The following is a 72,089-nucleotide window of genomic DNA, read 5'->3' as shown; positions in this document are numbered from 1 at the left end:
GAAATTGTTCCATAACGAAATTCTGTGCAATTCATTAATAATTAAGTCATTTAACTACTACTTATACTAATACCCTTTCTACTCACGCAAGAAGGCAGCTTAAGTCCTGTGCAAATGAATTACAGGTCCACCATGTGAAATATTGTAGCCATCACTTGATGCTAGCGTTGCTTTTATAGAGACTATGACATAACCTTCGATGTGGAATTGTAGGATCCATCTATAGCCCGGGGCCTTCATATGAGTTCAATTCGGCGAGAATGAATGCATTGTTTAGGCAATATTAGGACAATATATGACCGTTTCTTAGGTAATGTTCAGGTGAAGTTCAAGCTCTGTTGTGCCGTACCTCCCACTGCTCCATTCATCAAGGCTGGCAAACACAGACCAAGCTCGAGTTGCGGCGCTCAAAACAACGCGGACTGCATGCAGTCGTGCCTGCCACTTAGACTGGCTGATGCTGCTATTATGAACTCGCTTGCTACACCACAGCGGCATGGGGACTTACATTTCAGTCACAGGGTACGTGTTCAGGAATGAGTTAAATGGTCATTAGTTTGGTTTATTTGGCACTGAACGCAAGAAGTTTGATGATGACAAGATTCCGTGTGATATTTGGCTTTCATGGAATCGATATATGCACATAAGCTTCGCTATATTTACAGCATCTATAAACTTTTCAATCATGTTTACATGTTCATTCAATCATGTTCGAATGCCTAGTATAGTGATATATAATAATGATGATGTTATGATAAAAAATATAACTCAGTACTCACTGCAGTGAGTGACAGAGAGTGCATTTTCTCGTCGACGAAAACGTGAAATCACGAACGGACAGACAGACAGACGGACAGACAGACAGACGGACACGGCATGCACAATAATGCATTTTTTCCATAAATGAGAAAATGCACTAAAAACTAACCCTATCTACCCGCTCAATTAATTTATTTTATTTCATCGCATTAATAATATCGCAATAATTCTTCAACAAATGCTAAATTAAGCCGTCGGATAATGAAGCCACCAGCCCCAATATGGTCTGACAATCCCCCCCCTCACTACGTCATATTCAGACACCGCCACAATAGCCTGGAATTTTCGAAACGAGTCGAGAGGAAAGTTCTTCAATGTCAACTGCAGTTGCCATTTATTAGGAGTCAGAAAATTCAGGGCTCCAAAACAACATGAGCCCATCATTTGGTATTCAAAAACTCGTGACAGAGAAAGAAAAAGCTTGGGTCTTTTTCCCGTGCATTGAGATTCTAGCGAGTATGCAAATTCCTAACGAATACAATTTTCGAAAATTCGGGGTCAAAGCTCGAAACTTTTTGGCATGTTGAATGAAAAAGTGCAATTCTGTCATTTTGCAACTGCGAAGATGGAGTGCACCTCCGTAGATTTGAGCCCTGAAAATTTGCTTCCCATGTAAAATTGGTGAAATTTCAGTTTCGATGTAATTTCTTTTAATAATAAATTTTCTCAAAATAAATAAATTATTTATTTTGAACAATAACTGTCATTCACAAGAAGAATCTAGGGGAATGTTGAAAATAACCAAAAATATTCTTATTTGTATGAACAATTAGTGGAGGAAAACAGTGCTTAAATTTTAACGAAGTTGCGAAGCATAATTTTTGAGCTGCCAGATCAAGTTAACGGATCAAGCCACTCAGTGTGCCCAGGGCGCGTTAACTTCATCAAGTCCCTTCTGGTGCCTATGGCACTCACTCCATTAAGCCACTCCATAAACTCCATTTTTTCCGAAAAACTAAATGTTAACCTCCATTTCATCAACTCGTTCCTCTGTTTCCATAGATTACTATTCTCATTCGACGTTTATCGGGCTCTTATATTACATAAATCATGAGTCTCCACACTATTCATCAAACCCTCCGCACTATTCACCAAACCCTCCAAACTATTCATCAAAACCCCCACAGTATTCATCAAACCCATACACACCATTCATTAAACCCCATACACACTATTCGTCAAACCCTCCGTACTATTCATCAAACCCAATACCCTATTCAACAATCCCTCCGCACTATTCATCAAACCCTCTACACCATTCACCAAACCCTCCACATTATTCATCAAACCCTCTACACTATTCATAAACCCTTCACACTATTCATCAAAGCCTTCACACTATTCATGAAACCCTCCACACTATTCATCAACCCTTCACACTATTCTTTAAACCCCCCACACCAATCATCAAACCTTCTATTCAACACTATTCATCAGGACACTCCACAGTATTCATCAAGGCCCTTTACACTTTGCGTCCGGACCCTAAACAGTACACACCAAACCCTCCACACTATTCATCAAACCCATCACACTATTCACCAAACCCTCCACACTATATTCACCAAACCCTCCAACCCTCCACACTATTCATCAAAACCCTCCACACTATTCATCAAGACCCTTCACACTATTCATCAAAACCCTCCACACTATTCATCAAACCCTCCACACTATTCATCAAAACCCTCCACACTATTCATCAAAACCCTCCACACTATTCATCAAGGCCCTTTACACTTTGCGTCCGGACCCTAAACAGTAGACATCAAACCCTCTACACTCTTCATCAAAACTCTTCTTGTTCCATCAAGCCATGCAACGCTCGAACAGACACTACACGTACGTGCGGTTGACACATCATTTCCGTGGCGTCTCTCAGTAAGCGATCGTTTCTTCGCCACCAGCTCTGCTTGACGTTGATTCAAAGCGACCACATGAATGGCAAACAGACGCTAAAATATGAGAAAAAAAGTCATTTACAATATAAAGTTGATTCGATTCCAGGTTTCAATGAGGATTATTGATTAAATATTTCAAAGTTCTCGCAGAACTTCACTGGAAAGTTCACTAGGAAAATTGTCTTATAAATTGATCTGTCCAAATGGTTCGTATTATTATAATTTCAAGTGCTTGAACTTCCTAAATTACATTACAATATTCTTCTCTTCTTCTTTACATTTTTACACACGTTCTTCCAACCCCCCAAGCAATTTCCCAGCAAAGACGCGATGTATGACTGAAAATTATTGGATATCCGCGCCATCACAAGCGCTTGTTGAGGCCACGTGCGAAAAATTTCCTGAATATCCTCGGGGATGTCCAGCTCGCCCATGATGAGGAGGCTTCAGGAAGCGTAAAGTTCAAATGAATTCATTATTACTTGCATTCCTGAGATGAGGATCAAGGCGCGGCAACTAAAGTGTTATGTGAGCTTCATTAAAATTTTGGTAAGCTGAAGTTTTTTTATTTGTACAAAAATAAATTAATCAGGAATTTTTCCGCAGCAGGATCATACGATAATTCTAATTATTTGTTAAGAAATTTTTACAAGCTCTCTTAATAATTATTATGGATATAGCAGAAGCCCTGGAAATAATTTTTTTATTTATAAATTTCAAGTCTGACGTTTAAGGTGTCCTAACTACTGAGAATTTCCATTTTTAATATTCTTTTAAAGAAGTTTTAAATAATTTCATGCCTGCAGCTAGTAGAGCTGGTAAGATGTGTGATGTGACATCACACATCCACGCCCCCTGCAGCTAGTAGAGCTGGTAAGAAGTGTTATGTGACATCACTGGACAAGATTCGTAATAATATTGAAGGCGGTTTTATTCGGGAGTAATTGGGTAATTTTGTTGGACAAGATTCGGAGTAAATGGTTGTGGTGACCTATGATTTAAGCTGTTTATGGAAAGTGTGACGGTAGGCCTATTATGCTATCTACTAACGTATTTTTAACAAAAAAACGCTATTATTCTCAAATTAAAAACATAATATCCAAATTGATTACTTCGTAGGTAGATCCGAAGGTAGTCCGACAATGACATAATCATTGGGACTCTATGTACAGCCGTTTACATTTTTTTCTTCATATGAAATAAAAATTTTTATTATGTACCCACTTTTTTCATGAGTAAACTCTGCTGCGGAGACGCAAAATAGTCATGACTCATGATCAGTTCCCGTTTTTATGGCCATCTTTCTCGATGCTCTCATGATGGCCGAAGAAAGCTCATAGGCGCCCATTGGTAGCCACTTCCAAGCCTTCCATTGGCCAATCAAAAACTTGACCCATTTTCGCGAGTGTTGGACTCTGCCAAGACGAGAGTTGATGGCTTCTAGTGGCCTATTTCGAGGACCTAATGAAAGGGTAAATAGCCGCTCCAGGAGACGCTTCGGCTTGCTTGGATTCTCGCGTGAACTGCAAGCTGATGCTTCATTAAGGACATAATGGCTTCAGCAACAATGCGATGGTCTCCATAAATTTATCGTTGAGCAACCGCTTGTGCTCGAACTAGGCTGTTGCAATCCTCCAATGATCGAATAAAGATGCAGGACGATACGAGTAGCACCGACATGAAGTACGCCAGTTAATGAGAAAAGCTAAATACGGATATATAATCATTTTATTGTATCTACTGATTATGAAATAACCCTTGAATATATAAATTTTACGAAAAAAGCAAGAATTTTTAACATCGAATGACTCTATTTGGGGTTTTTGTTAGTAAGGTAGTGGACAGTTCCATGACAGGACAGTTCATCATTGATAGGTAAACACAGGTATAATTAATTTTATGTACGTACGTAACATTAGCAAATGATTGTCACTGTAAACGGAAAAATTCTAAATTAAGAGAGCGTGGTGAATTTATCGTAGGCGCGCTGTCTGTGGGAACAATAATAAAATTCAGTAATAATTCATTGACTAAAACTAACTTCTCGACCTCCATTCCTGGGACGCAATAATCCTGCGACTGCAACTAGTTCCTCAGCCTCCATTGTTGGGGCGCAATGACCCTGCGACTGCAACCCTCAGTCTCCATTGTTGGAGCGCAATAACTCCGCTACTGCAACTCGTTCCTCGGCCTCCATTTTTGGGGCTCAATATATCCGCGATTGCAACTAGTTAATCAGACAGAATACATTGCTGAGGCGCAATAGTTTCGCAATTACGATTAGTTCCTAAGCCTCCACTGTTGGGGCGTAATAAGTGACTGCAACTATTTTGCTGAGGCGCAATAAATCCGCGACTGCAACTATAGTTCCTCAGCCTCTATTGTTGGGGCTCAACAATTCCGCGACTGCAACTAGTTCCCTAGCCTCATTATTGCTGAGGTGCAATAACTCCGCGACTGCAACTAGTTCCTCTGCCTCGTATGTTATGGCTTAATAATTCTGCAACTGCAACTAGATCTTTAGCCTCCATTGCTGGAGCGTAATAACTCATTGACTGCAACTAGTTCCTCAGTCTCCATTGCTGGGGCTCAATAATTCCGCGATTGCAACTAGTTCCTCAGCCTCAATTGCCGAGGCGCAATAACTCCGCAACTGCAACTAGTTCCTCAGCCTCCATTGTTGGGGCTCAATAATTCCGTGATTGAAACTAGTTCCTCAGCCTCCATTGTTGGAGGGTCTTCTCCGTTCGTGTATGCAAATTAAATCAATCCAAATTCTCAGACGCGAATTGCTTGCGCTGCCAATTCATGCCGGAGCCAAGAATCCTGTCTTATCAATGCTGGTTGCCATTTTATCCCTCTTACTTCTAGAATTATCTAGAATGATAATAAATTTTACATGGCGAAGAGGCGTTAGGGATCAATTTTAATCACTATTTTTTGTTGTAATTAAGACATCTCTTGCTTAAATATTTAAACTGTAATCATACATAACATGAATGGTATCCATCTCGAAGAGAGTAGAGTTATCTGAAGGAAATTGTACCTTTTTCTCTCTACTTTTAATGTTACAAAATAGTAGAGATTTAGATCATTTTTTAACAATATAATTTGTGGAATCAAACTTTGAATCCAACTTTGACTTAAGCCAGAACTAGACTACGTTTCATTCCGAAGTAGAAGGAATGGTTTGAACTGGAATTCGTGAAGGCGAAATTTTTTTAGCCACAAAAGAGCAGTACATCAGTACATTTAGCCACAAAAGAGCAGCCACAAAAGAGCAGTACAAGTCAGCGAGAAACACTATCTGCTTTCTGACTTCGACTGTTTTGCAGAGCAGTGAATAATTTACACACAGAAACAGGTATTTTCCTAACAACGCAGAAAATTTGTTTGTACAAGTAATTTTCTCCTCGAAGTGAAACATTACATTTTATATTCTGAGAAGTTTCTGATCGCATAAAAATCAAGGCACTGTGTGAGCCTGGAAAGAATTTGCCGTGCAGAAGATCGTGAATATTTAAAGAGGAAAATAATAGAACGAATATATCGAAGAAATTATTTGAAACTCGCTGTTGCAGACGTGAATTAACAATTCGAAAGTGTATTTTTCCACCAACTAAACTAATCATCTTAACACATTTTTAGCAGTACACAGTGAAACAATGTACCTTGAATCAATTTTTTGTAACCTTCGAAGTAATATTATGCCGTTAATTATAATTGCATCCCAGAATTTTTTCAATGATCGTATCCCAAACAATCTTCATCGGTTGTATTTCATACAATCATCATTTGTTCGAATACGTATATACCATACAACCATTCAATCATTGTTCAAATTTTCAAATTCCATACATGCATTAACTGCCTTGATGATATTGGAATCATTGATCTTCAACAATAAGTCTTTATTCCGGATCATTGATACTGTATATTGCAGCCTTCTTAGCACTTGGCCCTTCGGCCCCGAACATTCTAAGCCCTCGGCACATCGGTTCTCGCTGAACTCAACTGATATTATATTCAGTCATCATCCCTCTCGATTCTCGGCCTCCTGTGCCTCTCCATTCGTCATTTTCGACCCTCGACTTTTCGGCTCGCGTCATTTGGGACGCTCGGTCCCTCGGCCCTCATTATTCAGGGCCCTCAGCTGCTCGGCCCTCGTCATTCAGGGCTCTCAGCCACTCGGCCCTCATCATTCAGGGCCCTCAGCCGCTCGGCCCTCGTCATTCAGCGCCCTCAGCCACTCGGCCCTCGTCATTCAGGGCCCTCAGCCGCTCGGCCCTCATCGTTCGCGACCTTCGAAGCCTCGGCTCTCCTCGCACTTTGCGCCCCTCGGCAATAACGTAGTGGTGCGCCGGTTGCGCAGCCTCACGTTTTTTGACTGCAGCAGAATTGAGCGGAATATTTCAGCAGCTTTCAACCCTCCTTGCATTTGCAATGCCTTAGCTAAAAGCCATGACGGAGCGCCCACGCGTGTACGAGAGCTCGAGCAAATCAGCTTTCAGGTGCTCTTCAAACTCATCATTAATTAATTATTTTAAGTTCATTTGATGAGGTTCGAAATTAAATTAACATAAATAAATAAGAAGTAATGCATTAAGCAAAAGCACATATAATATGAATGTGCTTATGCATAATGCACGATTCAATACATTTATTGTACTGAATTTCAAAAGTCGTTGGTATGCTTCATTAAAATTGTGAGTGAAAAATGTTCTGTTTACTGTGACAAACAATGTAGGAATATGTGTTTACTCAAAGAATACAAAGTGTTATAGTTAGCAAGCAGTTCTGAGACCAATTTTTTCACTCCAATGAAAACCTTCGGTACACTTTATTTATGAGAAGATTTCCGAAAATTAACGTAACCTCAATTTTTCGTTTCCCCAAATCGCAAGTTTAAAAAGTAATAACAAAACAATCCGCAAAGTCTGGCTGCGACTTACGCGAAAAAATTTTCTCGCACTCTATACTATGATTTCCAGTTAGAAAGTTTAGAAAAAAGCGTGAAACTCTCAAGTTTGTCATTCATTTTCGGACATCCGTGTTATGGTTCAAAGTATCAAAGTATACGGAATCTCAATATGTAAGTTGAGGTATCCTAAGTTATATTTTCCTTACATAATTAATCGTGCTTTCTATTTATATAAACATTGCTGATGCTGAAAGATCGGCCTGAATGTTTTGTTCAGCTATTTTCATTCCACCGAAATTTTTGGCGGTACAAATTTTAATGCTTCTTTAACTTTGTAATATTTTCTATCTCATTTGTGTTTTGAATGAAAACGCAGTTGCTCGGAAGGCAGGAACTCTATTCGTAAATAGCGGTTTGTTGGTATAGCAGGCCTATTTAGCTTATTAAAATTAATGGAAAAAACTCTGATTCGTGCATGCCGTGCCTCCCTAAAAATCACTTCTTTACGAACGGAATGTACTTGCAATAGGCGGCAAAACAATCATTTTTACTAGATAAGCATAAAATTTGATAAAATAATGTTCAATATAATACATAGTTATCAAATTTCGTTGATGATGAAGAACATTTCTTGGACGACCGGAGATGCTGAGTGCCGATGTCATGTCGGTGTTTATCTTTTTCTGTTCAATTTATATTTTTAAATCTAACGTTATGAAGTACGACAGGCTACCATAGTACTCTGAATTAATTGGCTTTTTCGACTGGTCGGGAACAGCGCCTACGTCACTGGCTCGGTCGCTTCACTACGAATTTGTCTAAGGTCGTCTTTTACCATCACGAATTAACCACATTTCTCAGGTGCTGAAGACAGCTCTCACTATAAAAATCTAGATAGGTTGCCGATTTAACGGAGATAATAGAAGATATAACATCGAAATGGATGAGACAGCATCAACATGGAAGGCTGTGCGCGGTCATTGATATATCTAATTTCAATGGTGCGCATAAAACACGTACGCACCATTGTCGTCATTAGGCCTTTTTTATGGGAGCTTCAGCGCACCTTTAATATTCTTTGCCATGTAAATAATATCATGTACATTTAATATTACTTTTTCACAAAAAATGCTGACAAATTGAATATAAAAAGGCTTGAATATAAGTTTGAATAAGTTATCGCTGTCATTATTGACTGACTTGATCATAAATCTTAGGAGGCTTACTAAGCCCCCTTAGCCTAAAAACCCAGCGACGCTCCCGACGCGGACCTACGGTACCCAACTTCCATCTTGGATATGGATTGTGATCAAGCTGGGACATATAGTAAAGTTTTCTTTGGACTTAAGTAAGACTAAGTGAGTCTTTCCTGTCCTCCGAAGACCCGAAATTCCTGAGGTTTGACAGCCGACAAGTCTGTTTTTTATAGACTAGTGATACATACGACGACCTCGGCCGAAATTTGCGGTGCACGAAATGAAATAAGCCAATAACACGAGTTATTTAAAGCAAACAGAATTCGACTAGGAATATTTTAACGAAAGTTTATGAGCATAACACAATTATGCTGAAATTTTATGTACGTTAATTGACTTTGAGAAGCTAACAGTATAAATATCTGCAAGAACGGTCATGGTTCAGAGACAGTAAATTCAATGTCGTAATATACACAAAAATATGACTTGCGAGTAGATGTGAATTAATTTTCACCGAACATTCTCACTTCGTATCTGTAAACAAACAAAATAATTTTGACAACGATATCGGATAACACTGCTCGTCCTCCCCTCAAGCCGAAGTGCAGGAGAGCGCGTTTGATCTAAATGCGTGGGACCTCCTGAGTTGCTTGTGCTATAATCCGGAATGAGGGGAGTTGTTTTACCAAACAAAAGCTCTTGTTTGCCAAGGGTCACTGGTCTGACAAGCAGCGAGTGTCGTAATAATGGCAATACATGAGAGCCCTCCGGAGATCAAGGGACAACCCCCATACAAAATCGAAGGCGAGACCTGGCACAAATATAGTGGCCACGAAGAGTGGAGGGAACAGCTTGAAAACAAAAGGATTTTAGATTGCACTGTGTATGAGGAAAATAGATACATGTTAAAAAAGGAGCACTTGAGGTTTGAAAGAAGAAGTGGATTAAGTGGATGTGAGAATAAAAATCTTAAATTTATGTTAAAACTCAAGAAAGGACGAATATCGATGTTCTTGAAACCAGAAAACGGAGAACCTGAAAAAATGAGATGAGTTCATTACACGAAAACCAAAAAATGTGCGTGAAATTCCAGACATATAAAAAATAACTGAGAAAGAAGGACAGATTCAAAATAAAAGCCACTGGGGTTCATCGCATCACTTTTGAACATGAAAGTGGACAGGACGTCGGCTGTCGAAGCTCTTTGGTGACTTTAGATGGACTTTAAATTGGCCTCAGAATAGACTTAGTGATTCGCTTCGGCAGTCCGCCTGTGTATCTTCTGCGGTAATTTTCTAATTCTCATGAAATCCGATAAAAATGTTTCTTCTATTTCCATATCGATCCAAAATTTTCTAATGCTACATAATTTTACAGACATATTTTTATATCGCGGATACGTCTGAAAGAATTATGAATAAAAGAATTTCTGTATCTAAATTTAATGCATAAAATTGTTAATTTTGATAATTTTTTGTTCAAGTCGTCAAGCTTTTTCTCACATTTTATTTGTTTGTCTTGTTCTCAGGTTTGTTGCTTGAGCGTAATACGTGTTCCTCATTTGTGGTCCCGTGGTGTTTGTAATCATAAACGTAGATTATCTCACATTAATAATGATTGCTGCACTTTTCCTACCTGTCATCGTTAATAAAATTTATTGAGCCTTCATATCGATCATCAATTCAACGTTTGTTATGCCGATACGGTTTTTGCTCCCGAAGTATTAATTGGTTTCGAAATATAGAAATTTTGACAGATTCTTTTTTGGTCACAATTTCGCTGCTTGTATCGAACTTATTTAGATGATAATTTCAAATGATTTTCAATCGGGTTCACTGTGCTCTAAGTTATTCATAGGAAGTAATTCTAGTTAAGATGCCACTACTTAATGCTAACGTGTAGCGATTAATAGCCCAATTTCCTTTAAAATGAACAATTTTTGGCATATTCTTGTGCTTTGGATTAGCGTACAGTGATCTTCGCTCAAAGCTACTGAACAATCATATTGGGTTGAACACATGGATAACTCGTGAATTCAACTGTGATATGTACAAAACTAGCCACTCTGTAAAATAATCTAACTTCCTTTATCGACCCGCTGTATCAAATCCCAGTATGAATTTCATTATTTAGTTCAGTTAGATCACAAAAATAAGGTGAAAATTTATTTAATTTCATTATTTAGTTCAGTTAGATCACAAAAATAAGGTGAGAATTTATAAGCAGATAAATTACATAGAAATTCCCTATATTTTTTGTGGAGAACGCCTAGATGGGTGTGCAGTATACCATCATCAGTTCTAACTTCAAGAATAAACTCATTATTTCTGCAATGGCTAAATTCACACGGGAAAGAGCAAAATAACCTAAAACCCGAAACAATTCAGATCACAGTATCAACTCTAAATTAAACAAAAATAATAACATCACTATAATATTATCAACTGAACCCAATAGTTAGGTTCGAAACAAAATGCTGGAATAGTACCGGCAACTGGCGTAATGCATCCAATCAGCCTTAAACTGACGTGCCCGAAGCAGCGTCATAGATTTGTTCGCTCAATTTAACGCTGAAATGATATGCTTCCCGATCAGAGTCAAGAAATTAAAACTTTTAAATGAAACGGCTCAAGTCAGCTGCATGGTGGCAACGGTCGAGATGTATTCATGGATCTCTGAAACCTTGTATGTTATTTATTTAAGCAGCTCACTGCAAACGAAGGCAACCCGACTTCTGGATGCATTGTGAAAAAAAAAAAAACATCTGACAGGTTTCAACTGCATTGGAGCGCTGGAACCTCGTGACCTTTAATTTATTTTTAAATATCATAAACTCGTGATGAAAAATTGCAGGATGAGTTTTAAAAATATCGCCCATTTCCTGCTAATCAAGTTCATCACTCCCCAACTGCAGCAAATGCAGACGAAGCAATCGTTCAGATTCTAAAAACATGCATATTAAATCATGAAACCGAACACGATACTCTCGTAAAATGATGATTGTAACAAATTATAAGTTTATAATGAAGTCACATGTTTAACACGAAGATATATTCACAGTGCGTTCATGTAGAGAAATTTTCGTGTCCTTCGAGAGATTCCATCTGACCCACCGATTCTTTTGAGCGATCACAGAGAGAAGAGAAGCCTCGAGATTATGGTGGCTGTCGAGCTGGATTAATGATGAAGGTCCTGTGAGGAGGCAAGATGGAGGATGTGAAAGATGCTGGAAGAGAAATACGGACGACCAGTATCAGCTGAGGCACCGAATTGGTCGTTAAAAGCAGCAGATTGAGGGTTCCGTCTGGCTGACTGATCGAAGGACTCATGATCCTGTCTGAGTACATTTTTTATCGATGAAGTGAAGAGCATGCCAATAAATGCAGTAGTGATTTCAGGGACATAAAAATATGGAATAATCTAAACAAAAATTTGTAAAAGTATGTTCTCCTTATCTATGCTGCTATTGAGTTCAGTTTAGTTGTTCAGTTAGGTGAGTTATTCAGAGAACGTGAAATTGTTTATAGAACTTACTCCACTTACTCTGTATTGCAAACTAATGCAAAACAGGACAATAATCTTCAACTTTGCATCTTGCCACAAAGCTGGAAGTTTGGCCGAGTAGCCAGGAAAAAAATAGGATTTAGTGGCGAAACAGAAACAGGACGACATCGTCGAGGGACAAAACAGGACAATATCGCGGGAAGTCAGGACAATGTCGCGGGACACGTATGGAAGTATGTTTTGAGGCGAAAAAAGTAAGATGCGATCGTGAGACAAAAACAGGACGATATCGTAATGAGTCAGAAACAGGATGATATCAAAGAGAATAAAAAAGAACGATATCGTGGCTAAAAAATAACGTAATAAATAACGTACTGAGTCTAAATAACAGGACGATAATTTGGCGAGATAAAACATGACGATATCGTGGCGAGATAAAACAGGACGATATCGCGGCGAGATAAAACATGATGATATCGTGGCGAGATAAAACAGGATGATATCGTGGCGAGATAAAAACAGGACAATATCGCGGCGAGATAAAAGCCGGAGGATATCGCGGCAAGATAAAAACATGACGCTATCGTTGCAAAAGCAGGACAATATCGTGGCGAGATAAAAACATGACGATATCGCTGCAAGATAAAAGCAGGACGATATCGTGGTAAGACAAGACAACTTCACGCGCAGACGGGGTCTCGAGACACTCTACAAAAGAACCAATTAACTTTCTTCGCTCTTCTCTGAACGGCGGCGTTCTCATTTATCTGACGTTTTTCACCATCAAAGAACGCGCCAGGCATCTCAGGTAACAGCCAGAAATAAAATATTTGCTCGAGAAACCAACCATATAATCGAAAACTCCAACTTCAAGGTAAATTTATTATTAGTCAAGAACTGAAAGTCTCTAAGGTCATTGAGTATATAACAGATTTCGCTTATGGAGAAAATTTATTAACAGCAAGCGAAACGTATTAATTAGGAATACGGATGGGCATAGTGACAAAATTGCTTCATTTCAATTAGTTCCGGTGTAGTACCGTAAATCAGGCACATAGACAGACATTTCTGCAAGTGCCGTGTGAGTCTTATGCATGACACAGTTGCAACGAGAAGATCCACACAAGCCTCATGACTCAGGCAATGGATGACTTGCCTGTCTTATGACACAGGCAAGAGATGACTGTCCTGCCTTACGTCACAGGCAAGAGAAGACTTCCCTGCCTAGTGACAGACAAGAGACTTGCCTGTCTTATGACACAGGCAAGAAATGACTAGCCTACCTTATGACACGGGCAAGAGATGACTTGGCTGCCTTACGTCACAGGCAAGAGAAGTCTTCCCGGCCTAGTGACAGACAAGAGACTTGCCTGTCTTATGACATAGGCAAGAAAAGACTAGCCTACCTTATGACACAGGCAAGAGATGACTTCCTTGTCTAGACGGACAAGAGACTTGCCTCTCATATGACACAAGCAAAAGAAGACTGCCTGTCTTATGACACATGCAAGAGAAGACTGCCTGTCTTATACCACTGTAAAGTCGAGATCCCAGCGGTGGTCGGAAAATATCGCAGACTTGATGTCGATTTGCAGAGCGACGAAGGCTCCTCTTGGGAACTTCATTAGCGAATGAGGAAGAAGACCGCTGCTCCAGTTATTATTAATTGCTGAAGCGGAGGGAAGATGTCGCGTACAATAAATTTTAAAGCAGTGCGTGTATTGATTGTCTGTTATCACTTTTAAGTAATTGACGAGCACATGAATTCACATGATCGATTGATGAAAACAATTACTTGCGAGCTGATACATTGTTTGATTATTTGTGGGTGTGCTCTGGCAGTGAGATTTGGTGAGGATAGATTTAATATAATGAGGCTTAACTAATATTAATGCAGTTAAAATTAATGTTTTGTACTGTGGGAATTAATTTTCTGTATTCAACTCTTTTTGTGTTCTTTTTTTGTTTCAACTCTTTAAAGTTGAGCGTATTGCAAGGATTTGACAATTAATCGTATATAATGCAGCATTGGAATTTATAAATATAAAATTCAATAAAGGTATTAATGACCTGATTTAGTTCATTTATGTGGAATTCCCACACATTTTATAGTCATTCGCTGATTTGATAATCCAATATTATAGAAATTAAAGTCAAACGGGCGCTATGGAAATCAAATAAATGCCAGGCAGTAATTTGAGCCGCAGAAGCTGGCATGGCGTGCGTAGTGCAGCAATGGTCGCGTGACTGTTGCTCATCCACGTTACTTCTGCCCATATGAACGCCACGAATTATTTATTGGTTTATGGTACACCTCGGCATAGCCCTCAATTGTCAAGTCACGATCCGCATGATTGCAACAATGAACATTAATAACAGAACATTTATGCTCCATAATGCAAGTGAAATGAAAGGACTAAGAATTTCTGAGATCGAATTGTCATGTGAACAAAAAAATATTGCCAGAGTTCAAGCGTGTCGTAAATGAAGATATTCACAGTTTTACCGGGGGGACTTTTATGAAGCATGAATCTTAGCGTGATGTGATGTGTGGTTTCCTAGCTCCTGCTGAGATGGAATAAATTTACTTCTTCCCTTAGGGTTACTGCGTGATATTCATAATTATGCCTGGGAAATGAAGATACACTGCAGTGAGCAGCAATCTGAAGCTTCACTACGATTTATGGCGGAATTTCAATGAAATTTGTGCTGTTTAAATCAGTACGTTGACCTGAGAAACTTGAAAGTTTCAAGAAATTGGGATGAAATTCCTAACCCGAGTTCAGAATAACTTCATTGGAGTTTGCGAGGTAAACAAATTATCTTTGATATGAATGTGAAGAGCTTCGAGAACATTGAAGAGAGTGGCACCAACGAGTTTTTTTACGTCTTTGATGTCTGCAGCATGAAATTCAGTGGCATCATGATGCTTTAATATATTTAGCTTATGGCTCATTTAGTTCTATAATATAATATAAAAAATGAAGTTCTAACGTCAAAGTTTCTATAATAAAAATGAATGAAGTTCAGGTGGACGACGTACAGATGAGATCTTCGAATATTATCCAAATCCCTTCTACTATTAACGTCTGAACCTTCGACGTTACTTACATGATTCCAATTCTGGAGAAAGCCAGTCTGGACGAGGATTTATTTGACGATTAAATTACTGCGGATTTGGATTGTTTAATCCAATTAGATAAAGTTTTACGATTCTGACGTTATTGCTGCCGAGTCGGAGCTCAATAATTAATGCGATAACGCAAAATAAGGTATCTAGAGCGAAATTTTGAAGTTTTTATCTATTGTGTTTAAATCTAAAATCCTTATTGCATTCATTTTAATACTGAGATTAATATCAAAATATGCGTGTTTTTTTTGTACGTGAAATTGAGCATTGTAAAAATTGTCTATAATTTATATAGAATCATTTGAAAAGTGTACGGAGTCATCATGCAGGATTTTCTCGTTTAGTGTCTATATTAAAATGCATTATCACTTTTTTAGAATTTTTAAATTTCATTGAATAAATTCTATTCAATTTTACATCAACCAACAACATGCATAGTGCGTTCATATGCAGCATCAAACTGATGATGGAGATTATCAACATATTCACCATCACATCATATAATTCTGTCGCACAGCATATAATATTTGTCAACGTCTTACCCAGCAAACCTTTAACAGTAACAGTGAAAATGATGACCCGATGCAAAATTAACCAATTGAACATTCAATAAATTCCAGTTTTGTAATTACGCTGTACATTGAGCAGGATGGAACAGAGTCGAAGTATATCACAAATAAAAAAATCGTGTCAATGCCTTATATTATTTTAATTAAAATGCATATATTTGGTGTTTCAGTGCAACAAAAGCTTAAGATCATTTATATTATGATTTTGATATTATTATCAAAACATAATTTTACTGAAGCAACACAGAAACTCTGAATAATTTGCTGTTTGTAGCTGAGGGTTTACATTTCATGTTGGAAGTAAGGTAACATCGATGCAAAATAAACATCGCATTTCCATTACTCGGTGCAAGAAAAATGTTAAATTAAAAAGTGAGATCTAACAGTACGTAAGCAAATGAATACTTTTTACTGCTAGTGCTGCAGATCAGCCCGAGCGAAGCTGCTAATGCAATCAAGAGCCACGCTCTGCAGACCGGCCCGAGCGAAGCTGCTAATGCAATCAAGAGCCACGCTCTGCAGACCGGCCCGAGCGAAGCTGCTAATGCAATCAAGCACCGCGCTCTGCAGACCGGCTCGAGCGATGCTGCCAATGCAATCAAGAGCCACGCTCTGCAGACCGGCCCGAGCGATGCTGCTAATGCAATCAAGCGCCGCGCTCTGCAGACCGGCCCGAGCGATGCTGCTAATGCAATCAAGCGTTGCGCTCCGCAGACCGGCCCTAGCAAGGCTGCTAATAGTCATGCACCGCGCTCGGCAGACCGGACCGAGTGAGGCTGCTAATGCAATCAAGCGCCGCGCTCTGCAGACCGGCCATAGCAAGGCTGCTAATAGTCATGCACTGCGCTCGGCAGACCGGCCCGAGTGAGGCTGCTAATGCAATCGAGCGTTGCGCTCGGATGCTCGCCACTCGAAACGCAAGCAAACGAATCGTTTTGCCTGTTTGAGTGGCGGCGCTCAATGCGCGCCAGCCGTGAATTTTGTCCAGGCAAATTCGGCCTCATGTTTACGTTGCTCTCGAGTGCTACGACTCGAATGCTGCCTAGTCAGATCGCTCGGTCCTTTTGTCACGTGATATTTCAAATTAATTGCTATCCTTTACTGGATATAGCGACATTACTTTGATCTTTAATTTTTTACGATTTCTGAAATCCTGGTCATTGAAGTTTAGAAAACCCTGTGTCTAAATTTAATAAAAACTACTTCGTAAAACATGCCTTTTGATTTGCCAACGTTATCTGAAGAATTATTTGACTTTCTGATAATTTAAATTTATGGTCACTAATCGCACGTGTATAAACAAGCAAATTATGCCATCTGATACTAATTAATAAAAACCTTAGGGGTCCATGCTTATACACATATATAGAAGTACATTTTGATCAATATCTATTTTTTATTTATGCAAGGACGAGACACCAAAATGAGATGAATCAATGCATTCCTTTTCAAAGGTTCTGAATAACGCAGCGGGCAGGGCCAGGAGCTACTCGGAACTTGGTCATCATAGGTCCATTCTCCGGACCCGAAGCTGTTTAAAGTGATCAATGTTTCGTTATTTAGTATTCTTGATACTAAAAGAGATTCAATTTTTGGGCGCGACTTTGAACTTTTCGGCGAATCCAGCTGAGGGTTCGCTCTCCGGTCGAACTTGTGAACCACATTTCTATTAACTTGATTATTAAAAATGCAATGAAGCTTCTTCGTGCTTGCCGTTTTTTATCAGTCATTTTTACGAAAGTAGTTTTCTTCGGCAGACTTATTGTATTCAATAAATTTCATCATGGACGAAAATTATTTAACCGTTCGCCTATGCAAACTTAACTTATATACAGGGTGAACCAGAATTAACTGACCCTTTTAATTTGTTAATAAATAAAAAAACTAAGAACGTTATGAAGTTGAAACTTGTTTTATTTAAAAGAAGAACATTTTTATGGTAATATTGTATCCTAGTTTTTAGGATATAATAACTAACTAGGATACAATATTACATACAATATTTCAACTAATACGTATTATAAATACATAATAAATATTTTAACTAATGCAATAATAAAATATTGTAATAGGATACAATATTTTAACTAGGATACAATATTACCATAAAAATGTTCTTCTTTTAAATAAAACAAGTTTCAACTTCATAACGTTCTTAGCTTTATATTTATTAACAAATTAAAAGGGTCAGTTAATTCTGATTCTCCCTGTACTTATATAATTATTATCTTTAAAACTTATACTTATATAATTATCTCAAAAATGCTGATTTACGTTTTTAGCGCATTTTCTCATTTATGGAAAAATGCACTATAGTGCTCGCCATGTCCGTCTGTCTGTCTGTCCGTCCGTCTGTCCGTCGGTCTTTGACCTCAAGTTTTCGTCGACGAGAAAATGCGCTCTCTGTCACTCACTGCAGTGAGTACTGAGTTATGTTTTTTCCTTGTGTTCTTTACCGAAATTTCGGTTAATTGAAGCATATATATTATATCCAAAAGAATATATTTTAAGAAAAATATAAATTTTAAATATTCTTGGATAGTGAAGTTTGTTAGCCCGAAATGAAGTTTTATTCAAGTGGCCTCTCATGCCACGTTATCATTGAAATACAATAATTATTGAGATCTGATTCTTTTGGAAAATTTCAAGTGCATTTGTTAAACCAGATTAAAATAGTAAATTCATGGTTAAAATTATTTTACTTCGATCGGCCTACACCATGCACTTCGTAACTAAAAAGATAATTAATATTTCTAAGAATTTTGATAAAATTTAGAATTTTAAATTTCGATTTACAGGACAGTTACGCATTTTTTATTCTAATCTAGTCTACGCAATCTAATTCTTTTCTAGTCTACGCATTTTTTTTATTCTAATCTTGGTTAAATTGTAATGTTCTGCATGTGTCTTAAACCCAAACCGGTGGTATAAAAATAAATTTTTCAAATTTCAAACTCTATTTTTAACCACAATTTAATGGTTTACCATTTATAAGCATAAGATTTTCAGGTTAGTTGCTGAAATATGCTGTTGTTGTCTGCTCCGTCGAGCCTACAAGACGAAATTCTGCAGGAGAATGTCGCCCCCTCATGAATTTTATTGGCCTTCTTCCTGGTAATAAATGCACAGCTTTTATGGGGAACTATATGAGCCCACCCGTCACCCGAGACCCGTCTCATGGGGAGCTATGAGCCCACCCGTCACCCGAGACCGGTCTCATGGGGAGCTATGAGCCCACCCGTCACCCGAGACCCGTCTCACGGGGAGCTATGAACCCACCCGTCACCCGAGACCCGTCTCATGGAAAGCTTTGTGCTGGATTTTAAAATTCCAAATACATCAGTACTTTACTTTCGATTGATGTTATTTTCTCCTAGTCATAGTATAAGTGACCATTTCAATCGCATACACAATGAGAGAAATATAATCAAAGAAATTATAAGAAGATTGGATTAATACGGGCAACACTTCCACCTCCGACTGCTAGCCAAGGCTGTCGTAAAAAGTTACATTGCGGTGAGAAATTTCAGAGACGGCACATAAAAGCGCCGGGATAGCGCTTTGTATTAGTGAGCGTCCAATGAAGGCTGCTGGTCGACGCTAAAACCGCTAATATCGGCCACGGAGCGACTGCCAGCTCAACATTTTTACTTCTTTTCAGGCCCAGGAGATTTGTTCTCTTTCCAATAATTAGGTTGCGTCTCCGGTTGCGAGAACCTGGTTGTTTTGTGAAGAATTTATCGCATTTACCGCGATCTTGCCACACGATGCTTTAAGCCTCGGTCCGGTTTGTTCACTTTTTAAATTACTGGAAAGGGAGACGATTGTTTTTTGTCCGTCTTCTGAAGTCGAAGGAGAAGTGAGGTCGTATAAAAAATATTTGAATTTGATCTCATAAGACTGTGCAGCGTTTGGTTTAATGAAGACTTGTGGAAAGGAAGATTTGTTCTTAGGCAATCATTTCAGTCGATCATGTTGCTTTATAGTTATTTAAACAACAGCGTACTATTCGCATGTGAATTTATTCAGTTAATAGTAAACTCAATGGAGAATTGTTGCTTGCTGGATTGAGCCGATGAGCTCCATCCTTCTAAAATAAATTAAGTTAGCGAAAACTGCTCAATGCCTGCAGTTAAACGCGGCATTGTTCGAGAGTCAACAGGAATATTTCCGATTTCTGAAAATTTTATTATCTGAAATAACATCCGGTCAATTATTTTGAAGGTAAATAGGTTTATTGAAGGTAAATAGGTTTATTGAAGTCTAACTTCAGGCCACATTTTGCCAGGAACTGCCCTGATTCCTACTTTAAAATCCAAATGAAGCCATTTGAATTTGTAAATTATTATTATTATTATAATTGATTTAAATTTGCACGAATCGCATTAAAATCACGTTTTAGTTAGTTTAATAAAATTTTGAATTGCTTCACCATTACTTACCAACAATACAACGCGGATCAAAGTAATCCCTCAAAACAACAGAGATAATTAATGCCCGCAAAAAAATAGGATTAAATTTAATGCGCCAGGTTCTACACCAACACAAAACTTTTCCAAACGTAAAATGGATAAAACTTTATTTACTGAATCCAAACTGTTATTCAATACGAGTTCGAGCATTCATTTTTCCTTTGCCAATTTTCGCTTTGAAGCAAATAAAGCTGATAAACGGTTATCGAACGAGCTAACGATTTGCATAATAATTATATCAATATTCTAACTGAAAACTTCTTTAAAAATGATTATTCAAATGTTCCAGAAATGAAAAATTAGCATGTTAAGCATGTTAAAAAAACTGGAAATTTTGTCAGTGAAATTACATGTTCAGTTGAGCTCAATACTTTAAACCATCAGCTACATGGGGCTTCAACTTATAATCTTCACTTTGTGAGTTATTTCACTCTAAACAAAGCGCTAATATTCTAAGTCTTAAAACCTCTATGATGAGAATTTGCGCAGCGAAACTGTTCATAATTCGCATAGTGAGCATTACGAGACGAAAATGGACGAGCGAACGAGCAACATTCATTATTTTATTATTATATTTATTCCTCATGTGTTCTATATGCATCGGTTCCTTTAGGGATGACTTATTTGTCGTTGCAATTAACCGAGTTAACAAATTTACTATTATTGTGGCTTTAAACCTAAAATCTCCGAAGTTTCATTTTTATTCCTACAACATAGTTTATAACCTGTGAACAGCACGATAGGGTAATAATATACAAAATTCTCACAAAAAATGAACTAGTTTTGGTTCAAATTTAATCATTATTCAATTCAGAAACGAAAACAGAATACTTTCATAATCAATTTTATCGATGAATAAAGTGATTAAGGAAGGGGAGAAGAATGCCATATAACGTCCAAAACTCCATGTAACCGTCGACTGAAATTAAAAACAGGATAAATAATGAAATTTGTTTAATTAAACTAATTCCAGCTTCAAGTGATGATCATTAACAGTTATCCCAGATATACATTTTGGATGACTAATTGAGAAATCTTGTAATTAAATTTTGTGAATCTATTTTAAAATTAAATTTTAATTTTCTATCAAATCGATTCATCCAAGTTTTGCAAGACCACTATTTTACAACATGTAGGTAATAAATTCTATAAAACCTTATATTTGAATTCCTCTTAACTTGATGCCACTTCAAAAATTCCAACCACACAGACTAAAAAAACTATATTTCCTGCTGGTATAGTTTAAGTAATACTTATTCGCATTTCTTATTCAATCCAGCAACATCTCGTCCACGACGAACTCTTTTGCCTTCTGTGTCCATAGAAAAGTTCTTCAGCAATTTAAAACACGGTCGAAATTTATATTAAAGGTCCAGGTAATATCCCGACATGATCATGGATACGGGATCAATCGTGGTATCGTGGATACGGGCTCAAACAAGTCCTACATATATGCGGCCCTTTGCTTCGTACACACAAATAAACTCATCCGAAGACAAATAAACTTAGGCCAAATATTATTAGTTTAGTAAACCTAACTCTTATCTTTATTTACTTCCCTACTTGCAGCTCGACTGTCTAAATTTTCACCCTAAACTTGCATTAAATTATTCCATTTTTAGCGCATTTTCTCATTTATGGAAAAAAGGCGCTATTGTGCTCGTCATGTCCGTCCGTCCGTCTGTTTGTCCGTTACTTTACGGACGGACGAGAAAATGTGCTCCCTGTCACTCACTGCAGTGAGTACTGAGTTAAATTTCTTGCTTAGCTTTCACATATGTTTCCAGTTGGTAGCGAATTTTTTCAGTTGATTTTTTGCAAATTTGCACATCGTCAATCCTGAAATAGAAATATCAAAATTTCAACGATCGACATGCCACCAACTCAGATACCCGTTAAGAATTAGTATGTTGTCCTATGTGACTAATATCAGGACAGAGACTTGAAATTCCAGTGCTTATTTTCAAGTAAAAAATTACTTTACGTTTGAACTGTACAAGGACAAAACCATTAATAATATGATTCACCTTTGCTCGCTAAGCCTAACTGGCTAATTGGATTTATTAAACAGAATCAACATAATACAAAAGCGCGATTAAATTCTGATAAGTGCATTTATGTCGAAAGCTTTCAAAATTTAGCTTAAACGTGATTCTTTTAACGTATTCGCAGCTCGCAATACAGCTAGCGGCTATATTCAGCTATTGAGAGAGTTGGTTTGGTCCAAAAATTTAACAAATTTGTAATCATGCTCGATGATAATAAACGTTGATATGTAACAGGAGTAAATGAAGCGTTCTATGCCGAATAGAAGAGTAAACAAGCGTTTTTGCATGCGATCCTCGAATAATTCTGGAATCTCTCCATGTTTGCATGCTTCCGTCGGACGTTTTGCCGACGTAAGCAGAGGAAGCTGGCAACGGCAATGGTTGAGCAGGCTTTATAAGTCGTAACTATGCGTGCCTGACGCTTACGACTTGTAATATCAGCTGTAACTTAGAACACAGATAGCGTGACTCGCGTTAGATAAGACTCTTGCGCTGATGTCACTCCTAGATAGCTTTGATGCAGCACCAGGACACGACTTTGCTTGCTTGTGACATCTCATTTTCTGAAATATTATATGGAAAAATTTGTGAATGTTTTACAATAATACAGACCTACACGTGCTTGCTGTTACTGCTCCTGGCAGGTAAAGTTTAAAATCAGAAGACTCTGTTCTACGAACAAGATCTTGACGTAGTACATCTTATTATTCCCTGTCTCGGTTCAATGCATAAATACGACCTTGCATGCCTCTGTACTTTGTTATTACACTTCGAAGTCGTTGCAAACTATGGAAAATTTTTTCTTTGAACACAGAGGCAACAAAGTTTGATATGGCCGAGATGTTGCCGGAGTGAACTAGTAGTACCGACGGTATCGTTTCTTTGCATTAATTTGGCTGTGCCGCTGTGGCAAAATTTTTGGTATTTTTGCGCGGCATCGAATTTTTCGTGTGGGGTCATATTACTAGCTAATTAGTTTATAATGTCATGCAATTTATTAATTCAATTTCAAATCCCGCTCTTAAGGTATCATAGTTTCATATTATAGATGATGTCCAGTAGTCACTATAATAAGATTTAACGCTCATATTCATGCAAGACTTTTTCAAAAACGAATTACTGACTCATATTCATGTTCGATCGTATTCAAAAACAAAAGTTCAATTGACCTCTAATTGCTTTAAATTCATGCGTAACTTTCTCATCAAAAAAGTTTCGAATAATTTTTGAAATTTCAACCTCGAAAAAAGTGCGTTGGTTACAACTGGCATTAAATTCGGTTCGGAAAAAACGAAGATACCGTTTAGCGTTCTTGGCGCGACGCTGTTGATGACTCATTCAACCAATCGCTCAGTCGTCGCTATCAGCGCGGCAATCAAGACTTGATCGCTCGACTGATTGAATCATTAGTTCGCTTAGCTACGAATTGTCATTAGCATGTGATGGAACATCAGCAGAACGCAATAATTAAAGTTATCCGTGGAGTCATAGCCGACACGTCAGCATACTAGATTATGATGCATAATGAATTATGATGAATGCATAATTATGATGCATACTAAATTATGATGTATATTAATTATGATGTACACTAAATTATCATGCACACTAATTTATGATGCATGCCTAATTATGATGCATACTAAATTATGATGTATATTAATTATAATTTACACTAAATTATCGTGCGCACTAAATTATGATGCATTCTAAATTATGATGCATACTAAATTAAGATGCATACTTAATTATGATGTATAATAACTATGATGTACACTAAATTATCATGCACACTAAATTATGATGCATACTAAATTATGATGTATACTAAATTAAGATGTATACTAAATTATGATGCACACTAATTATGATGGATACTAAGTTATGATGCCCACTAAATTATGATGCATACTAAATTTAAAACAAAAATACGACCGCGTTATATTATTATAGTTTCATTTATCAAATTTACGGACAATGTCAAATAATGAGCTGCCTATTGATTAAATTTATAAAAGGTGAATTATTGAGCAGGTGTATTGAGGCAAGATAAGGGTTGAGCGAAAACAACTTCTTTTCAAAATCCGCTATCCGACAATGACTTTTTATTTTTAGAATGAAAATTCTCAGAAGAGTAAAAAATATTTAATATTATAATAAATAAATACTACAAATAAAGTTTTCAAGACGCAAAGGCATAGAAATTGCAGAAAAAATGCAAAACTTGTATGACTTTCTTGCTCAATTTTTAGTAGTTAACCTAAATTATTGAGTTGCAACTACGAATATCTATTAATATTCATCTACCACTTTTTTACAACATTAAATAATCTGGAATTTAATATTAATGAATTATTTCTGAATAGTTTTTTTTCGATATCACAGCATCATTTTAAAATCTATAATCATATAATACTTCGTTTTTACTTTGTCTACAGCAACTCAAACTCAGGAAATGACAGGCAACAAATGAGCACTCTATGTGCAGCTGAGTTACTTGAATCTTGGTTGTAATTCACGTAGACTTTTAGAGCTAATAATCCAGTCTCCAGATTCAGATGAGTTGTTGAAAATTAACTTTGGATTAAGCCTCCGTTGAAAATACTTCTCTACCTGACATCAGAAAGCTTTTAATTGAGTCCATGGTTGTTCGATTTGCACTCTCTAGGCAGCTTCTCTTGTGTCCTGGTCCGTGTATTAACTTTTTCTTTAAGTGAAGCCACAATCTAATAAAGAACTTTCGGCTGAGGATCAGCCTCAAGATTTAAAGTATGTAATTTGTTAGCACTTCTTCAACCACATATATTGCTTCTGTGCAGCGATTAGAGGTGTTTGAAGGGAAATTAATTATAGCTTGGATCGAAACTTGGTTTGAAACTCCGCAGCTACGAAAACCATAGCAATGTTACTATGGTCTAAGTCTTACAGAATTTACTGGTCAATATATCGCTTATTATTAAAACTAATTGACCAAATTCTCAGAAATAAAATTGATTTAATAAGGGCAACAATTGATTTAATTAGAGCAACCTCAAGAAAATAAACTATTAAATATTTATGTACCTATATTATTACATATTGATGCCACATTTTTTGTTTAAAATATTCAGCTCGCATTTGTCTTTGTTAACGACCAGCCAAAGTCAAGCAATTACAAGCGCAATAAAATTTCGTAACTGCGTAAGCCGCAAACTCGCTGTGAAATTAAACTTGTTTAAACTTGTATACTTCTTTAGTATATAATACAGTGCCAACTTCTGCGATTTGAGGAGAAGACTTGCAAATACATGGTAAATGCATTTACATTTTTTGATTTAGTATCTTCATAAACTTGGACATTTTGAACTTAGAAAAAAATTTCCAAGATGCAGAATTTAGGCTACTAATGAATAGATCGTTTGATAAGTACAATTTATTGATTAATTTATATTACTCAAGCTTTGTGAGTAACGACTTTCCTGCACCATTTATCAAAATAAGGCAACATAAACCGATTTATTTACTTTTCGTGCAATTTATATCAGCGAGAAATATGTCACGCGGTAGATGACAACCGACTACAAGTTTGTCTGGTTTACGCGAAATTTTATGCCCTAAGCTCTTCACAAATCCGTTTGTGAGCCTTTAGAAATTTCAAAGCCGCAACGCACAGCTTCAGAGTAATACAAACTCGCACTGCAATCCAGCAATCCAGTGCTAAATCCTTCCCGCAATCCGTCCGAAAACTCCTATTCCCTCACTCGATCCGGACACTCATGCTCTTTGCGCGCAGTCCAGAAATTCCTACTGCCTAAACTCCGTCTTAACACTCCTACCCTCTGCACTCCAAATAGACACTCCTACTCCCTACATTCCGCCCACACTCCTGCTCCCAGCACTCCGTCCAGACACTCCTACTCCCAGCACTCCTTCCAGACACTCCTACTCCCAGTACTCCGTCCAGACACTCCTACTCCCAGCACTCCGTCCAGACACTCCTACTCCTTGCACTCCGTCCAGACACTCCTACTCCCAGCACTTCGTCCAGAAACTCCTACTCCCAGCACTCCGTCCAGACACTCCTACTCCCAGCACTCCGTCCAGACACTCCTACTCCCAGCACTCCGTCCAGACACTCCTACTCCCAGCACTCCGTCCAGACACTTCATCTCCAACAGCAGCACAGGATGTCGCCCGCGTGAGCTTCCCAAGAGTTTTTCAGTCGCTGTTATTTGTGCCGACATGGCTCAGGCACTGCAGCGAGGCCAAATAAATTCAGTGGAATTGATTTTGGAATGTTTTTCCAGGCAAAATTTGAAAGTATAAATTTAGAGGGAGAATTGTATGAATAATGTTCATACCATAAATGACATAATTTCTAGAACATTAGATCGTGTAAAGGCAGTGTGGACCGCAAGTTAAGTAGGAAATTCAGTCGAAAAAGTGTTTATTACAAATATATGAGCTAAATAATGGAAGCGAGCTGAGCTATGAAAAAAAAAGTCGAGTCAGTATCACAGATACATTAAGCAATTTGTGAAGTCATAAGTACCAATCACATCTGATGTACGTATCAAGTTGAACGCTATCTCTCGCTATCTATTGAACGCTATTCCACTCGCTATCATCGAATACTAAGCTGTACGTGCGTACAGTAAAACCTCTCATTATGTACAAAACACGTGCCTAGTAACATACACAAGTCAATTCAAACTAAACACTTAGCTCAGAACACTGGTCAAACAATGCGTGATGCACATTAACGTGAGCATTGCACAATTAATAACGTCGTACGTGAGAGCATCAAGTACGACGAGCATACCATGCACGAAGAAGAAGCCATGTAACGCATCCTGGTAAGCCAAGTAACGTATCCAATCACGAGCCAAGTAACGTATCCAATCACGAGCCAAGTAACGCATCCAATCACGAGCCAAGTAACGTATCCAATCACGAGCCAAGTAACGTATCCAATCACGAGCCAAGTAACGTCTGTCTCTTATACACATCTCGAGACCCGTCTCATGGGGAGCTATAAGCCCACCCGTCACCCGAGACCCGTCTCATGGGAAGCTANCCAAGTAACGTACCCTGGTAAGCCAAGTAACTTATCCAATCACGAGCCAAGTAACGTTCCCTGGTAAGCCAAGTAACTTATCCAATCACGAGCAAAGTAACTTACTCTGGTAAGCCAGGTAACGTATCCAATCACGAACCATGCAATTATCCAATCACGAGACAAGTAACGTATCCAATCACGAGCCAAGTAACTTACCCTTGTAAGCCAAGTAACTTACCATCTTAAGCCAAGTAACGTACCCTGGTAAGCTAAGTAACTTACCCTCCATGCAAGTCTACTACGCACATCCCGTCGCGCTACTCTGCCCGAAAAGGGGCCAGCTTCGCTCAGGAAGTCGCGTGTAACTTTAAATTTGTTAACTTTGCGTCAAGCGGAATATTGGAGGAGTAGCAGCGACACTGGCTCACTCCACCAGCAGCGAACCTGTAGTTGAAAATTGCTTTTTCAGACACGAATTTTATTTTCAGTATTAGTATTTTTTAGAGCGAACTTGGGACAATTATGTATATAGAGGCATCGTGAGCTCACGATCTGAAGATGGGATTATTCTATTAACTAGGCCGGTGAGTTACCGTCCAGTGGAAATTAAAAGTCATTCGTATTGTAGGTATAACAATGCAAGCAATCCTGCACAGCAAACAAATATGAAAATTAATTTCGCTTACCAATTATGGCTTGTAGTAAAATGCCGATTCTGAAAGAAGTAAAATGCTGCTCTTCTAATTGATTAATTTCCAGACATCAAAGCTGTTGATGATAAACCATTGTCATTTCTTTGAATATTTGAATTGCGTGTTGCTTCTCTTAATGCGATGTCATTTTCTTTAATTCGCGATCGTACTTGTGTGTTAATTGTTTTCAGTGAATGGAGAAATGGGTTTTATTTAACACGTTATGGATTATTTAAAGCGTACTCTCGAGACTTAACATGTAATGATATTCTAATATGCTGAAATATTATTATGGTGATGTAATCATGACACTCTGAATTACATGGCATCTATCAAGAACTTTAAATATTGACTGGAATTTAGTATTTTTAATTTTGATTTAAAAGTTCAAAACCTAAATTAAATTTTAAATTTCAAAACAAGACTGAATGTTTTTATTCCTACATGTGATTTCGTATGATTCTTTATTCAATCAACACATGATATTAGTTCGAAAATTGTTATGAGAGCATGATAGGCGCTTTGATTAAGACATTTTCAAATTCAATGTATAATAATCTACGTATTTAATAAAGGTTATAACGTGCTAGTTTATAATATTATATCACAAGATCCATAGTCACAGTTGCGAGAACTAAGCAAGACCCTCGAGCTCTCAAACTCATTGTAAACTTAACAGCTGAAACTAATTTTAAAATAATTTTGTAATCGAAGATGATAATAATTTATAAGAAATCTGTTTTATCCTTCTTAAAGTAAACCAAAATGGAGGTACAGCATCCCTCAAATGTTAGAAAGACAATGTAAGAACTGTTTAAAATTAAAATGCATGTGAAGTAAAGCAATTCATAGCGCCTTCTGGCCGATTTATGGCAACCGCTTAAAAATCTGTAAGCAAAAACCGGAAGCCTTAGTTGGCCATGCATTGTCCAGCCATATTAAAATATTTGCCGGACCCGACATTAATAAGTTCAATTATTGTCTATGTTAAAAGTCCTATATTCGTTGTTATAGCAATAGTATTAATAATTAAATAGCATTAGCTTTTAAAATCAATATCAATTTATTCATCAGCTTAGGTGGATATTATTCATTAAGACAGACTGATGAGCTAGGAATTTTCCTATTCGACGATTTAATACAAACCAGAGACTAAGTCCGAGACTGGGACTACATTTGCTGAAAAATATATGAACCCAAATAAATAGCTGACAATCATGTGGCATCGATATCGTATTGAAAATTCTCTCATAATGGCAGCGAACCAGTGAAATGTTTCTAAGATGTTTCCAAATGGAAATATGCCTTCACCCCTACGATAAATCTTGAACCACCGAAAGCCTAAAATTCACTGTATCCATTGAATTTTAATGGCTTTTCGGACATTAAGGTATGTTTCAAGGTCGCACCAAATTTTCTTTAGAAAATAAAATAAAATTTTCTTCAGAAAAAAAAAATTTAAAAATAAATGACCAATTTTTGTCTGATCCCTAGCAAAGCAAGAACTAATGTCCAAATTTGATGAAATTAGACAGGCTATTTAGTACTATTATGACAATTAACCCTACATGGGAACGACTGTAAATGAATTCAAATGCCTAATAATGAACAGTTACGCTACAAGCGCACGCTCCGTTTGCGCATTTGTAAGCATTAAACATCAATGGGGAGCGGGTATTGGGATTATAAGCCTGCGTTGCCACACAAGCTTGTATCAAAGAAGACCTCGGCATCCCTAATGGTCTGGTCAGATGTACCTGTAAATTCTTGGCTTCGTAAATCCCACCCTAATTGGAATAGGAGAAGAGCCTGCCTCTCATTAAGATGGCCTCTAATTTTCTAATTACGATTGCAAGCTTAATATCGTATAACGTACGACTTCGTTAAGTTCGGCTGCGCAGACCATTATTTAGACATAGCTGGGTTCAGACCTTACACGGACCTTGCCTGTTTCGGGCGATTGGAGTTTGGTTTTTGAGTTCACTTTAGGCGAGTTAATAACGACTAACCTAATAAGAGGCTGGCAAGCAAGCATTGCATGGTTGCTACGAGGCAAGTTTGTGCTCTCATGCATAGAATATCACAAAATTTTATCCTGGAATTTAACGGATTAGTATCTAAATATAAACACAGAATCTAATTATAAATATAGACGAAGGGTATATTCTTCCCTTTTTAATCTTAACTTTAAAGCATTTTTGAATCCCACAATATGAAAGCTTGGAAGCATATCACTAACGAGTTTAAAACGTTTGGTTGTCAGATGACAAGCTCATGCGTGCCACACAGTCAAGTGTATTGTGTATCAGAACGAATTTATGAATTCAGCAGGACTCACATGCATCGAGCCGTGGTTTCTTGCTTTAAAGTACGACAACGTTAGCACGCGATGTAACGTCTGGTAGTGCTTTGGAGGACTGTATGACCATGTATAATGATTCTTTCTCCAATGAATTTCAATGTTATTGAAACTGAAGCTGTTTTTCGTAAGCATAGCTGAGGAGGCAGCCAGACTAGTTGAAATCTGAAAGTGTGTATTCATGACATTTCTGCCCAAGCCAAACTCAAAATTGTACAAAAAATAAAATTGAATAAATAAATAAAAATAACTTTGGTTCTTCTATTATATTATTTTTAGACATCATTTTTTTTATTCGAAACGCTTCTTTTTTTTAATTTGCCAATGAGTTATGAAATTTTACAGCATGAAAGTAGTTAACTCCTTTTGCTGCCACATTTAATGACGATTTCAAATTTTCGTAAAAAACGCAATACTCAATTAAGCAAAAATCCTAAAAAGTTTTGCAAAAACAGCTGAGTTTCATTTGATCATAATTCAAACTCAAACTCGTTTCCTTGATGCGTTTTTAATAAGATTTCATCATTGTAGTTTTCCACCGCAGTCAAAACAAGTTATATTAACTCCTGATGATATACTAAATACTTCCTTATTTAAAGGTATAATGGTACATACATCTAATTGTAAATGACATACTTCTGAACTGGAAACAATAGTCTAGTGTGATTTTAAGCTCTACCTGTCTTATATGCAGTTACTTCTCTATAATCTTCACACGACTTCGTTACTGTCAAGCGGGCTTCCAGAATAGAATTTTTATTTTTTTTTAAGGCTTCTCGTTTCCATGGCAGGCTCAGCTCAGTGTCAATGATGGCCTCAACCTGAGGTCTTAAATCACCCACTCTTGCCGGTCCACGGAAGTGATAAATCAACTTTTTTTGAGAGCGATGCATCGTGCATGCAATAGGGCCGTGATAAGCGATAAATCCTGGCTTGAAAGGATTGATCAGTCGGACAGACATTATGCACGGAGCCTGACGGAATGCTTGATGCCACAACGACCGCATGACTACAAATTGACTTGAGCTGCAACCGAGGCATGTTGGTCGAGGAATACTTGATGAATTGGGAGATTTGCAGCAATCCGTAATTTCATTTGAAATTATCAGTGCTTCGCATTTCTTTACTCTGATGATAAGCAAGTTGCACTTATTTTTCACATCTGAATTGATTTATTTGCATTTACAGAGCTGAAGATGTGTAAATTTGTACACAATTATTGATTCCACCGATGAGTATTGGCCGTTAATACATCGATGTGAGGTCATGTTTTGTCATCTTTCATCGGCCAAGCTTTAATTAACATCCGGCTTTCATTTAATATAAAATATAATAATTTCAACATCAAAATAATTTTGTCACTGCATTGCTCAGTGCTTAACTGAACGTAAATTAAAAGTCGTTATAATACCTGTCTTTTCACAGCTTAAAGTTTCAGAGCGCAATTAATTAAACAGCTAATTTGAGGCATAAAACTTCATACATAATATCTGTAGGTTGAAGGAGCATCGAGAATCCGCAACCTAATAGTCACATTTTTGTTAACCTTTGCTTAGTGCGTTTTTTGTATAGGAATCTGAATTGGTATAATTCGGCAGAATTTCTTCTTTAATGCAAGATATAAGCTTGAATAAATACCGGAGAATGATTCTATTATTAATTTTCTTGTTTGTATTTTTCATGAATCGAAAGAAATTTTAAGAAAAAGCAGGTTAATAATAGACATTTTAATAGATTACGATGTTTCGAATAAACAGTATTCCTAATCAAGTAATTGAAGGATTTTGCTACACTTAAATTTGAAATTTCATAATCATATCTGAACTCTAAATGAGTCATTGCTCACATGAAACAATTAGTAGCTTTTCCCGATCTTGTTTGGAATAGATAATGCCTGCAATTGATTTTACTCTAAATTATAATAAATTTTGACGTCCATGCAAAATCATCCACACGATAAATATCCTGGATGCGCGCCTCAAAAGCCGATATATATGTATATATAGGATGCCGGACATCAAACTCACTGACCAAAAAAACAATGGCTAATGTATATATACAAAATTTAATAACTTTTCCATGAGTAAGCCTGGTAATCATCCAGCGAACCCATCTATATATATTTTAAATTTTATATATATTCGTCCGCGCTGTGACAATGCAGTGACTGACATGACGCGCCGCAACTTTTACAGCCTCTGAAACGTAGAAGGAAAATCCGCGAAAATCCACAGAATTTTTCCCCATTTACTTAACTCAACAAGCTATATCCTTATTTAGGGAATAATGTAATGGCTTGACCTAGTGGCAGTAATTTAGGGCTGCAGCAGCGGCAGCCCAAGCCCTCGTTTGTCTCCGTCATGGGGCGGCTTAGGCGGTAGCCCGCGGCGCCCGGCGAGCACGCCTAACGGATGCGCTCATTAGACGCGAGACCGTGCGCACCTGTTGCCTTTGTATTATGTCGTGCACATTAAATTATGTCGTGCACCTTGCCTTTGTATTATGTCGTGCACGTTGCCTTGAATTATGTCGTGCACCTTAAATTATGTCGTTCACCTTGCCATTGTATTATGTCGTGCACCTTGCCTTTGTATTATGTCATGCACCTTGCCTTGAATTATGTCGGGCACCTTGCCTTGAATAATGTCGTTCACCATGTCTCAACGGATGACAGTCAGTGCACTTTTTTTACACCAAAATTCCTATGTGATTTTTATACTCGTACTTAAAAGTCAATTTCTTGGTCGAGCAGTAGCTTCGTAAACTGTAACCTGGTTCAGTTTATCAAAGTTTGACACGATGAAACTCATCTTCAAGGTCCAGCGTACCGCATTCTACACCTGCTGCAGGTGTAAAAATAAACAAGTGGCCACACCTGTTTTTTGCTTTCAAATTGCATAAAAAAAATTCTGAGTATCATTATGTGACAGGATAATTGGATATGTTCTCACTGGTTAGAAATAACGCCAATATTTTGTTCGTTTAGATTGCATGTTTTGGATTCTCATTTTGATGAAATTTGCTTATGTATTATTGAGGATTACTTTCAAGATGTAACATTCGTGCTTGTCCCCTTGGTACACATCACTTTATATAAAATATCAATTTAATGTCTTCTGACGAGAACTCTCGTTAACAGAGGCCAAACTTTCAAAATTCGCTAAGTGAACGTAAGTACTTAGGCTCTATTTTTGTCTATGATTGGTGGATTTTGCTTGAAAGGCCGTCAATGATTGGCTGATGAACTTACGATCTCTTAACTTTTTTAAAAGTATGGGCCCAGGCTTATACATAGGTACGAATCGCCTTGACGACGTGTAATGTATTCGTAAACGTAGAGTTAAAAGTGGTCCTGCAGGTAAAAGCGTATCGTCTGTTTTTCAAGAGATCTCACCGTGACAAAGTAGCTCCATGCTTAGTAAATCTTGCCACACGAGAAAATCTTGTTAATGTTTCAGAAAAAAATTGAGTTGACTGCTGGGAAAAGCCCAAGAATCATTCATTGTGGTAAGGAAAGTCGCCTGTACAGTTAGAAAAAACGGTCCCACTGGCGTTCTAGTGGCCGGTCGCCCCGTGAAAATAAACTGTTTCACCTTTTTTATCAGATGTTTTACAGATTTCTAGTGATAAATTAGAATAAAAACAGCGAAACAGTGTTTCTTTTCACGTGCCGACCGGCCACTGAAACGCCGGTAATACCGTTAACGGGAATTTTTCTAACAGTGATATATATCATCCTGTGTGTGCGGGACTCGTACGTAGTAACGAAACACGATGGCTACTCATTGACGGTGTCACAATAAATGGTGAAAAACGTCACAGAAAATATCACCAAATGGAGCCTTACGTCTCACGGGAAATGCTCGTTGTCTTCGCCTCTAATATTTGCTGTCTCGAACGACTTGAGTTCTAAGGCGATGGCTGCCACAACGAAAATGAGGAAAAATTTCTAGGTTGGAGTATATCAAGGGTATAATATTGAAACTAAAACAATGTAAATCAGTGTTGGAGGAGTCATAATATAAGAGAAGATTTTCATTTACCTCAAGGGAGGCTGCCTCTAACACGTGTGTTGAAATCGCTGCTCATGATTGAAGGTGAAGTCTATAGGTTTTATTTTTTGGATCTGTTTGTCTAGTCGTTTGAAAGTGTATATTGTTAAATTACCTGAACAAAGGAGAGCGTGATAAGTGAAAATAAGTTGTACATGACTATGTAAAGAATAAAATTCAAACATGTAATCTTAAATGAAGTAAAAGAAATAATTAATAATAGGCCGAATATAAACACATAAGAGAATTAAAAACGTAGAATGGACTTTATCTACAATCAATTCCATTTTAAGGCGTTTAAAACACTTAATTTTATTTCAAAAGCTTAATCTTTACTGCATTAAATCATAGAAGAGCTGTTCAACAGGAGGCAAACATATAGAAGAATGGAATAATGGCCGAATTCATTTATAATTATATTCACTATTGAGTGATAAACGCTCATAAAAACTAATTGAACTATAGTTACAAGCATAATTGTTTGCATCTTCGATAAATCAATTCTGACATGAAATCCCGTTTTGGTTTTTAAAACCATGGATTAAATTTAAAACAGGCTTCATACATGTAACGTATATAATTATAATTTTTCACTGCTCAACTTGGGCATTTTTTCAGTTATTATACATAGTAATCTTTTCAAACCTTATACATACAATGGTCTTCAATAAAATCACAATTTATGGGTAGTCTGTTATTCCACTATAACTAACGTTGACAGATATTATAACATGTTAGTTTTTTCGTGACTGTGAACGTTTTTTAATCTGTATTTCGAATAATATTCGTGCAAGCTAAAGCTAAAATAGCTTTGCTGGAACGGAAGAGCAAACAACATCTAAAACTGTTTAAAACCAAGCTGTGCTTCACACTGTTCCGTCGAAGCCCATGCTGCCATTGCGCCACGTTTGATGGAATTTATGAAGTGAAAATGATTTAAGTGCCTTGGCCATAGTAGTCCCGAAATTAGGTCAGCAGTTACTCCCGACGAGATTTGAAATTCACTTTTAACTATTACCCGGACACATTTAGTATATAATAGGCTTAAAAGTTGCAGAAATCGGATTCAGATTCACATATGGATAATAATAACAAAATATCAGCGAGCTCGCTAAATCCCCGAAACTGATAAATATTTTGCTGCATCCAACTAGACTAGCCATATATCCCATATATTGATCATAATTTCTCATCTGTTCATTTTATCTGAGATATCGACAATTAGCAATTGTCATTAAACTGATTCATATAGAGTATGTGATATAATGAAAGAATTCATGAACACTTTTCCCATGGATCCGATGTTAATAACAAATTATAATTGACATCAAACCGATTAACCAATTAACAGGTAGTGAAAGAAACAAGAAATACATTTCAATTGATTTCGGGCACAAATTTAGAGCGGAGAGGCTATGACTGTGGCACGGCGGTTGCTAATCTACCGGTAACTCACAGCGAGTTTCCAATAGAGACGCCTTACGTTGAATTAACGTTAAATTCGCCGTTTTTGTTTAATTTACGTTAATTAAACGTCGTTTCAACGTCAAATATCTGGTGGGTTGAATTTTCCCTTACTTGAGGGTCGCTCTGAGGGAAGTGCGGCAGAGGAAAGAAATTAGGACGCTAAACGAAGAATTGCCGATAACGGAGCCCACGCCTTGCATTGTACGATTAATTACAAATGAAGTGGAAATTTTTGAAAATAACAAATAAATTAGCTGAAGGTTGGAAAATATACTGTTGTAATTCAATGATGAATAAAACAACAACATTTGTTGTGCTGCTGCAGTCGGAAAGAAAGCTAGTGTGTGAATACGAAGTGATAAAAACATATCAAGAAAGCATGTAGAGACAGCAAATGAATTTATTTATTTCGTAACATATCTGGCAATTATCTGGCAATTAAGATACCACAAGTAACCTCCACCTTTTTATCTGGCAATTTATAAGATACCACTAGTTTCCTCCAATAATTTTTAACAAACCTATTTCCGGAATCAAATTATTTAAATACGACATTTCACTCATAAGAAACCACTGCTTGTGCTTGCACATCTGGTAAATTTGATTCCTGCTTCATCGCATCTCTGCTAAGTCAACTGCACGCATGACCGCAAATACAAGAATTTTCATTCAAGTCTCAGTCCACCATGATAAATTGATCAGCCATTTTTCTTAATGTTTCGTATTATTTCCTCTAATTCCTTATACTAAAATTTCAAATCAAACTCTCATGATTATATAATCTGGCAAATTAAAGGCTTCATCAAAGCAGCATCGCTCCGTATCCAATATTCTAAACGTGCATTAAGACAAAATATTTGCGACATCGCCGTGTATCTCCAACGAAGACAGTATAATTTAAATCAATGTTCGTCACGCGGGTTGAGTGATATTCAATTACCAGCAGCGCTCCATATTAGCATATTGTCTGGTACTTTATTCCTTAGTAATTATTTGGATTGAAAGCAGTGAGTACTGAGTGTGATGAGTAAGTGATGTCCATAATGATATAGATTAATATTATAATAATAAAATTGACTTCATCCGAAATATTGATTCGAAGTACGTTAACTGATTTGATAAAGGGAAATTTATAGGATTTAATACAGTTATGAAATATTGTTTAACTTTTAAGTAACTTGAGTGCTAAAATATGAACCGAAAATATCCAAGTGCTGTACAAAAAATCTGATCACAACAAAATAATGATTATAAAACAACTTAGAATTTTAACCCAAACGTCTTAGCCCAAAGGTCTCGAAAATGCAATTATCTAGCGGGAGTAAAAAGAACGTCGCGAAATCTCCTTCAAGCAAAGGGATAAAATCTCTTGAGAGAATTACTTGTACTTTTTTATAGGGCGAACGAGGAGAACTTTGCAGAATCTAGGAAAGCTCGCCTGTAGGCTCGCTCTCTACTGTCCTAAAGCTTTAGCAAATCCGATGAAAATTTGGTCGGTATGCGAAAATTTATAATTAAGTTAAAATATTTACAGCAGCGCCACATTTGAGAGTGAAAGAGAGAATGATAAAGTCGAAACTATGAAAATATACGGATAACTTCATCTCTTTTTAGCGAGATAAGCAGTGTTGTGACAAAAATTCCCCGCAAAGCAACTAAGTTGAGTTGGTATTATGAGTCTGGCTGTCCCATGCATGCAGTAAGCGGCCTTCCTGGCATCATGTGCAACTTGCGAGTTTTGACGCAGTTTACGATGGAACTTTAGACGCTTTTACTCCCATGGTCGCCTTGAGCACTGATCTTAATGCACAAAAATACTTTAAATGTAAAACTGTGGACCTAAGACAGGCTCTTGGCAAATAAGGAGAAGGTCTAAGGTTGATAAAGGAAAAACCCCCTACAATGCACAATTGAATAGGGCAAAAGAACACGTATGTACATGATCGTCATGCTCGTAGAAATTTTCTATAACTTCTATAATCTTTTTAATGGACTCAGCACTGATGTGAATTAGCTTGTATTTCAAAGGATTCAATTTTCATTGACAATAAAGTTTTTTCAATAAAGTTTGAGTAGCAGCCAATCGGGGCAACATCATTGGAAAATGCAGAAGTTCGTATAGTTCAGACTACACTCTAACTTGTACCAGTCATAAGCCAAATTGAAACTAAATTACAGAGTTATTTATGAATAAAATACCCTGTTGTAAGTTCTTTCAAGGCAGCGAAGTTGATATTTCTGCCGTTTCGAATCGATTTGAAATCATCACATTGTTTGGGGAATGCGAGTGAACAGATGAACGCAAGGCATGTTCAAAAACGCAAGTACAGAACGGAACGCGAGACACGAAGTATAGAATCCTCGTGAGCTGGAATTCACCGTCCTATTATAGCCATAGTCGCGAAATGCTTCTATTAAAGTCAGTCCCTCGCATTGCTCTAAAAGTTACCGTATTGCTCGCCATGAAAAAGCCCCCAAAGTGGGGTCAAAATTACAGAATTGTCTGCGACACACGCAGTGGACGACCGACAAAAATACGGGAATTGCAGAATGAAAGTTTTTACGCAGCTGCGACGCGATTGGGGACGAGTTTTGTACCCGGTCGGTGGTAGGGCATGTTTATAGGGTCGCTTGATGCCCCAGACGTCCCTCTATAACGTGATTGTGTCGCCACCGGCAACGCTTAGATAGAAACAAATACCATGGCTCTGCTGCATGTGACCGCCGCTGCTGGCATCAACTTTTGTGGCAATTTAGTTCAGATCGTTAGGAAAATTGAGCGGCTCTTCAGCCGTTGTAAATTGCGCACTTCTTGCGGTGACGCACGCTACAAAATTCTAGGGAAATCACCTATACACGAGCGGCTTCCGAGCACTGCACTCTGCAGCGCTTCATGCAGTATATTTTGAGAGGAATTTAAAAGTAAAGAAAATAGCCAAAAAGTTCACCATTTCTTATAAGAGAACATTTCTCTTATACGAAATGATGAACTTTTTGGCTATTTTCTTTACTTTTTAAATTCCTGGTAAATTTGCGCCTTAAGCAGCCAAGTGATCTTATTATTTTGAGAGCTAACGGCAACCTACTAAACTACACCCAGAAAAATGAACAAGTCTTTATCCACATAGTGATGCCTTTATTGTCCCTGTGAGGTTGTCAAAGGCCCAGTTGGGGCCTGAAAAAGAGCGTATCAGTGCTTCAAGTTGAATGTGTATCGCTAATTGGATCCATTAATTTTTCTGTGTATAATGAAAAGTCCGTTGTAATAGCCAGCGATGTGTTTCACAACAATTGGAATAACAGGAAATAATGTTAGAAAGAAACTACTTAATATTCCTTTTGAGAATATTAAGAACAGGCAATAAAAATGAACAACATTTTATTCCTAATGTTGAGAAACACAACATTGTCTATCAAGACGGATTTTTCATTATGAGCAAAAAAATGAACGGATCCAAATTTCAACTCGTACTTTCAACTCGTAGCACTGATACGCCCTTTTTCCCGTCCAAACTGGGCCAGGGTAAACTTCACAAGGTTTACCCTAGCAAACCCTTACTTACCCCTCAGAGTTTTCTTCATTGAATAAAAGGCAAAAATAAATTTCAAGAGTCGTGAGGATACAAACTATACTTTAGTTCTCAAATTTAAAGAAAAAATTCTGTTTAATAACTATTAAATACAATTGATTTTGTTCTGTTGATGATTGATTAATAGGTATCTGATGATAATTTGTATACAAATTATGTGCTTTTTCAGACAACTTTGCGGTGAATCCAATGAAGACGAAGTAAATTTTCACAGTTTAATCAATTTAGAACGAAATCTCATGGCACTCTCGAATTTGAAAAATTAAACCTTCGTGAGCGAATAACTTACCGTAATTTATTCAGAAAATTTGTGACTTAGGAAATTATAGGCTACCGAAGATTTTATTCCCGGTCGGCCAATTATGCTCTTCTAAGCCTACGAAAATTCCCGACGACTTCATCACAATGCAAAAATATTCGACGTTTTTTTTTAAACAAAGCGAGTAGAAATTTTTTGGATTTCTTTGTTTAGTTACTTGCATAAAAATTACGACTTAACTCTTTATGTGATTCTTATGGTTTTCTTTGAGACACATTAGCCGATTGCTAAAAATAGATTCAAATCAGGTTCGTTGTAGATACAGCTTGAACAATACACCAATGACTTGCAAAAAAGGAGGAATGTCTCTGGTAGATAAATTCGCATTGTAGCAGGCAACTGCGGTGCCTGACGCACTTTCCTGATAGATTTTCGTCTTAACTTTTCCACTCGAACGGTGAATGTAAATGAATGAAGGGAAACTTTCGCGAAGCCTTTCTGGATTCTTGTAGAAGTTCTGAAATGAGCTGCACAACTCTGAGTAATCGTAAGAGTTGGCCTGCAAGAAAATTGAGCCTTGCATGTTTCAACGATGCACAAAAGAATAGACGCATCTTGCTCAGAACTTTCAGAATTTGAAGTTGCAAGTTTTTCTTTTCGAAGCAAATGCTGATGCAACAGTTTTTGAGGTTGACTAAAATATAAATCCGACCAAATGTATCAAAAATTTTACTATAATTGGAGGCAACTTTATTGGCAACGGACGTCGAGTGAGAAAATAATAGGCCTTGTCATCTTATCTCGTTTTATCTCATGCCATATAAGATATGACTTACAATATAATTAATCCCCAGCATGATCATTGTTCAGAACAATGCTATCACTTGAAGAGACTTGCCATCACGCATGCTATGCAAGGTATTTTCACTATTATTTCTAAGACTGAACTCAGTCCGGTTCCTATATAATTATCTACTCTACTCTAATCCACGAAACCTTCACCACATTCACTGCCGGGCACCGCCCACCATGGCCCAACACACCTAAATTTTCATTAACGGCATATACCTAACATTCATCCTAACTACCTATCGAAAATATGCCTCTGTTTAAAGGTGGAAATCTCAACTCACCGAGTTCCCACGCTCCGCATCCCTCTAACTAACGTCCCTTACATCACTTCACCTCGCTTGTTCACAGCACAGCTTCCTTGTTCTGTCAACGTCAAGTTCATCGCAGGATTTTGCTCCTGAGGGCATTAGGGACTGCGCCACAACTGCTGAGGATACTAGAGACTGCGCCACAACTGCTGATGGCGCTAGGGACTGCACCACAACTGCTGAGGATACTGGAGACTGCGCCACAACTGCTGATGGCGCTAGGGACTGCGCCACAACTGCTGAGGCTGCAAGAGACTGCGCCAAAACCGCTTATGTCGCTAGGGGCGGAGCTACAACTGCCAAAGGCGCTAAGGAATGCGCCGCAACAGCTGCGAGGGCGCTATGGACTGCACTACAATTGCTGAGGGTAGTAGGGACTGCGCCACAGCTGCTTAGGGCGCTAGGGACTGCGTCGCAACTGCTAAGGGCTCAAGGGACTGCGCCATAAGTATTGTAGGCGTTAGGAACTGCGCCACAACTGCTGAGGGCGTTAAGGGCTTTACCATAACTAATGATAGCGTTAGGACTGCGACTGAGTCCCTGCGCTGAGGGCGCTAGGGACTCAGTCGCAACTGCTGAGGGCGCTAAGGACTGCGCCACAACTGCTGAGGGCATTAGGGACTGCGCCACAACTGCTGAGGGCGCTAGGGACTGCGCAGCAACTCGTGAGGGCGCTAGGGACTGCGCCATAACTGCTCAACCATTAACTTCATCTGCCAGTCGTCGTCACTCTACTCCTGATCGTTCATCACGTAATAGCTGAACGGGGTAGGCGGTCGAATCTTCCTTAATTAATTCTGTAAACTTGTTCAGTTAGTCATGAAAAAGCAGCCGTGGTTTATAATAATACCTGTGCCAATGCAGGTCTTCAATAATTATAGCTCAGTTACTCTGTTCAAATCCAGTAGTTAATGATTTTATTACTGCTGTTGGTGGTTAGATGCCCTGTGTTTGGTGGCTGTTTTTGATATTTTCGCAAAGCCTAGAAAAATTGTTGGCATAGCAAAGTAGATGTCTCCGAGGTCATCTGTACAGTGTTTTAGGGCTTAGAATGTGTTACAAAGTTTCGATGCTGACTCATCATCGACATAACGAATGCGTTTAATATCAATGGCGTGAATTGATAATAAAAACTAGCGCTTTTTATATTTTTTCTAAAAATTGGTGCCGGATTTAAATTATTAATATCTCGTGCGTCAGCGTTTCACATAAATTTCATAACAAGAAGCTATGAAAATTTATCCTGTATTATGTATCTGATCGATCAATGTCACTTCAAGAAAATTTTCACCTTTAAAAATTGATGTTTGAAAATAATTATATGATCATCAATGCAAAATTTAATGTACAATAACCTGCTTTGTTAAAACAGTTGCAATAAATTTAAAGCTCGAATACCCTAATGAAGAAACAAACAGCATTCCTGCGTATGGCTCTCATTAACCATCCCACAAACTGGGAAAGCTTAACAGATTGTTTTCGTCATGAAGTGTCAATAAAAGTTCGCTTTAATTAGGACACGCTACCTCGAGTGCCTTAGTCCCGGATATAAGTTTTGATGAGGTATAGAATGGCTTTTTATTCCTCGCTCTTAAAACACCACGTGAGTTCTCTTCAACGAATAGGCATTGGTACGCTTGGTTATTCTTAAGCTTCGTCACACACACACACACGACTGGACGCGAAACTTTCGAGACAATACCAATAATCTTGTGTGTGACAATACACATAATCTTACAGTTTGTATGTCCAAACCGCCTTCACTTGACACGAGTCAGTGACTTCTAAGTTAAGCTGGAGGTTATATATATGTTACGTGACATGAATTTAGGACATTTTGAGCAAGGACACAAGAGTTTACGTTCATGATAAATGTGCATGGAGATTGAAATTATTGATAAACTTGAAATGCAGTCGGGATAAGGTAAACAAGATTGAGTTCGAGTGCTTTTCTTCGGTTGTGATCATACATACTTGCAAAGTCCATTACTAAAGTCCAAAGTTTACTGTCGCAAAGTCCATTACTACAGTCAACAGATAATGTTTTTCTTTGATAAACCCTGACTAGCGGGAGCATACAGCGGAAAAAAAACTTTTTTTATTAGTTCATATCGAAACCGGAACATCAAAGAGCGTCTCCAATACGAAGAGATGTGATAGAAAAACTCCAAGCAAACCCTGCATAGGAAAATTTGTGAAAAAATTATACGCGAAACACTGCGGTTAGAATGCATGCCTAATAATCACGGATTCTTTTCGATTTGTGAATACTTGAATTTTTTACAGGTCATTCTACTATTCACAGGTCTTTAAAAACAGTTTAGAAAATTTGATCCTTTTGATCAAATTTTTGAAAACAAAATTTTTTGATCAAACAATTTGAAAACCATTTTGGCAAGATCGGCAAATTTGGCGATCCATAGAAATATAAACTTTGTTATTCATTTTTCATATTTTTAACGACTAGACAAGCAGTTCCCACTTTAGTCTGGGAGTCTGTACGATACAAACAAGTCACTGGACAAACAAGAGGAAAAACTGAATTTTCTGCGACTTATTTCCGTTACCGGACACCGTTGAGCGCTGGCAGATCCTCCTAAAATTGCAGCCGTGATGAATGTGAACGTCCACAGCAACGAGGGTTGCGAGGGACTCAGTTCTGGGCAAAATAAAATAATGAATTATCCAGAGCTTAATATGTTAAGCTCTGTACAGTCACTCTTCCTCAGTACCGTCACTCTCCCTCAGTACAGTCACTCTCCCTCAGCACAGTCACTCTCCCTCAGCACAGTCAATCTCCCTCAGTACAGTCACTGTCCCTCAGTACAGTCATACTCCCTCAGTACAGCCACTCTCCCTCAGTACAGTCACTCTCCCTCAGTACAGTCACTCTCCCTCAGTACAGTCACTCTCCCTCAGCACAGTCACTCTCCCTCAGTACAGTCACTCTACCTCAGTACAGTCACTCTCCCTCAGTCTCTCCCTCAGTACAGTCACTCTCCCTCAGTACAGTCACTCTCCTTCAGTACAGTCGCTCTCCCTCAGTACAGTCACTCTCCCACACATACATGCACACGCATTTTCTACAGTCTGCTGTGTTCACAATGAGCCCAATAAATGTAGGTAATCACATCGTAATCACCCGGGCTAACGGATTTAATCAAATCTATTTAGGCGTTGTTTCCATGTCCAACCCTTGTTATCTCTTATCTGTTTTATTATTCAACCACTATCAATGATTAATTATTGTCAAGTCCAGATACCATCTTCGCACTACAGGCAATGCACATGTGAATTCTTATAGCCCTATATATTTACAGCGCCAAGTTTCGCACCAAAAAACTTCTACTAACATTTAATTGTTTGTTCAAATTATAGTGGTATTAAATTATAAGTATCATGAATGTTAATGTATTGTATGCAATTGCATCTGATTAGTTGAAGCATAATGTTAATTTGCACAATAAATTTGCAAACAAACATGAAGTAAGTATTTACAAAGCGTTATAGATTAACTGTGATTTTTCAATGGCAAGTTTTCAAGACTCTGCGCGGCATTTTCCGAATAATCGAGAACAAATTTCAAGCCGTCTCTATCTACGCAATCTCCACGGAAAAATGTTTTAGCTTGCAGTGTCACACGGCAAAATTTCCAAGAACTCCCATACAAGCTGAAAAGAAAACTCGGCCGCCGCCAGGATGCTGTGAAGTAGAAAGCTCTATCACGACACGGGCGTGACGGCAGCTTCCGCTTAACCCGACAGCTTACCAACAGACTCACTTTATCGCCGAAGAAATACGGAAAATGTACCTGCAAAATAAGGGAAATATGAATACTGAAGGCCTACAATTTCAACGGAACTACAACAAACTGTCTAGTTGGCCTACAAATACAAATACTGTAGGCCTACAAGTTTAACGGAACTACAACAAACAGTCAAGTTAGTGACATACGTAATATGGTAAAGAGCGTGAAAATAAAAATGAATAAGTTAGCGTACGAATTACTTGAAATTGGAGTCTGCTTGGACATAGCGGGAAAATTACAGGAAAATGATGACGGGTTGTCTTTAATAAAAAGGAAGAGCTTCGTTTGAACTCTAAATTGTTACATTTCTTGCTGACATTTAGCACAACTAACAGTCAAGTTATTGTATCCCGACTTCAACGTAAACATTAACTGCTCCCAATGCTATTCGTACCTAAAAGCTCGATAACATAAGTTACTCTTAGTAAATGGTGGTGGTTAAACGACAATTTAGATTGCGTTCTCATGAAGAAAAAAAATATCCGGCTAATTATTATATCTAAATCATCTATTAGCGTAAATTACTATTTAGAAATTCGTTATAAGGCTTCATTTTTCATGCAGATACAATCCGATTTTTTTCTTGTTTGTTTATTTGTTTGCACGTATCTTCAGGTCAGCCAAATGTGCAATAGGTAGCAGTTCATGATGGCATTTTCTATGATGATTTTAAATTTGATTTTTGCAGAAACGTGACCTATTGATTACAAAGTGTATATCGCAACATGATAAGCAGACGACCGGAACCAGCAGCCTGATTTTGCTCTAAAAAAATCAGCAGTTACCGAAAGAAATATGATTATTAATCCGCTTTGACTATAATATATTGTATAAAACATAAAATATTATATTTCTGCAGCCTGGGCTAAAATTTTTCGAACTGCTCTACTGTAACAGCGACATTTATGCTTCCTAAGAAGCTGCTCATGATTATTTGGTGCCGGCACACTGACATCAGCCGACTCTCAAGCGTTCTAACTGCTGGCTCTCAAACGGCCAGACCTAACTGCTGGCTCTCAAACGCCCAGACCTAACTGCTGGCTCTCAAACGGCCAGACCTAACTGCTGGCTCTCAAGCGCCCAGACCTAACTGCTGGCTCTCAAGCGCCCAGACCTAACTGCTGGCTCTCAATTAACTGCTGGCTCTGAAACGCCAAGACCTAACTGCTGGCTCTCAAACGCCCAGACCTAACTGCTGGCTCTCAAACGGCCAGACCTAACTACTGGCTCTCAAACGCCCAGACCTAACTGCTGCAGGCTCTCAAACGGCCAGACTTAACTGCCGGCTCTCAAGCAGCCAGGTCTAACTGCTGGCTCTCAAACGGCCAGACCCAACTGCCGGCTCTCAAGCGGCCAGGTCTAACTGCCGGCTCTCAAACTGCCAGACCCAACTGCCAGCTCTCAAGCGGCCAGGTCTAACTGCCGGCTCTCACACAGCCAGACTTAACTGCCGGCTCTCAAGCGGCCAGGTCTAACTGCTGGCTCTCAAGTGGTCAAACGGCCGCGCCCGTTGCTACAGAACGAAGCAGTTTCCGAAGCCAAGTTTTCTTTTACCCTGATGAAATCTTCTACCTTTATGAAATCTTCCAACCGCGTGGAGCGTCAGGCAGCATGAACGAACTTTTGCACATAAACTCAAGTTCAAAGACCGATTTTCATTACAACTTAATCGTGTCATAGGCGCGCGGCCTGAAAGAGAAGTTTATTCCACGAGCCCAGCAGCTTCGTAAGTTGTGAGGAGGAATTTACTTGAGCGAAGGTCTTTCTCTTTGGATTTAGACCATCTTGCAATAAAATTATTATAACTAAATTATAGTTAAATTTAGCTATTGAAGCTTATAATATACACCAAAATAATAAACCACAATTATATTGCGAGACATATAACGGGCACTTCCTCACGTTCTGTAAAAATATAGTTGAATGTTCCTAAAAATAAACTGTGTAAAGATTTTATCGTTTATTATTGCATATTTAAACGCATTACCTGAATTAAATACCTTGGAACATCGATTGATCAAGCATCGAATGATCGGTTTCTTACAGAAATATCAATAAAAAATCAATCAAATATAATACACGTATTACCCTAAATTATTAAACTTAAATATTTCAGATATCTTAAAATAATTAGGTATGAACACAGCAAAATTCAAAAATTTAAATTGCCCTTTAGAAGACGATAAACTAACTGGTGATGAATTAAAGCGTTACTTTCATGGAATATTATTATTGCCCCTTCGAAAAAACAGGCCCACGAATAAATCTCGAGCTCCATGATTAAGCTTGTCAGTCAAGGCTCCAGGCGAGACTGAAATATTTTAAATCACAGTTCTTTGAGGGCACTTCTGAAGAGGCACTTCTGAAGCGATATTAGCCAGTTCAGTAGGTATCAATGGAAGTCGGTTCAAGCCAGGGCCGTAAATTCAAGGCCATCACTGTATAACATTTGGTTGCCTGGGAAATTTGCTCAGTTCATGTCGGATGATGCATGGTTGAATTTTGTATTAATTCAACCATGGAATGATGAGCCTCAGTGCCTGCAGCAATATTTCCATATGAGGAAGAAATATAATTTAAACTTGTAGGTATATTTGCAAAATCCTGCTACGTGTATTTTTTATTCTTCCTACCGCAGTCAAACATAGACAAAGGTAGCTAAATTTTAAGCAGTATTTTATGAATTTCAAATTCATGGTTAGTAAAGTGAAGCAACTAATCGAAGTTGAGTCTACAACTGCAGCTATTTATTGTATAATTAAAGTATTGATCCCTCATCGATGAATAATGCATCTACAGTTCTACACTATGTTTCAAGCATCAATTCTACCTCATTCTATTCATTCAATGCCGCTATAAAACAAAAGTGACATATAAAATGTGCATACATGACCGAATGGATATACATGTATCCAGGAGGATAATCATCAAATTATCTGAATACCAATGCATCCAAACACTTACCGTGAGTATTTTTAAAAACTCAACGTATCATTAGTAACAAATGATTGCACTCGCTGCAATGCTAATGAAGGCCAACTGTAGCAGGAGATGGATTAAAACTTCGTGATTTTATTGACTCATTATTTTATTTTAGGTCAGTTGAAGTGCTGTAAATAATGTTGGTCTAGGCTAAGACACAAATATTCACATAAATATAATAAAAAAATTTGATGAACCATAGTCTATTATCATCAAAATGGAAGTAGAAATTTGTTGTTTATAATACTAGAACAAAGCTGGCATTCTTCATTATTCTTTACATGCGTTCTTGATGAATTCTTACTCTATATAAAATAAATTGAAGCCTCATGTAGCAGCAGCAGTGAGCAAATGTTACCAGATATTGCCTACTCGGCGACTTTCTAAACGTTTGCACCAAGCCGTTACAGAAAAAGCATTTCCTTTGAGCAGAAGCGGCAGCTTTTAGGGGTCACTGAACCATGCGATCGAATCTTCGCCAGCTTTTCATAGACGGCGCAAGTTTTAAAATTGGAGTTTCTGAAATGCTGTCTATTTGGAAGCGATTTGTACGTATTGCCTTGACAAGCTTCGATTCTGCTTCATCATTTTGCGAGGACTGCATCGCTAGTGCACTGTAAAAACGATCGTAATTTTAAATAACGTTCGCGATCAGAACACAGCTTGCTAGAAGTTTGACGCACAAACACTTGTAAATTTAAGGTTTTCAAGTTGCTTCGCTATTAATTTAGTGTAAATAAGCACTTATCCTGAATCCTATTGATGTCATTGCGGTTAGAATTTGCCCTAATACTAAATAACTAATAATTAGCATAATTTTTTCAATTATTCGTGGATGAAACTGAGCTATCCCGAGTTGAACATAATCAGAATAGCCTTGGTTGGAAAGAAGAAAACAAAAGTAAATCACACTCATATTTGTGGCTTCCTGTTCTGATCCCACCAAATTATTACTCATACGGTTGCAGTCATATAATAAGGTCGTTCCCAATCCAACCCGAAATACGCGATCATTATTCCTTTTGCGGAGGCAGAAGGATTAATGTCAACATTGTTTCAATCAAAAGAGTTAAATTGAGAACGCTTATCCTGAACTAGGTCTAAACTACCGCTGTAACAACAGTGCGGTGAATGCGCCGCTAAAATTTCCATTATTAAATAACCAGATTCATTGCTTAATTTCTTAAATGATTCATAAAAAATCAATAGTTATATTGATAGGATGGACTCCCATCGTAAGGGGGAGACTCTAATAGCTAACGTTTAGATCAGAGTTAATATTATTTAGCTAACCGGTGTTGGTGAATCCAGACGTGTTTATACCTGCCGTGGCCGGGGACTCCCGACAACCTCTTGTTGTGTAGACTAGCTTTTCTTCAGCAAAAAACTTATTACTTTCAAACTTGTTCTCAAAACTTTGGCAGATTAGCAACTTTTGACATTGAAAGCCTTTGAACACCGGCAGATTTTCGGAACATAAAATATTTTTACGGAGCCTGATAAGCCTACAAAGAAGCCTCAGTGTGTAGAGCGGTTCAGAAGTAAAATCTACTAGCGTGAATTACGAATATAAATGTCTAAATAAAATTTTATCATCGTTTCACAAAGATCTGATCGTCATTATTTTGTAAACGTGGAAATGCAGATATCTAAATCAAGCCGTTTTGAGTGAATATAAATTAATTCAGGCGTCACGGAAATACACATACACTACATCTATAGCAAGACGCTCATTAAATGAATAAAGACTTATCACAAAACTCCTCTAAAATATTGAGATATGAAAGACTCAAACCTTCTATAACACATTGCAATAGTCGCTTCCAAAGAAACATCATTAGCTGCTGTATGCCACAGTAAAATTTTTCAATAGCATCTTAATATAACATAACATAGCGATGTCGGCGCTGAAGAGTAGGCCTGATGTGGCCTGTCGCCGATTCTTACTTTTCGTGCCTTGTTCATAGAAGATCTAAACTCGTGTCATTTGACCGGATCTTTCCAGGACTGACGATAGTTTGAAATAACTACTAGACTTCCACCGGGTTCGATATGGTGCTAGGCATTTCAAGTTTTTTTACACTAATTTAATTCCTGCTTCATTCGTGTATTAAATTTGTTCCGGTCAAATTCTAAAGTATTATTAATTTATAATTTGACCAATCAATTATTATTTTCGGTGATTCGTTAAGTCGGCTTCATAGTTTGAGGCAAATGTCGACATGAACTCTGTGCTGGCAAGATTTTAAGAAAATTATTGTAATTAAAAACGGATTTTTAATATAGTTAATCATTCAGATATTGTGATGAAAATCCTCAAATATTCATGCCCATCCTAAAAAAATGAATATTAAAGCATACAAGAATAAGGCAAGAACTAAAAAATATAACTCAGTACGCACTGCAGTGAGTGACAGAGAGCGCATTTTCTCGTCGACGAAAACTTGAGGTCACGGATAGACGGACGGACATGGCGAGCACAATAGTGCATTTTTTCCATAAATGAGAAAATGCGCTAAAAATAATTAACTTATGAAGCAACATTATTAGTTTGAAAGGACAACAACATCGACGCGTGAATCCACGATGCACAATCAATCAACGAACGATCTAGATTCTAGACCTTTACAACCTATAAGTTTTAATTAGGCTTTGCCATCAAAGTTTTCCGTTAGTTTATTATCTGGGCAAAAATTTTCTATCTACAACAGAAACTTACCCCACTCTGCTACAGGAAATTTTTCCTCTAAGCCTTCCACTTATTTTTTTCCATTTGCTGTATGCAACGGGATAACTTCCTTCTAAGCCTTCGACTTTTTTTTCTGCTACAAGCATATAGCTGACCAGAGCAGCACTGGAGGTTATTCCTGGCTGGGTTGAAAAGCTCCTCAGAACTACTAGAACTTCCCAGCCAAAGTTTGAAGTTCATGTTACTTTAAAAACTCGACGGGGAAATGGCCTAGTTCTAATTGCAGCAGCTGCTGCCATTACACCCATGGCGGGTGGAAGGAAGGAAGTCTTTACGGTCATGTTCCCTTGCTCCATTTTACAGCAACTACTTGAGACTTACACACTTTTTCATTGCTAGCACTCTTATTCTTTTTCGCGATCTAAACGCGAGTCTGGTTAAAACAACAATGTTTAGAAAGTTTTTATTACTTCAAAAGCCCCGTTTCATTCTGAATTGTAATTCTTCATCCACTATGAGTATGAAAAAAATGTCGATACACCTTTCTGTTAATTGAGTAAATATTAGAATCAGTATGCCGGATTTATCCCGTGAAACTCAAAATTTAATAGCCTTTTGCTTCAACTCAAACGTCGAATATCACGATTTCGTTCGTTCAGAACGTTTGCGAAGGATAGTAACGAAACTGCAGACCGGGCTCAACATATTTTCTTCTAAATGGAACCTTTGCTGAAGTTCGTGAAACCAGAACCCACGCAAGTGAGAATCAGTTTCTCGCAGCCAGTTTTTCTTCGCTTATTCCCTCTCTCTTCCTCATCGTCATCATCGCTCAGTTCATCATCGCGAGGCTCGGGCTCCATCTTGAACTTGACCTTAAGGAAGTCGCGGATGTGGCGCAGCATGTACATACTGAAAAGAAACTAGTATAAATATATGCACAATATCCTAAACGTCGAGGAAATATGAGATGGATGTAATAATGAATGGATGAAACTAGTATAAATATATGCACAATATCCTACACCTCGAGGAAATAGGAGAGGGATGTAATAATGTATCGATATACCGTACGAGAAATTATTCTGTGAACGTCGAGCTGGATATTAAATTTATTTAGAGTACATTAACACTGCCTGCTGTGCTTCCTTTTTTACATTGGGTTAAACTCTTCAGCACGTAGCATTCACCTTCTCAATTGCGTTTTCATTACTCGTAACATAACGTTAACTTAGAGCGAGCAAACAACAGATTGCGAATAATTTTTACTGCTCGTTATAAATTGTGACAAACTTATGGATGTTTAGTAGGCGCTCTGAACTTACGCCTAGTACGAAATTCTACTATAATGTCATGCTCACGACACGACAGAAAAGCTTTTTATTTCTAGAACTTTAATGACGCTTGCGACTTGCGGTCGTCTCTTGATGCAATTTGCATACGAAATTATGCCATGTTTGACCACGTAACGGTACCATGGATAATTTATTAAATCATTGTGATTTCTTTTTATTTCTATAATGACTTTGTGAGATGTAACAATGTTTTGTAATATTGCTTCGAGATGTAATAAAGTTCTGAACCAATATTCAGTACATTCTTCCCACCTGATGCGTTGCGGTCTTTTAGCAGCGCTCAACAGATCTTGTAACTCACGATTGAGTGGTGATGTTATAATATTGTAAAATATTACGTCGTGATGAAATAAAGCTCTGTATTCAATCCATACTTCCCAATCAGGTAATGACCCTCTAACAGATCTTGTAACTCACGATTGAGTGGTGATGTTATAATATTGTAAAATATTGCGCCGTGCTGAAATAAAGCTCTGAACTAATATTCAGTCCATACTTCCCAATCAGGCAGTGGCCCTCTAACGGATCTTGTAACTCACGATTGAGTGGTGATGGTATAATATTGTATAATATTACGTCGTGATGAAATAAAGCTCTGTATTCAGTCCGTACTTCCCAATCAGCCAGTGGCGCTCTAACGGATCTTATAACTCAGGATTGAGTGGTGATGTTATAACTTATAATATTGTAAAATATTGCGTCGTGATGAAATAAAGCTCTGAACTAATATTCAGTCCATACTTCCCAATCAGGCAGTGGCCCTTTAACGGATTATTTATTTATTCTAGCGTTATTTATTATAACTCACGATTGTGTGGTGAGAGGTCCGATGAGGATCTTTGAGACGTCTCTGGGGGTGAGCGCCATGAAAAGCAGCGCCGCCGCCTGACTGCAGCCGTCGACAACACCGCCCCTCTTGATCTCCTGCAGCAGCTGACACACCGCCAGCTCCCCTACGTCCTCGGGAGACATTAGGCGCCTGTCTGACCTCTCCTCGAGGTTTGTTGAAACCGTTTCCACGTCCTGACATGTGATAGCCTCACCAGTGAAGATGGTGCTCGTGGTTGTAATGCAATTCAGAGAAATTCCAAAACCTGCAACACGAAAATCGTTTAGAAATTCCATTAAAATCTCATTTATATTACAGTTTAGGTACAGGTTTCACGTCAAACTGATTAAAAATTTATTCTGGCGTGCATCAAATTAATATACAGCAAAACTTGGTTTTACTTAATTTTAAATAACAAATCTAATCTAGAATCATGTCTTTCCATTCAAATATTAAAAAAAATATAACTCCATACTCACTACAGTGAGTGACAGGGTTGGCGATTTTTTTGATTTTTTTTAAAAAAATCAAAAAAATAAAAAATCAATGATTTTTTATATTTTTTATGATTTTTTTTATTTATTTGATTTTTTTGATTTTTTCAGCTTTTTTGTCTTTTCAAGGTGTTATTTTTTAGGTTGCAATTAGCCTACAAACAATAACAGTATATGGATCATAATGGATGGCTAAAAAGGGCACTTATTGCCTTCAATAATGGCCAACAGGCCAAGGTGGTGTTTACCACTTAGGGATTTTTGGGTAAACAATTATTGAAAAGTCTATACATTAGCTTTGTAAAGTTTGTATGGAGCAAGGTAATTAGCTAAATATTGACCATTTAACTGGCTTCAATATACAAAAACACTTCAGGAATGCAGATCTTCTAAACATTGAAGAGCCACATAACAGATAGGTAGCTGATAGCACAGTGCACAACACCATCAATAGATCTACTTGTTTTATGTCCTATAAATCTACCAGACTCTACCTTCTATACACACCGACTAGTAGTGACTGAGTGACTGACTGCACTGTTCCCATTTAATTCAGACCAATAAACCAATATTATCATAAACTGAACGATAACCAAACAAACCTCATACGACTTAATTGAAACGAGACTTAAGTTATGAGAAAAGCTAACACTGTTTGAAATAAACATGTGCGCTATTCAAACATTGTTTCTAGTTTTAAATTCACATATTTAAAGATTGAAATTAAATATTTTAATTAGAATACTCGTATTAGGGTGGATAATCTTTATAATTGCCTAAAAGGTCAATACAATCTCAACCTCTCAATATACAAGGTGAGCAGAACCGATTGAGCAGTTTTGAGGTAAAATAAAAGAGTAATGGAGGTACATAAAGAAGAAAGTTTATTTTCCTAGAGGTTAGCATAACCTACCATTTAGAACACTTATGTTTTGAAAACAATATTTGGAAGATGGGGGCTGTTAGCTGCGACACACTGTTGGAGTTGTTCTCAGACGAGGGAGTAACCGTAACAGTGAATTCCGATCGCTATGCTGCAATGTTGCAAAATTTCTTGCAGCCTACGATGGAAAACATTGTTGAAAATGATGCATTGGGAGATGTGTGGTTCCAGGCTTCCAGCAGGATGGGGCTACAGCTCACACAGCCCGAATGTCACTCAATGTTTTGAAACGCATCTTTCATGTAGGTCTGAGGGGTGATTTACAGTAGCCTGCGAGGTCACCTGATTTGATCATTTGTGATTTCTTTCTTTGGGGACATCTAAAAGAAAGGGGTTCAGAAGTCGCCCTCACACCCTACCACAGCTAAGGGAACGGATTATTATCCAACAGTGTGATGCAGCTAACAAACCCCATCTTCCTGATATTGTTTTCAAAGCATAAGTATTTTAAATGGTATGTTATGCTAATCATGAAGAAAATAAACTTTCTTCTTTATGTACCTCCATTACTCTTTTATTTCGCCTCAAAACTGTTCAATCAGTTCTGCCTGTCCCTGTATAAGCTAGCTAACACATTTAAATTGTATATTGTAATCAATCTATAACAAATAGTCAAATAGTTAAAGACTACTTATAGCCTTATAAGAATTAGCTAAGCTGCTAGCTACGTACAATGTATTGCACACTTGATGCCCCTGTACCAAAAACATTCCATTTATTGGAACCTAATATACACTAAAGGCAACAAGTTTACATGCCAATTTGTCATTCATAATACATTTATACTAAACCATGAATAACAATACCTCAATATAAATTAAAGACTGCTACTCAATATTTTTAAATATATGAAAAAATAAAAAAAAAATAAAAAAAATCGAAAAAAATAAAAAAAATCACGATTTTTTTATAAAAAAAAAATCAAGTGATTTAATCACATGATTTAATCATTTTGATTTAATCATTGCCAACCCTGGACTGAGTGACAGAGAGCGCATTTTCTCGTCCACGAAAACATGAAGTCACGGACGGATGGACAGACAGACGGACGGACATGACGAGTACAATAGTGCATTTTTTCCATAAATGAGAAAATGTGCTAAAAAAGCGTTCGACTTGCAAAACATACCAGGAGAAGGGCCTTTGGCGTTGTCTAGCACAAAGTAGACGTCAGTTAGGTATCTGTGAATGTATTTCTTGACGACATCAATCATGCGGTTGCCGACGACCGGCGCTACGCGTCGTGTGAAGCACATACCGCGCACCTTCTTCACCTGTCCCTGGTCTGTCCACTGGCGAATTAGAGAAAATATTAGAAACGCGTTGCAAGTAGCTAAGCACGCATTCACAATATTTTGGCTAAGTATTGGCTGGGTTTACAGATTTCAAACACATTTCATATTACATACGCATTTTCACATTTCATACATATTTCATCTGTATTTCATATTTCATCCGCAGGTATTTCAGATTTCATATGTATTTCATATTTCTTGCGTGATGGTTACTACAGACACGTTGCTATCTAGCGGCGAGTTTCACTATTTTGCATTTATAATTTTGCAAAGAAACGTGGATGAAAAAATATAGGAAAAGATGGTGAAATGAAAACACTTTTCTTATAAGAAAAACATTCACATCACTAGATTATAACGCCTAGTTAAACTTCTGCTAAAAAAGAAGTCTTGCATCTAACAGTAAGGGCTGAATGAAAGAATTGAAGGTGTATAAAAAAGTGTCTTGAAATACTTTTTATATGTTTACCACTAAGACATACAATGCAGAGCATATGCAATATATGAGCAAGATATCTTACCACGAATGGTTTGAGTTCTTTTCTGACAGGACAGGTAAACTCAACTACACCAGAGGGGCAAGGAGGCAGTCCTCTCTTGACCATAACGAGCGAGACGCCCTCGTCTGTCTGTAGGAACTTCCTTAGAAGCGGCAATAAACTGTAGCGCAGCTGATCTACTGAGACATCACCCTGAAAATGATGGCTAGAATTAAGTGCAGTCCTTAGAAGCGGCAATAGACTGTAGCGCAGCTGATCTACTGAGACATCACCCTGAAAATGATGGCTAGAATTAAGTGCAGTCCTTAGAAGCGGCAATAGACTGCAGCGTAGTTGATCTACAGAGACATCACCCTGAAAATGATGCTAGAATTAAGTGCAGTAATTAGAAGCGGCAATAGACTGTAGCGTAGCTGATCTACTGAGACATCACCCTGGAAATGATGGCTAGAATCAAGTGCAGTCCTTAGAAGCGGCAATAGACTGTAGCGTAGCTGATCTACTGAGACATCACCCTGGAAATGATGGCTAGAATCAAGTGCAGTCCTTAGAAGCGGCAATAGACTGTAGCGTAGCTGATCTACTGAGACATCACCCTGGAAATGATGGCTAGAATCAAGTGCAGTCCTTAGAAGCGGCAATAGACTGTAGCGTAGCTGATCTACTGAGACATCACCCGGGAACTGATGGCTAGAATTAAATGCAGTTCCACACACAAAAATGGATTCAAAATGAGCGTTTTATAAATAATAAAAAGGGAGAACAGGGTAAAGGAGAGCTAAACTGAAACCGAAATGAGAAGACAACTTTAGTGGATTCTTGCATTATTGAATACAAAATTTTGAAAAATTAGGTATGACAAAAATAGTGAAAACTATCAAAATAGTAAGGCAAATAATGTTGATGAACTAAAAAAATTTGTATTCGCAAATTCAAAATTATGGCTGGCAGGTGAGACTTCATAAAATTTTTGCTGAATTGAAAAAAACTATGAAACATTTGATGCATACCTTGGCATTTTTTCACAGCATACTTTTTGAAGAAATAATATTCAACTGTTTTGCATGCAAGATAATAAATGCCAATGTTAGAGTAGGTAGGTATGCCTTGCCTGATGCAATATTCAATGGCTTGCAAATTATTAAACTGAAAAAAGTAGTTAATATTTCAAAGATTGTCTTTTAGCAAAGAAGAATTTAACATTTAATACATCGACATAAAATGCTAGCTAATAATAGAATTTCAGGTCACATACATTGCAATTTGTGATGCCTTTGAGGGTGAGATGAATCGGACGCTTGCAGAACGGAGCCAACATCATTACCGGCTCAAGGTAATACCTGCAAAATCAGTGATACACTAATTATCATGCAATGCAATACCTATGTAATTATTTCTGCAGTACAATCATGACATTAAATTCATTGATTGAATCATGTACTATGTTTTTAATAACAAAAATAAGAGCATTATAAAATAGATCTTCACATCTTTCATATACCCATTAGACATTGCAAAACAAAAGTGCAAAACTATAATCATTATAGCATTATCTTCACATTTTCCTACCAGAATAGTAGAATATAGGTACCTAATACAATGTAATGAAAATTTTCAAGTCAACAGGAAAAAAAAATATTTCATCCAGTTGTTTAGGCACTGTGAAAAGAATTTTGAGTTGGCAACTGTGAGGCATTTCAGAACAAGAAAGGAAAGATAAATGTGATGAACAAGTTTATTTAAGCATTTTCCATGACTAACTTTTAGCCAAGACAAAATTTCACTTTACAAATCAGCTAGATATTCAGATCTTACCCAATCCCTCTTGAAGGTTCACAGGTGTGTGTGATGCTTCCACCAATGAGGATGCCAGGGATAAATGTGAAGCTGGTACCAGACCTACTGACCTCCAACTTTGCCCCATTGCAAAGCTGGTCAAACAGTCTGATGAGGTTCATTTCATGCTCTGCAAAGATAATAGGCATTACAAAATGTAGAGTGTCATTTTATGAATATTATTAATGGTAACAAGCATAATAAGGGATTCAGAGATTACCTAGTGATCATTGATTGAGCCACTGATTCTCTGACATTTAATATGCCTATCTAACACTATATAATTTGATTAGCCTATTATACCGTCAGCCAGGGCTACTTGGGACGGTTTTGAGCATTTTTTGTCAATAACTTCTTACCATGAAACATTTCATAAACAAGTTTGGGCTCATTTTAAAGGTCTTTGCAAGGGTTATTGTATGGCATCTCCAAAAAATTCCATATGCTATTTGTAAGGTGCTTGACATAATATAAAAGGCTCCTGAATTAATCTGGAAATGGGGTAAAAAGGGACACTTGAAATAAAACTTCATTTTGAAATATTTTAAGCATGCAGAGTGTACTCATCCATTACTAACAGTACTCTGAAGTCCTCCTCTTTCATTGTAGATGATGTAGAGGTAGAATAAATGACATTTTCTGTGATTTTTACTCATTTTCCTTTATTGATATCACCATATACATTGATTACCATATTATTGATGTGATATTACCATATTATTGATGTGATATTACCGTATCCATGAACACGCCATTGAGCATTTACAACAACCTTGTCCACTGCAAGCTTCATATCAGCAGCCTTATGGCATTTTTTCTGTATCTGTAAGCTTATAGGGCGGCTTGTAATTTCACACCATTTTAATTGGGTTAAGTGAATTTACTATAAAGAAGAAGATCGTGAAAAACATACCTGAAACAGAAAGGAATGTTTTAGTGACAACCATCATATGTTTTGCAGAAATAAATCATAGTTTAGTTCAATTACTTATCATTCTACGATGCCTGGTGCACAATTCTATACCTATATGACATTCTATGCACAATTTTGTGATGACCGATGATGTATTAATTTTTCGATAAGTGAAATTTTTTTTTGCCGAGCGAGGTAAATGTAATCAATATTCTTTGTTTTTAGTCAATTTTATTCTTGACTGGAGCCTTTGCTTACAGTGGTTCTACTGTAAATGCGTTTTTGGGGGTGTCCTGAATAGCCCTGGGGGGGAAGGGTGTCCCGAGTAGCCCTGCTGTGCGGAAATGGCTGCCATTTTTTGGCGATTGAGGTAGTACCGGTATGTAAATACTGTAAATAATGTTTTCAAGCCAACACCTAGGTGCTACTTTTATGTAAGTGAAATTTTTTAATATGGCAAATATTTTTTTTACTACAGACCTTAGCAGACGTAACTTTTCTAAATAGCGTTTTTCACCATTTTTTTCAGGAATTTTTCAAAGCTAGTAAATGTAGTACGTAGCAGCATTTTTCAACTTCCTTTATACGGTACTACATAGATAGGAAAAATGTTGACGTTTACGCCACTATATTTAGTTTTGCAATATTCCAATTAGTTTTGCTATACCATCAACCGGGGCTACTCGGGACAAGCGGGGCTACTCGGGACAGGCCTCCGACACAGTGTATAACTGTTGTAGTAGCAAAACTAATTGGAATATTGCAAAACTAAAAATAGTGGCGTTAACGTCAACATTTTTCCTATCTATGTAGTATAAAGGAAGTCAAAAAATACTACATTTACTTGCTTTGAAAAATTCCTGAAAAAATGGTGAAAAACAATATTTTGTAAAGTTACAACTGCTAAGGTATGTAGCAAAAAAAATATTCGCCATATTAAAAAATTTATTTACCTAAAAGTTGCACACAGGTGTCGGCTTGAAAACGTAATCGACAGAATTTGCCTATCTCATTCCAAAAAGAAATGGCAGCCATTTCCGCACGGCGGGGCTTCCCCCCCCAGGGCTATTCGGGACACCCCCAAAAACGCATTTATGGTCAAACCTCAGTTAGCAAAGGCTCCAATTACGAAAAAAATTGATTAAAAACAAAGAATATTGATCACATTTTCCTTGCTCAGCGAAAAAAAATGTCACTTATCAAAAAATTAGTGCATCATTGGTCATCACAAAATTGTGCATAGCATGTCATGTATAGAATTGTGCACCAGGCATCATAGAATGAAAAGTAATCGACCTAAACTATGCTTTATTTCTCCAAAAGATACGTTGGTTGTCACTGAAACATTCCTTTCTGTTTCAGGTATGTTTTTCATGATCTTTTTTACTATAGTAAATTCACTTAACCCAATTAAAATGATGTGAAATTATGAGCCGTCCTGTAAGCTTACAGATACAAAAAAAAATGCTATAAGTCTGCTGATATGAAGCTTGCAGTGGACAAGGTTGTTGTAAATGCTCAATGGCATGTTCATGGATACGGTAATATCACATCAATAATATGATAATTGCACATCAATAATACGGTAATTAATGTATATGGCAATATCATATCAATAAAGGAAAAATAAGTAAAAATCACAGAAAATGTCATTTATTCTACCTCTAAATCATCTACAATGAAAGAGGAGGACTTCAGAGTACTGTTAGTAATGGATGAGTACACTCTGCATGCTTCAAATGTTTTGAAATGAAGTTTTATTCCCATTAAAGATTGTCCCGAGTAGCCCTGTCGGTCAGGGCTACTCGGGACAATCTTCATTTTGTGTCTGGCACCTTACGAATAGCATATGGATTTTTTTGACAATGCCATTCGATAGCCCTCGCAAAGAGCTATAAAATGAGCCTAAATTTGTTTATGAAATGTTTCATCGTAAGAAGTTATTAACAGTTATTAACAAAAAAAAAAAACGATCAAATCTGTCCCGAGTAGCCCCGGTTGACAGTAACAGTTTTAAGCCGTGTTGGAGGACTGTCCCGAGTCGAGTGCCGACGGACGACTGTCGAGTACTGACGGTACTCGATTGAAGGCATAACAGAAAATATGCATGTAAAGGAATACCTAACAGAGAATATTTGGCATAAAGGCATCACAGAGAATATGCGAGTCAGGGAATAGCAGGGAATGTGAGTCAGTGAATAGCAGAGAATGCGAGTCAGGGAATAGCAGAGAATGCCTGAGTAAAGGAATAACTGAGAATGTGTTAATTAGGGGCACTGAAGAATGTGTGAATAGTGGAGGATGAGTGAATACAATAAAAATTGAGCATTTATGAATAGAGAAATTAATGAGAATTGTGCATAAGGAAATGAAGGTAAATATATTATAATTATGATCATAATGTGTAATGAAACTGTTACCCATAATTATTACCATAAAATGGGGTAACTTAGACCACTTTTTCTATAAATGCCATTTTTTTACTAGCTAAATTAAACTTGAATTGAAACATGCAAAATACAGGTCTGTACTCTAGCTTCACTCACGATAAATTGCTGGCTCCTGTCTCTCATAGTCTTTATGTAATTTTGAAAAAAAGTGATGTTCTTTGTTACTCCAGCTCTTGGTGTATCTTAGACCGGGTGGTAAAATCAATTATATTTTTTGGTAAAATAACTCCAGGTTTAGGTGCATTGTAGTAAAACTCTTCTAGTTATATATGCAAATGACAAACTTGAGGAAAGTGTCATAGTTTGCAAATGGGGGGCGCCGCCCCATAATGAGGGAAATGTGACTACCTAATGGCAGCGCTGATGGGGAAATATTAACTGGCTTGGAAATTAAGTTAAAATTACCATATATAAGACTGTAGAGTATGAAACATAAAGAAAAAACATAAGTAGGCTGTCAAACAGAAAATATGTTATATATGGTAATTTTATATTAAATTCCAAGCCAGTCTATGTTACCCCGTCAGGGCTGACATTAGGTGGTCCAAGTTCCCCCATTTGGGGGCCCCGGGGCAGCGCCCTCCCATTTGCAAACTATGACACTTTCCTAAATTTTATCATTTGCATATGTAACTAGAAGAGTTCTAATACACTGCATTAAAACCTGAAGTTATTTTACCAAAAAATAAAAAAATTGGAGAGGGTACTCCAACAGGCTTTAAATAATAGCTCTTTTTCATGGGTCACATTATTAATTTTTTAACCTATTACATATGCAAACTTTTTAAATCTTTCTATTGTGTTACAAGTTACATAGCCTCAGTATTAGGCCTTTGATGGCCATTGACAAAATTTTTCTATGTCAAATTGTTTTTGAGTTTTGGGGGTTTTTGTTAGAAAAACGAAAAGTGGTCAAAGGTAGCCAGTCAAACCGCCAGTCAAAGTAGGGTAAATGCGTTATATTCTGACACATTAAGGACGCATTGAGAAATGAAAAACTATAAAAAAATAACCGTATGCATTACTCGAGTTCTGTTCGCTTTACGTGACTCGCAAAACACCGTACTACGCGCCAGCAATGATGAAACGTCACAAAATGTTGCCATATTTATTTAAAAGCTTTTAGAATGCAAAACTAGCAAATCCCTATATTCCGACACTGTGTGTGGCAATATTCGGCACATGGTGAGGCATATTCCGTCCGCGCTTCAAATTCTACTGATACGTAATGCCGTCATCCACGTGTTCAAATTCCATTCACTGTGTGGACCATAGTGGCAAAGCAGAGAGTTTTTTAGAATTTAGACTCTCCCTCAAGTTCATTTTTGAGTCCTATAAGTAGACCAGTAAAGTATCCTGGATACTAGCATCATCATACTTAAGAAATTGGTTTAAATCTTGGGTAAATGAGGAAATTGAAAATGAACTGATTCTAAAAAAGCTGTGGTTTGCCACTATGGTGTGGACTCACCTGGCAGAGCACTGTCTGTAGCCAAGGAAAGCATTCCACCTTGGGTGGAAAGCTTTTTTATAAGTGAACCTCCATTTCTTTTCTAGAATTCCACCCTGCAAGTAGGTAGCACATTTTATTAAAATAATTGTTTGCCGTGAAATTTTTGGAAGAATAAATCATGACTAGGCAGGCTAGCCTACCTACCTATGAATAATTAGGTAGGCCACTAGGCCTACCTAGCTAGGTATTAGGATGGATTCATGACAGGCTTGACAGCTGCATGCATCAATAATGAACAATTATTTCTATTACGAGAATGACTTACCACAAACTCCGGGACATTCATCTTTAGCTCGAATATTATTTATTTTAACTTTTTTCCCACTCAAACATGATAGAACGAGCCGTTGTCTTAGAAAATTGCAACCTTCGTATACTAAATCTTTATCAAACTCCGACGCCATTGCATTTATTCCAGATGTATATTTGATTTAACAATACTAGCTTACGTATGAAAGCTCAATAGCATAGGTAAGTCCCTTCTCAACTGTCAACACTGTCTCTCAAGAGTCAAGACTCAAGATGTGAACCACGCACTCAACGTAAGTACGTAACGCAATGTACCATGCGTGAACAGTGTGATGTGTGCTGGCATTATAGTCAGAACATGTTTACGACCGCGGGAGGAATCGCTATAAAGCATTCATTATTACCACAGAGAATTTTGCCTAGTGTAGACTCGACAGGAGATATCAATAAAAATTCATAAAAACAATCGTAGACAGCATAAATATTTGAATTTTGATTGCTATTGACATTACAGGCTTCAAATTTAAGTATCTGTAGTCAATTCAAGGCTAATTTTTCTGCAGAAAATTTCTTGTAAATAAAGTCATAAACGATCCTATGAATTGTCAGTTCAATAATTCATAAAACCAGTAATAAACGATCATTTGCGTAAACGTAGAATTATTTGCATTAGTTTGTAAATCGGATTTTATACCTTCACTTGTGCTCCGCTATGCATTCGGACAAAATTGCGCAGGCTTTAGCGTGAGCTAAACCGCGCGGCCATCCCCATCCTGGTTTGGCAGTCGACATACCCTATTCACTCAATTCTTAACCAATTATTAATAAACTGAATTCACAGTTTTTAATGCTCATTGCACTGTTGCGATATTTTTTCGCATTTTACCCTCCTCGTGTCTTCAATAAAAGAGGCATAACGCGCGGAAACGTTCGAATTCAGTTGATTCAGTACGCTTTATTTCCTCAGTTCTTAATCAATAATTAGGAAAATCAAGATTTATTTTCACTGCTCGTGCTATCGCGACAATTATAATTATCACCTTCTACCGTTTTCGAATTAAACGATACAATGGGCGATAGCCATGGTTGAACTATATTCTACTAGTTCAACCATGGGCGATAGCAGGCTAATTCAGCCGGTTCGGCGCGCATTTTGTCCGCAATTCGTAACTATTCTATCAGTGAAACATATTTACCAATACATAAAAAAGCGCATATCGCATAAAGAAATTAGTTCAATTATTGAATTAGAATATTTTTTTTGTAGATAAAACCTAAAGGTTGGTCATTTTCTAGTGTGGCTTTACAGGATATAGGGAAGACATTGTTATTATTTCCTAAATGCTTTTTTCATTGATCTTTTTTTAGTTTTAAGCGCGAAACTTGAGGTTATTTCATCTGAAGAACAAATATAACTTTTACAATGAACCATTCCAATAGAAAATTTTGTAGGCATCATGTATTTTGCTTTTTGACGCTTATTCGGCATAACAGGTTGATGAGAGGTAAAAAAAACTGGGATCACCTTATATTTAAACAAACCCTAGTATAACAAACAGGAAAATTACTCATTTCTTACGCAGACAAAACTATGGAATCTTTTTCATCTTCGACGTAACTTCATTCTAAATTGGAAGCTTGCGTATAAATATTTCTATCTTGAAATGTTGAAGCCGTAATAGCTGGTGGTCATTAAAATCGCATTATTTAATTATAATTCGAGAAAGCGCCATAGTGCTTATAAACCCAATTGACATTTTCCCAAGCACGGCGGCGCACTCGGCAACGGACTTGTACAGAAAAACGTACGTTTTGGGCCAGTGGCCAGTGCATAACTCTATCAGTGAATTAACGCTCGTTAACGGTTATTTCATATAATTGCGCATTTATATAAATGTGTCATACTTTCAATCAAATCGGTTCAAAAATGACGAGGTTCTGAGCTGGGATATTTCTCAGAACGTGCGTGTTTGTGTTTGGGATTCTGGGTGGTTCATGAATAAAAATTACCTACGTGTATGAAGAAAAATGTCGAAAACATATTTTTTAAATATATTTGGTAATTGTTATTTATATCGTTTCGTTATTTACCTTATTCCTTGTATCATTATCGTATGATCTAAATCAAGTGTAACTTCTGGAAGTGTTACGGATTGAATATGGATTGTGTGTTTTTATGCAGGATTTGTTGTAGCTTCTTATATATACTTGCGAGGATAAAAATTAAACAAATTGTCACAGTTTCAGTGTACTTGAATTTTAAACTCAATTTTTGTCAAACTCGCTGACAATTTCCGCCCGTAAGTAAATGTGAATTCATTATTATGAATAGTAATTTGTCTTCGTCATTATTAATTTAAAATTTATTCAGTATTAATCTCAATGAAGCAGCGATAAATAATTAATAACTCAGCAAAAACGACTAGAGTGGTGCCTTCCAAGACATCAAAATGGCGGTGGAAGCACAGCAGTCCCACGAAGGTTTCAGGCGTGGGAAAATGAGCGAGTTTAAGTCATTAAAACAATCCATCACATCAGGTACATGATTTATTTAAGTTTAACTTAAGATCAGTGAACAATAACTCGTAGAATCAATTATAATTATGTGTTAACAATGAGTGGCGTTTAATTTACTGTAATTAAGTTGGATAAACACATTAACTGACTATGCAAGATTGCGCCATGATCGATAATATAATTATTTTATCGATTATTATATATTATATTTTAATTATATTATCGAAATTATTCATGCAGCGCAACACAACACCCATACTGCATTCTGCATGCTCCGTTGATCTGCGAGCTGTGCATCTATGCAAGGTTGAAGGACGCCATTTATAAATGCCGCTGCATAATTATAAATATTATTATTGTGCGTAGTCACTGCACTAGCTGTACGCCATATCTGGCTGGTGAATCAATTGATTTGTACATCTATTGGCAAAATAACGGCTTAATAATGAATTATTTCAGGTAAATAGGCTGAATATATTTTAGGTGAAATATATTTAGGCTGAACATATTTAGGTAAAATAACGGCTGAATAATGTAAACTTTCAGGCCTATCATGATTTCATTTTTCAAATACGTCTGTTGTAGAATTAGTGCAACTGTAGCATAAACCTCGTCTTGAATAAATTGTATGTAAATAAAAACTTGTCATGAGATGTCGCAGCTCCCGGAATTGACTTGCACAGCTGCAGCTTATTATAATACAAAGCCCCAAGCTCGTCACATTCAGTGGCCTTATCTCTAGCTTCTTCCCAAGGGTAAGCGCTTACCCTAACAAAATTTAGAGTCGCCCCAGCTTCTGGTAATCCAAATCAGAAGCTGCTGCGTCCGTAAATTTTTACTGGGTAGTATGTTAATCGAAGCGTCGATGTTGCGCACAACGAGAACAAGAATAGATGAGGAACATGAACTGATTCACTGCAAGTTGTATGGACTAAATGTGATGCATAGGCAAGCGTTCATTATAAATTTTGCCTGCAGTAGAAGACGGACATGTCGAGCATATCTGGATGTTGGTGGCAAATATGTAGGAACTATTCGAACATTCCCGAAATGGTATCGCGCCATGTTTGGTGCAAATTTCGCAACGTCAGAAATTATGAGAAAGAGATGCGGGGCTTCTACAGCATTAATATTTTAATATGTTAATTTGGACGACGTTTCGCAACGTCTCGTCAGTTAAAACATTGACAACAGAAACTACGCAGTTATAGGGACAGGATAGGTCGACTTAGTATGATTTCTGAGATAAGTTAAGTAGCGGTCATCACCAACAGATAAAACCGAGCAAATAAAGATAACAGATAAAACCGAGCAAGTATAAGCGATCATTATCAGCTCAAATTTTTAAGTTGCCCACAACATATCTCTTATAGAACACTCTTATAGAACACTTCAAATAGAACACTTGGGATGCAACGGAGCTGGAGGAACATTGCCGGCTATCGTCTGAAAATTATCTTAAAATCATCCTGAAACCTAAAATTCACCAGAAAATAATTCACGACATACAAGCCACTTTTCCTAGATAAAATAATTACAATCATAGCTTAAACTTGTGAGTTCTGCAGAGGAAAGAGAAGCTGAAGCCCTTTTATGAATTTCCCTGCAGTAATCAAACGATGAATATGTCGGAATTAAATTCTGATTTCAACTAATTCGAAAGACATGAAACCTAAATTAACCATTTTTTGTTCCTTTAAGCTAACATATCTACAATATATAGCATTAAACAAGTGAAAAGAGACCCATTCCAGGCACATGAAACTGCGTAAAATGTCTTCATAACGAACCAAAAGCCAAAAACCAAGAAGTTTGAATAAAGTGAAGAAACTTCCGTCACTGCGGGACACCAAGCAATAGAGGACACAGCCCAACCCGGGTTTTTGCTCCGCACAAGGAAACTTTCATAAAAAACGAAGTGGTTACAGAGAATGCGCTTAAACTTAAATGCTGATTTCAACCCGTAGAACTGAAGTGTTGGAGATATTCATAAAGAAACTGATTAAATGTAAGAACATGGACTAGAATTAATATTTTACACACGGACTTTAACCGAATGGATAATATAAACGATGCCATCGTTCAATGGAAGCATTTTGTGGTAGATACCTGGCTGAGTTACACGATTGTACACCGTGAAGAAGTTATATGCTTATGGGTGCATGGGAGTAATGGTTAATACGTATAAAGCAGTTTCCGTAACTGAAGCAAGTAACATAACATAGTAGATAACCAAGTACATCAGTTTTTAGATATAGATAACTTTTGATTTCATGTTTTGGCGGGGATGTTTTGCAACTTGTTGGTAACAATAGTAGAACCTTAAAACTAAAAAAAAACATGGTAACTGTAGGGTGAATGCACCAGTCGATTTATTATTAAACCGTAGTAACTTAATTTATTATTTAACCGTAGTAACCTAATTAACGAATGCAATTCATTTACAGCCTGTGATATCAAGCATGCCTAGTTTTGATCTCCAGCTTATTGAAGATCAATATGTATTTTTCATCAGCATTGCTGGATGGGGTTTTCACTATTGGTTTTATGACATCGAGATAAAAGTGAAAACCCAACGCATGTCTATGTAAACTAGGAATTGGAGAAAAACGAACCTACCTAGTGTAAAAATAAAATTCGTCTCGAACTGCGAACTTTGGCGCGAAATGCGAAATGCTTCTCTTTGTTTTCCTGACTCATTTTCTGTATGTACTCCATAATTTAGTATTTTTGACATTGCCACTTTGAAAATTCATATGGGTGTAAAATTTTTTGCTTCATCTACCACAGTTGATCAACATCTTTTAGGAATCAATTACCCCTTGGAGGTCTCGTACAGTCGCCAGATAAAACCGGGTACCACTGCGTACTACAAGAACCTCTTATTATCTTCAAATATGTACAAATTTTGTGTTAAATAAGAAATGTCGTATCACTAAAGTTTGATTTGGACGGTGGGCTGCTGAGACCAGTTGAGTGTCGTGTTACAACGGTTGCTAATCATTTTCATATTAACAGTGATCGGCAGCAAACATTGCAGTGAAGTAAAAAAAGTAAAAAAATATAACTCAGTACTCACTGCAGTGAGTGACAGAGAGCGCATTTTCTCGTCGACGAAAACGTGAAGTTACGGACGGACAAGGAGACAGACGGACGGACAGACGGACATGGCGAGCACAATAGTGCATTTTTTCCATATATGAGAAAATGCGCTAAGAATCACGAAGCATTGTACTAGTGTTTAGCCATTATTGTCTTTTTATAGAGGAGCTTTCTGACATCCAAACCTTGCTACGGGACGTACATATCATGTTCGACAGTAGAGCTGCCATTGTTATTTTGACAGAATCTTACGCAACAGATTGAAGATAGAACAAAACTATGCAAGTAAGAAGGCATCGAGTAGCAACGTGACCATAATTTTGCCTTTAAATATATTTACTTCATTTCCGATAAAACTTTGGGTCCAAACTTGTAGACCAGTTTGCGCTCAGGGACCGACACCAACATCCTCGACTTGTAATGATACCTGTGAAATATACAATACTGTTACATAAAATACAATCTTCACTGGTGCACGTAATATGAATTAGAAGTAAAATTTTTTTAATATCAATTAGCTACTTCATCGCAAATAGAATTATCGATGCAAAGTGATTATTCAGCGCATCTTTAAATTATTTCGAATGTGAGCACAAAATCAAAATTTACATAATTCTCTACTGCAGCTTCCAGCATAACCATCCGAGAATTTCATCCAAAAGTAAGTTAAAAATAGTAACGCTTAAACCTATTCCGAAACACCACTTTATTTATCCAATCATTACATAAATATCAAACTATAAACGAACCTCAAAGCTCTCGCGAAGTAGTCGTACGATAAGTTGTCTTTCTTCTCTCGTCGCTGGCCCCACTTCCGTGCGATAATTTCCTGTTCCTTGAGACGAAACACGCCGTTCGATTTGTCTTCCCATCGTATGATAGAAGGATTGCATTCAGGATTTTCTAAAAGATCCAACAGAAACTCCCATAATTTTCTACCTCTCTTCCTTCGACTTGAAGTCTTGACTGGAGCGCATTTAGCTGCAAATGAGACAAACAAATGATCAAATATTACCATAATCGTACGGCGGTAACCAAGAGATATGTTTTGTCGCAGAAAAATAATTTGTAGTTCATATATAATGAAGAGAGAAGTTCACATAACATGGTAATATTTATTACATTAAAACAAAAATTTATTAAGCACTTAATTGAGTCACACCAAAATCAGGATCGATTTATATCAATGCAGGCATCCGCAGACTATCCCTTAATGCCTGAATAATTTGAATAGAGTATACAGTATCCATATATTCAAATTAGTTGTTTTCTAGTTGAGAAGAATAATGTCCTGCCAACTTAATAAACAACAGTATTAGCCTATAATTCAACCTCACCTGCTGGAACTGAATCCAAATGCAACAGACTTTCGGGCAGTGATTCCAGCGACACCTCTGGACTGGTGTCGCATGAAATTGAGTCTAAGGTCGTAGGCAATAGAATTTCTTGTGGCGAATTCAGATCATAAGTCATCGCCGGGTTAGAATTCGATTCTGGAGATCTCGCATGGAAATTTTCGTCTGCATCTTTTTCGGAGGTCAGAAAAGAGTCATGGGAACTAGAGTTCATTTCATGAGCCTCGACAGATTGCGGAATAAATTGAATCTGACCGCTTAATTCTTCAGAAGACCCAACCCCGCTGTCAGTGGCCTCATCTTCACGTGGCGAAGGATAGAAATTATAGATTGGCAGCGAGTCTATTTCATTTAACTTAATAGAGTTCATCAGTATGTCATTTTCATTGTTGTTTGTAGAAGAATCTTGTTGGAATTGGGATTCGGTTTCTTGAGATGTCCTCAGATCAATGGCAGAGTTGGCTTCTAGAGAACAGACATCAGCCGAATATGCGGAGGTCGGACTCACTGAAATGCCGCCTTCAAGAAATCTAACGGTTTCTGAATGGTAATTCGCAAATGCGGAATCTACAGACAAACTTCTCACTTTGAAACGGTCGTGCAAACCGGCATTTTCAGTAATAATTTGGTTTAGCTTTTGTTGTGAATTTGTATTTTCATGAACAGGCGATTCTTTGACTACTACTGAATTGACGTAAACATAACCGGACGTTGCCAGAGCATCTTTCAGGCATGGGAAAGATTTGAAAATGTCCTCTGCTAAGTTCTGTTGAGTCTCAGGCACCATCAATGGCAAGGTTTCAATTGACGATTCATGGGCAGTTTTCTGGCCAGTTGGATGCAACATTTCAGTAAACTGCATTTCTGCCGGGCTGAGGTCATAGAAGACTTGATCAGAAGCTGGGTGAAATTCTTCCGGATTGTCCACAAGCTTGGGACGACTGCAGTTTTCTTCCCCTTCGGCACATGGGAAGAAGTCGTAGTTTTGAACATCTGGGAACATACCAGATTCTTCGTAACTGGAAGCATCCAGATACGGCTGAGCTAAATCCAGCACTTGAGTCATCACTAATCTGGATATGGAGGTAATCCTTCTGAGATGTTCTTTTTGAAACTGAAAACGTGAGTCTCTTCACTGATACACTTAACTATAACGTCACTGAAACTAATTATGCAGCTTAACTCACTCATCTGGAATATGCAGAATATTCGTATAACATCAGTCGCACAGCTTTTGGTTTCCTGGTGTGACCCAGGCTTGGGAAAAATCAACAACAACTATATGAAGTTTTTCATAATTGGGAAGAAGACTTTTGGTGTCGTGCATAAGCACATACACCGGCCTGTAAATGCAGTTATGCGTCCGTGTCTGACAAACCATGAATGCAATCGAAAAATACAGGATATTTTCAGCTCGCATTGGCACCACGGCTAAGGATCAGTATCTGTATGTAATAAATTACAGCGAGATTTTCAATCTGTTGTTTAATTTTATTGTCACTTTTTATACCAACTTGACCGTTATATTTTTAAACGTTATATATTGCAATTGAAAAGGCTTTCATGACGGGCAAAAATATTTAATATTTACGTATATAAAATATGAAATTTTTTGATAAATCCTAGATGTTTAAATTGAGCAAGAATGATCATGTTCCTAACCTAAAATGAGCAAATTGGTAAATTCTACAATGAAGATATAAAAATTCATTTAAGGAGGCATTAAAATAAGGTTAAGTTTAACAGCAAGTTTTTTATGCAGGTTATGGCACATGAAAAAATTATATACCTATAGCAGGCCGTTCAGTTCATCTTACCTTTCATTTTCGCTTCATGCGTAAAATCAGAGCCTGCTATTTCATTCTCAGGTATATAATAAAATGTTTTCAACAAAATTGTGCCTAACGATAAAAAATAACTTTATTGGTAGTCAGATCATTTTTATCCGTTGTAGGTACTGATTTATGGAACTCTTTTCGTGTTGACAAATATGACATTTTTACTATATGTATGAGCAATGAACTTTTTTCTTAAAAAGACATTTTATGTCTGTGTTGGGATAAAAACCAGCATTCGAATTTTGAA

At 37.4% G+C, this 72,089-nt stretch overlaps 2 protein-coding genes across 2 annotated transcripts; both read right to left on the bottom strand.

The window, feature by feature from the left end:
- Positions 1-51,347: 51,347 nt before the first annotated feature.
- Positions 51,348-63,354, bottom strand: LOC108669806 (RNA 3'-terminal phosphate cyclase-like protein). Its single transcript, XM_018157215.2, has 8 exons — positions 63,047-63,354; positions 57,885-58,035; positions 57,325-57,409; positions 56,293-56,342; positions 56,091-56,211; positions 55,404-55,566; positions 52,817-53,102; positions 51,348-51,565 (listed from the first exon to the last, which is right to left on the bottom strand). Exons 1-8 carry the CDS (start codon positions 63,183-63,185, stop codon positions 51,370-51,372), a joined length of 1,191 nt encoding a protein of 396 aa, XP_018012704.1. The 5' UTR covers positions 63,186-63,354; the 3' UTR covers positions 51,348-51,369.
- A 5,361-nt stretch (positions 63,355-68,715) lies between these two features.
- On the bottom strand, positions 68,716-71,515 carry LOC108669807 (protein C-ets-2). The gene is made up of 3 exons (XM_018157217.2): positions 69,987-71,515; positions 69,399-69,630; positions 68,716-69,076 (listed from the first exon to the last, which is right to left on the bottom strand). Exons 1-3 carry the CDS (start codon positions 71,068-71,070, stop codon positions 68,986-68,988), a joined length of 1,407 nt encoding a protein of 468 aa, XP_018012706.1. The 5' UTR covers positions 71,071-71,515; the 3' UTR covers positions 68,716-68,985.
- Positions 71,516-72,089: the final 574 nt, after the last annotated feature.

This window comes from Hyalella azteca, unplaced genomic scaffold (genome assembly GCF_000764305.2).
Source record: "Hyalella azteca isolate HAZT.00-mixed unplaced genomic scaffold, Hazt_2.0.2 contig10992, whole genome shotgun sequence".
Taxonomy (NCBI): domain Eukaryota; kingdom Metazoa; phylum Arthropoda; class Malacostraca; order Amphipoda; family Hyalellidae; genus Hyalella; species Hyalella azteca.
The sequence above is the reverse complement of the archived record's forward strand: the minus strand, read 5'-3'. Positions and strand labels throughout refer to the sequence as shown.

Bases quoted from the DNA above. Each gene is read 5' to 3' on its own strand.
- LOC108669806 (XM_018157215.2), bottom strand. From the start codon at position 63,185: ATGGCGTCGGAGTTTGATAAAGATTTAGTATACGAAGGTTGCAATTTT. The intron at 58,036-63,046 runs GTAAGTCATTCT...TTATCTTTGCAG, and splicing joins TGAATGTCCCGGAGTTTGTG to AGCATGAAATGAACCTCATC. The intron at 57,410-57,884 runs GTAAGATCTGAA...CTGATTTTGCAG, and splicing joins GAACCTTCAAGAGGGATTGG to GTATTACCTTGAGCCGGTAA.
- LOC108669807 (XM_018157217.2), bottom strand. From the start codon at position 71,070: ATGACTCAAGTGCTGGATTTAGCTCAGCCGTATCTGGATGCTTCCAGT. The intron at 69,631-69,986 runs GTGAGGTTGAAT...TCTCATTTGCAG, and splicing joins TTTGGATTCAGTTCCAGCAG to CTAAATGCGCTCCAGTCAAG. The intron at 69,077-69,398 runs GTTCGTTTATAG...TATATTTCACAG, and splicing joins TACTTCGCGAGAGCTTTGAG to GTATCATTACAAGTCGAGGA.